General features: G+C 35.2%; 2 protein-coding genes across 2 annotated transcripts; both read left to right on the top strand.

Annotated features, from left to right (window-relative positions):
• The first annotated feature begins 42,178 nt into the window (after positions 1 to 42,178).
• Positions 42,179 to 43,305, top strand: LOC102803401 (neuromedin-U receptor 2-like). Its single transcript, XM_006824126.3, has one exon. The coding sequence runs from the start codon at positions 42,179 to 42,181 to the stop codon at positions 43,259 to 43,261; it is 1,083 nt and encodes a 360-aa protein (XP_006824189.2). The 3' UTR covers positions 43,262 to 43,305.
• Positions 43,306 to 57,730: 14,425 nt separating this feature from the next.
• LOC102803284 (growth hormone secretagogue receptor type 1-like) lies at positions 57,731 to 58,978 on the top strand. The gene has a single exon (XM_006824125.2). The coding sequence runs from the start codon at positions 57,731 to 57,733 to the stop codon at positions 58,976 to 58,978; it is 1,248 nt and encodes a 415-aa protein (XP_006824188.2).
• Positions 58,979 to 72,089: the final 13,111 nt, after the last annotated feature.

Raw genomic sequence — 72,089 nt, 5'->3', positions numbered from 1 at the left:
GTTCTGTCAAATTATGAGCTTCATATTACTATTCTTGTATTACAATTATATATTTTTTATCAGTTTGGGTTGCTTTCATGCAACGACACCATCGCCAGCTGCACGTACATCTGGTGTCTTTGTTCAGGCTATAACACATCAACGCGTTGATCAAACTACTACAACAACAAAACAACAAGACAAGAAAAAGATATTCCCTCAAATACGCACACTCCAAATTCAAACTACATTTTAAATGAACACCCTTGCATGCACTATGATTACTTCATAAAATGTGACTATAAATACATTTTAGACTTGTTAGTGTGGTCCAATGAAACATAGATTTCACAGAACTGACTACTTCAAAACGACCTACAACGTGTAACACCCATATGAAAATAACAAAAACGGGTTTGGTTTATGGCCTATGGTTTAAATTAACACATAATAGAATATTAATAACACTAGCCTCATTAACTGTTATTGAGATCGTTATTGAGACGCGTTATTTCTTATTTGATGTGTGTCAAAACTGTCTTGATATATACGTCTTTTTAACTAGTGTAAATTATATAGGCAAACTGTTGAAGCGTTAAGCCTAATTTGTGAGTAGTTTATTATATATTAATGTCGCGACTAGTTAGGATGGGATGCGGTAACAGGGTCTTATGAGCTCCAACTCTTCTCTCACCATTTATTAATTATTACAAAGAAAAAATAATAACCGGTTACTTGTGATAAAATACAGATTCCAATAAAGTTTTTTGGTAAATTGTAAACAGAAGCGATTCTTTGCCAAGTATTGTATCATATTAATACTATTCATTCAATCGCCGAATTAATTTCAAAATACATCATATGTTTCATTTATTTTCTCAAATCAGTTGCACAGGTTGTATGATCGTTGATACATTAGCCAATGTGGACCTACATCTGAGAATATACTGCTACAAGGTGAGGAAAACTTGACATATTTGTTGTCAAGGTGTGTAAATTAATGATCGTAGTGGTACCGTAATAGCACTGTTTTTGAATCATTTGCTGTAATAGATGCAGCCACGTGGTGTTTTATATTAATACACCTCCCATTGTAACTTCAAAGGTGTAAAATGAACAATGCGAACACGTATTCATAATCACCACACCCGTATTGTATGTACCTTGGTGAATTCAAAAGCGTCGAAGAACGAAGATTTATTAATATACAATTAAAATACCAATGATTGAAAAAATCGCACCCACAAAACATCCAAATGAGCTTATTATTTGTAATAACAAACCTGCATCTTCCTTCCTGTCATATAGGCGGGGAGGGCCTTTGATCTTGTTGATCAATATTTCACTAGTTTGGCTGCGAAAATATCTATACTTTGAAATAGAGCAACATCGATGGGTTGGTGACATCACATTCATATAGTTTAGTATATATCTGTAGACATTATACATACACCCAGTCGACACAGTTTCAGCAATTCGAAGAGTTCATTTTCAACTGAGGGGAAGAAGTATTATAATACTGAATGCATCTCAGATGGCGATCCATTAGAACTGTGGCACCCTCGTAAGCCTCAATGAATTAAAAAAAAACAAAAAAAACTAAAAGTTGGAAGAGTTGGAATACAGTTATAGACTTTATTGGGTTTTATCATTAAGACCCGAGTGATTTTTAATTTCTAATCGTAGCAGGTTGAGTTTGATAAGAAGCTACTTACTACTCATATCAACTGGAAGCCGCCATATGAGTGCTGTCGTCCGCCAAACTACGTTCAAATTACAACTCAACATACAGCAAATACGAAACAAACTTGAACATAATGTTGCCATACAGCGGCGAAATTCATGATTTACTAACGTTTTATGTAACAGGATGTGCAAATGGAGATAGAATTTCACGAAGCGTGCAACCCAATCAGGAAAAAAATCGAGCGAAATAGCCAAATAATAAAAGAAACATGCGTACACAACAAGTCAATCCATCAATATTAACACGCTTTGTGTTCCTCTGGGAATTTATTTACATAACACGTGGGCGAAGGTCTCGGGTTGAGGTAGATATTTGTAAATGTCACACCAACATTGTTTGTCAAGCATGCCACCTCCAAATGCACAAATCTGATTATATTTCATGGCTATGAGATATAATAAATATGATGGTCAATTATCCAAGTTGATAACTCTGAAGCAAGTGTCATCTGAATACTATATCCATTTACTTTGGCTAATAAACTTCACCAACTGTGCATTGTCCCACTATAATTCAGTAGGATGGTAACACTAGGTCCATTCTGATTAAAAACGTACCCTAACCCTGCGTGTGCGTGTATAACTCTATGTAGCGGAACACCTAGCTGTTGTGGGAGATCGCATTTTAATGTTATCTCAGCGATAAAACTGTTTTACAGTAGTTATGGGATATGTTTACAACAAAAGAACTATAGCTTTGAATTCAGGGAGTGAATGCAGATCGTACACATGTAAGTATATATGTGTAGTCAACGGTATATCACCGTACACGGACATACGTATCTCTATATTTCGCTTTGTCATCATCAAACATACTACTAGTAATTCATTATCTGGTGAATTAGACCTTGTCCTGAGATATATTCTCGTGTAATGCAGTGGAGGTTTAGCTGTAGATTCAGTTTTTTAGTTGAAGGTTTCTTCTAGTGAGCAGATCGGTTCAGGGAGAGTAGAGTAGATTGCTATATTAAACTGAAAACGATTGGAAGCAAGATAATGTTTTGGTCTTCTGTTTATACCTTCATCCATTCAAATGTATGAATACTCCTACTTGTGTTAGTCAACTCAATTGGCCCTTCATCAGAGAGTTTTAATAACAGGCTTCGAGTCGTTATTTGAAATAATCTTGTCGTATGACCTCACATTACCCCGACGCCGAGTAATGCAGTGATAAAAACGGTCGCAATTGTATTAATGCTAGGATCGTTAAATTTCAATGAGGATTCATAACACCAGTCAGTTTACTTTGCACGAAACTCCTTGAAGATGCTTTATTATACCTTTTTTTATTTTTATTGTTTAAAGGATGACTACCGGTACTATCTTTAAACAGCCATACGAACTTTATTTCAAAGAAATCTTCATTTCACAAAAATGTTCTCGTAACCGATATATCGAGCATGGCTAGACGTTTCTGAGTCAAAATGTTAACATTCGCTGGTAGCTCAATTACCGTGGTTTTTTTTTTTTTTTTTTTATTTACAATTTTAGGAATGAACTGAAGAAAGCTACATTGAAAACATAACCCTATCCCGATGATTAGCGCGAACTGGAAGGTTCTAAATACTGGAAAACGTTGAATCGGACGAATCAACAAACTTCAGATAAAATCCGTACCTTGAACATGTGAAAACTCGGAAGCTAAAGGACGTTCACGACACTAAATACTGCCGGCCGAGAGCCGTGTCAATCACTCGTTGTCCCGGCTCGTGACCTGAATGGCCCGCAGCATCAGTTAAAATACATTGATAACGAATTTACACTATTTACTCATCGCTATAGTTCATTTCACGTTGATCATGGTAAGTTATCATGTACAAAGCGTAAAGTTATGTTTTTGTAACTTGTGCAATATCTACTTGAAACAATAAAAATATCTAAATACGATGTTATTAACTGAAAATATATTCCATTCTACGTGACATTACCTTCGATTTCTGTGCCTTTTCACTCATTTGAATAATAATGTTATATCATCAAACAAATCATGATTACGCGAACTGTGTTAGTACAATTTTGCTGATTTTCTCAGAGATTGAAGGTGGATAAAAAACAAACGTACTGTTTTAGTTAGCATTTGGATTTCTTGATCTGTGAAAAGTGAGTGCCTTATTGTGCTATACAATTAAATAATTAAGGACCTAAATAATTCGGCAAAAAGCTAGTTCACGTTTTACATGAGATCATTGTAGTATTCTTTTAATTTTGATTTCATGCAGATCTAAACTATATCAGTTAACAAAACTATATATTTGGCATTCACGTTACGTATTTTATGTCGGCATGTAAATATTGTTACGCGTTATTCAGTACTATTTTTAACAGGATTTTTTTGTTTTATCCACAAAATACTACTTAATCAAACTACTACTTAATCAAACTGACAATTTTAACAGTTTTTAGTCTTTGTAGTATAATATAGTATTTCGAAAGATGTGATATATGCACGAGGAAATATAACATAATATAATATAACGACTTGAACATAACATATGCATAAAACATAGAATGATTAGCATATCAGCTGGTCATATCTCTAATGCTACTTGTGAATGGGGATTTGTTTCAATATCCGACGTCATAGTTTGTCTAACGTATTATTAACCGCCTCCTTTTCAACAGAAAGGAAATAATTGCACGTCGTTGTGTTTAAATGAGTAATGTTACAAAATGTCATGGGAATAAAAAAACGTCCACACAACGGATTATACAGCTTACAACACTTTATTTAAGAGCTGTTTGCATCTTTACTCCCTTTCACCTTAAGATCTTGGTCGTACATACTAATGACCATATAGTCATTAAATTGTAACCATATGACTTTAATAATTGCCAGATTTACAGGGTAGAATTTTATCTTAGTCGAACTGTTGCTCCTACACCAAGCGAAAGTCGAGTTCGGCCGGTCCATCCAGAGCCGAGCGGAACAGTTTCCTCTGTCACTCGGAAATCAAAATATTCTCAATGTGTGTGTATCTGATCTAAACCTAGACGTTCACACCCTTAGGATAGTAAAGAAGACAAGTAAGAATGCAACGAACGATTTGTGTCAATTGCCGCCGACGGAATACGTAACAGAAATTACAAACTATATCGACTCCTGAGATTTGATTTGAATCTCTGATAACTGGTTGTCTGAGTTTGAATGAAACGTCATTTGAAAAGAAGGCGAGGAAGTGATTTCCGGTGCGTTTACACTTTCGTGTCAGACAGGTTGGGGACCAATCCTATCAGGACACCTCGATCCCGAGCTCAGCTCGAGCAGAACGCGTTAATACGTCGATTTTTGCTGGCTCTAGCCGTCTCATATTTGCGCATTAACGTCGTTTCCCTGCTTGCATCACACATTGTGATTACGCATTTTGCCACAGCTCACTGGGAATCGAATAATCCAGCTCAGCCGTCGTATTTGTTTTATTATACATGGGCCATATAGAAGTGAGACAGCGATGTTTTTTTTTTACCCTAGAGTATGTTTCAGATCTCCAGGGCGATGGTTAAAATATCCGATGTAAGCGTGATTGAAAGGCTCAAAATCGAGCAACCTAAATACAATCAATAGACGGCAACAACGAGATAAATACGCCTCGAATGCGAATGCGAAAATATTGAAAGATTGCGTGAAAGCCGTTCTGAATAATTAAATGTCAAAAGCAAGGGGCTAACGTGGATATTATGTTTTGCACACGCGTGATTAGATCACCACAGTGAAGATTTACAAACGTATTATAATTCACTGCCCGGTTTTGAAATGCCGCATTCTCATTGGTCGATCAGTACCACGTGCAGACCTGTTATCGGACACTGTATGTGCTCGACGCTCGTCAACATTCAATTTTTCCCAAAATTTGCAGTTTAAAAAAAAATCCAACATTAATTTGTTCAGGTTAAATAACTCTGGTCATATTAATCTGGAATTGTGTGTATGTCTGTGTGCCGTATCTGTGTGCCGTATGCTCTGAACGTCTTAGTGTAACTAAAACACACGCATTCTAACAACACTGTATATCTTTTTTTTTCTCAGGCAACCGAATATTTTGTTTACATCAACAGTTTTACAATTGAAATAAAAAAAAAATCGCCACACTCTATTATTACGCAATAACAAGGCAAAATAGAAAGCGCGTATATGAGGTTACGAGGACACAGAAGACAGTACAATGGGAGTATCCACCGACGCGCAGCGGCGTTCGATGCGACGGCGTATTGTCTGAGTGCATACTTTGCGGTAGTCTCGTAATAACCTTATTAATAACGTAATACCCTTACTAATAATAACGCAATAACCTTATTAATAACCCAAATAACCTTATTCCTCCCAATGATACATAATGGGAATGCCGAAATCCAAAACAGATTCAGCTTTGTGTAGAGTCCGATCAAGGCCTGGTGCAGCCATGACAAATGCATAATACTATAAGGTTATTGCGAAGATACCCCAAATTATGCACGAAGACAGACTGAGTACAGTGGCAGTATCGACCGACGTGCAGCGGAGGTCGATGCGACAGCGTACTGTCTGAGTGCACACTTTGAGGTATCGTCGTAATAACCTTATTATTATACATCTTTTCCTACCACAGATACATCATGGGAATGCCGAAATCTAAAAAGTTTGGAACAAAATCAGCGAACTTCTTTGTGTGAAGTCCGGTCAAACTCTGGTGGCAGCCATGTTTGTTTTTATTATTAGAAGACGCTTACGCGCGTAATAATTCCATATTTGGAACTCGCATTTCCTAATATGGTAGGATGAAAAACCTCGTAAAATACCGCAAAATTACGGCACGCTGTAACTTATGGCGTTACGGTGACAGATGTATAATAATGTTATTCATTACAATGCTTCGAGTGATGAATCAATCTATATCAACTTTAAAGTTAAAAAAATAACGACAATCGATCAAAACTAAATGAAAAAAATAAATTAACAACATAAAGATAATTAAAAAAATCAATTTTGGTTTTTAAACCTACCTTGTTACCCTGCAAAATAGTGCGATGCACGAAATTCTATTTAAATTCCGCCTTAGCGACCATAACTAGAAAATTGAGACTGCCAGTCACAAAAGAATACCCCTTGCTAATAGATTATGCCTTTGTGATCGGAATTAATATAAGATGAGTACAATTTGTAGCCTTGCTAAACAACAGTGGTCGAACACACCCTGTAGTAAGGTACCCGCAGTATTTTGCATTTGTTTTCCATCTTTATATAGTATAATAATTTATTCTTAATATTATTTGTTCTTTGTAATGTATTGGCTTAGTTTTTTTTGTATTTTATTTGTATTTATTTATTTATTTATTTATTTATTTATTTATTTATTTATTCATTTTTAAACCTTTTATACTTTCTTAAACATCAGTAGCCATTGCTAATCCCTCCGGGGAATGTGTAAGTGTTAATACAATTATTATTATTTAATTAATGACCACAATAATGACCTCGCACATTAGTGATTGACCTTGGCTAGATGTTTTTAGAGGGGTGACCCGCTAGAAGTATTCGCAGTGACTCCGGATTTTTCATTTTCACACTTTCACACATGTTACTGTCAGGAAGGTTTAATGTCTTGTTTGTATTTTTACAATGTGGTATAGGAGTTTATTGTCAAAATATATACGGGGGCTTGCATGCGTATTGAACTATAGAAAATATTACTTTTGTCACCTAACTGTACGTTTTGACGACTCATATGCGATTGTAAAATTAATTTCCACTTGCTGTTTATCATCCGTTTTTCGGTATCCCACAATGTCTGGTAATTAACTACTATTTTTCAAAATTTGCCAGCCTTGCTTCTACTCCTATATTGCCCTTAACAATGAATGTTAATGCAGATATATTGCAAATAACACAACAATATACATTTCCCTTGACATTACCTTGCATTACACAACAGTCTTTGTGCTGAGGCAGTTATGATTCACAACCATTACAAGTTCTCTTGTTCTAGTTGTAATGCTTTATATGAGCCGTTGCATGTATGATTAAGGGGTTAGTCGCCGCCAACAAGAACATACCGCATTATATAGTCTCACTCGTTTTTATAGTCTCACAGATCGCTGTGGCGACTCGTGTGAATTTCGAACATATAAACTCGTCATATGCACGGTAATTTCATGTTGAAGTTATATGGATACATCCTGTTATTAGCACAATATGACGTCACACGATTTCCTCGGACAGTATATTACACCATTTCTGATTTCAGAACTATAGAAACATGATTGGAACTGCTTTCCGATTATAAATATTGTAATACGATATGTACCAGTATTTACATGCGTTCAACCATATACATTTTCGATTTAAATTCTATATTGGCGATTTCGCCGTTTCCCGACCCCCCCATGACAACGCACAAGGTTACCCCAATACTGCCACTACTGTTTGCCGATTCACTATTGACACCGCCGACAGAACTACTACACACTTTAATGAGCATTTTGGCAGATGAGGATGTCAAGATATAAAGATCCGCCTTGAAATGAACCAATAGTGAATAATGCTTAGCAGTTCTGAAGATCTATGGAATTGTGGGTCTCTGTTATCACAAAAAGGACTGAAATATAATTGAGAAAGACCGGCACAGGTGAGAACATCGCTGTGATATAGTGTATGTACATTATACGACATCGTAAGTCATCCGTTGGAATTTTGACGAGAATGAAGAAAATGTTCTTCAGTTTGGCAAGTATTTTAGGTGTGGCTGGACTGATAATTGATGATATAGTGAATTCAATACACCTTGCCAGGGTGATTTGCCAGCATACTGAATACATGTATGCAGACAGTACTTTTTTAATTACACACATGGGTAAATTCCCGGCATCAGAATGTTGGAATCGAATAACGAAATGCGTAGACAGGGAGGTGTATAGTATTATTAGTATTTCAAAATGGGATCATTGTATTTCGCAAAAAAAAACAACTTGAAGAATGAAGAAAATGTTCTTCAGTTTGGCAAGTATTTTAGGTGTGGCTGGACTGATAATTGATGATATAGTGAATTCAATACACCTTGCCAGGGTGATTTGCCAGCATACTGAATACATGTATGCAGACAGTACTTTTTTAATTACACACATGGGTAAATTCCCGGAATCAGAATGTTGGAATCGAATAACGAAATGCGTAGACAGGGAGGTGTATAGTATTATTTGTATTTCAAAATGGGATCATTGTATTTCGCAAAAAAAAACAACTTTTTTTTTCGTACGAGAAAGGTGAATGAACTCAGGTTAATTATGTCTATCAATTACGCAATGCAATTATCAGTGTATTATTGTCAAAGCATTAATGACTAATTTAGTTGATGGCTTATTCACATACGGTTAATGTGATTGTTATCTGTACACGCTAATGGGAATTCCGTGACTACTCTGCATTTTTATTCCTGAAGTATCCCACCGCTGCCATTATGTAGTTTTTTTGTTTATGTTGGAATTAATTCAGCGCCGTCAAGTAATTTTACTCGGTGGCGTCCGTAGTGGTGTCAGTAGTGTATGATCAGTGCTCTGTCTGAAACTTAACTGGTGAATCACACTGATGGCACATTGAGATAGGGTGGAAGTATTGTATAATATGAGGTTATTACGAGTTATCTTCGTAATAACCTTATTAATATACATCTTTTCCATCCAAGGATACATCATGGGAATGCAGAAATCCAAAAAGCTTCTTTGTGTGAAGTCCGGTCAAACCCTGATGTCAGCCATGTTTGTATTTATTATTAGAGGAGGCTTAGGCGCGTAATCATTCCATATTTGGAATTCGCATTTTCTTATAAGGAGGGTGAAAATACCCAGTAAAATAACGCAAAATTACGGCACGCTGTAACTTATAGCGTTACGGTGACAGATGTATAATAAACAGCATTAATCTAAACTCTGCATGCGGTTCATATGGCGAGACACAGCGATTTTCGGATTTGGCCAGAATTAAAATAAACCATTTCATTGTGTTAACGTTAAGCCGTAAGACGTTACAGTAAATGATGACAGTTAAAGAGTGGTTGTGTTAAAATATTTTGTGGAAGATGCATATTGCACTGGAACGGTACGGGAGTGAATACAAAGTTTAGAGTGGATGTGATTGAAACACTCTAGTTAAATGTGGCAGAGCCCTGCTAGAAATGAATCTTTTTCACACAAATGGTGGTAATAACAATATAGTACCAGGGCAAAATGTAGCAAATGGATGTACAGATGTACAGCTCCACCCATGAAATTAACTCATGGAATACAACTCTTTAGATAGTTATTAAGGGATATTGAATATTGGGTCTTCGTTACGACAGAAAGGGCAGGACATCATTGAGAGGGATTGACACTGGCGAGAAACAATAGCTATCAGAGACGGGTACGGACTTTTGCATGGGATGGGGGCGAGATCTGCTCACCATCCCTCGCGCAGAAGCGGGGCATGATTCCCCGGAAAAATGAAATCTAGACCCTCTGAAACGCCATTTTCTGCATTTTGAGGGAACAATTTTGCTGACACAAAACCAGCTTGATTTAGGGTCCACTCCCTCATTGCCGCCGCTCTCGGTTATGGTATACACTTTGTGCATTATACTATATTGTATGTGGAATACATAACATGATCTGTAGTTTTATAAGTACTGGATGAGATATTGCCAGATTGAAGCCACATTAAATATGTATTATTTGCCAGCATACGAAATACACATGTGTAGACTTGAGTGCTCTTTAAATGTACAGTGGTAAATTAATTCATCGGGATATTGGAATTGAATGTTGGAATATGTAGATAGGGAGTTGACTACTAGTAGTAGTATTTCAATTTGCGATCGTATTTCTAATTTTGATTATCAAAGCTTTAACGAGGAAATAAGTTAATGGCCGACTCACATACAGTTAATATGATTGTTATCTGTACACGCTAATGGGAGTTTTGTGATTACTCTGCATTTTTATTCCTGAAGTATCGTGCCACTGCCTCCATGTGGTTGTTTTCGTTTCTCTTGATATTCGGCGTCGTCAGATACCTTGAATTGGTAGAGCCCGTAGTAGTGTGTGATGTGTTTTTTTCTGACTGAAACTTAACTTGTGAATCACACTGTAATCATATTGAGATAGGATGGAAGTACACACAATGCTTAAACTGTGATTGTGGTTCATATGTTGAGTCATAGTGATAAGATTTTTTTCCCCGGCAAATATACTAAACTTACTATTCTTTACAAATGTGATTGTCCTCCAAATATATTGTTGCGGCACACAGCGGAAGGCAGCTATGCAGAAAATTTGTATACTTAACAGTATTTTTTAACTGCTTAGCATAATTTTTTCAATGATACTTACAATATTTGCACAAAGGTATATCTTGGAAGTAACCAACTGAGAATGCCGTTTTAAATAATAAACAGTTGTTAGTGAACACCAATCAGGTCCTGGAGCAATCCCTATGATTTGCAAGTTGAATTGAAAAACAATTGTTGTAACGGTTGCTTTGTGTGAATTGACCCAACATTCTATACTGATGATTTTGGATTACCATGTCAGTAGGATAATACTAACATATTGTACGGGTTTCTGTCTCTCATCATTGCATATATGATAAACTTAATTTTAATTAGCAGTGTGTTCCAGTGTCTAAACAGAAGACACAAAGCAGACAAATAATGTTGTAGCATCGATGAATATGACTATACTCAAAGCACGCGTTTTGTTAACATTTTCTTTTCTTATTAGAACCATCGCCTTTCATAAATTCACAACTATGGGTAACAACAATTTTAGATATGCCATTATTGGTAATCAGATTGTATCGTATTTTAAACAAAAGAAACGCAATCAATGGGGCAGACTACGCGAGTTGAAAATAAATACATTGCGACACGAGGTCTCACCTGCCCCTTTCACTCATGCACTTATCCACACTAATTATGCAATTCCAAACACTTCCATAGGGAATTATGTTGACAACGATAAAACACTGCGAGGTAAAATGTAAATCAGGGTTTTAATTAACGCAACTAACGCAATATCGCAACATTAAGCACTGTGAAAGTGAATAAAATCGAATGAACCATCAAACTGAAATTTCAAAAAAACACATTGATATGCATGCGCCAACGGTAACGACCTCCTTGTGCCAATCAAACATGAACCCGATGTTTAGAAAAACAAAACTAATTCGATACACAACGGCGAAGAAACCCTGGGAAGAATTTATCAGCGATGGTGGGGGTATATAGTGGATCTATGCATGTATGTGTGGGTGTGTTTGTGTGAGTGATGGGCATGCGATACTTCGTGCCGAAACGTAATATTTATTTCTAATGGGCTTGCCTTTGATTGCGTTTATTTATTTATTTTTAATTCTCGATATGTATCACTGCCTTTTTTGTTGTTTCTCGTAACCGAAGGTCCACGCTGTCAAGTCAAGTGCCAACTGTAACATTATTGCAGATAAACACGTGGTCGAGACTTGAGTAACTGTGATGATATTTACTGTTAGCGTTTGACCAAAAGTGCTTACAGATAGACGCAATAATATATCAATAATCAACTTCTACGCTTCGTTGACAATTATGATAACCTTGACATTATTATTGGCGTTCCCGGATGACATACATTCTAATACATATCATGTATATTTGCAGGAATATATTGTAGACTTAATGTTCATAATCGAATGTATTAATAATGTTTAATATGCTTTGTGCTCATTACATTGTAAAATCATTGTAAGAAAGAGTGTTATTGGGTAACGCCATAACAAGTAAGCTGGCATATGCTTACGATATTGGAGACATGTACTTAACTAGAGTTTGAATACAAACATTGCATGATTGTAAGAAACAGCAAATAGAAATTAATATAAAATGTGAGACTATATATTAGACTGCAAAGTCAAGTTGTTTAAGATATTTGATGATATTTGTTTAATCTTTTAATAACTCACAGTTACTGGTCATACACGACAGAAACAATTTACCTGTCACGTGATTCATGATTTGCATATTCAATTAGATTGCATATATTATGTACGTAGCAATACATGTTCATAGTTTGTGGTTAGATAAAAGACCACAGTCTTTCAGCTATCTTGCATTTTTACCATATTGCTTTATTTAAGACATGAATATTATTTCACCTAATTGCTACTGGGGCTTTAACAATGACTTGCTGGCTGGTTTCCTTGAAATAGACATTTGTGGGAAAAGAAACATAAAATTAGAATAATAAAAATTCAAGTTATAGCCGCGGGTAGTCGACCTATTTTCGGCCTTCTGATATCTCCCGAGTTAAGCTGCACAACTGAACGACAGAAAAAGAAAGGAGGCCATTCAAATGCTTTGTACTGATTACCGTAAAACCTTATTTGTGTAAACTATTTTTTTTACAAGTGCATGAATTTCTAGGATACTAATGAGAATCGTGCTTTTATTGTTTGTGGATTGACAGATGATCGATTGAAAAATTGAGTGAATTTCTATCATTTCATTTCATTCCGATCTAATCACCAAATGACAATGGGTCAATTGATTGGCCAATGAAAAACGTGCAATCACGTTCCAGGTCATTGATTTTGTCATATATATTTATAAATATATGAATGATAAATGCCAGATTTACCGTTTAAAATGGCGGCCATAATCGGTCACAGTCTTACGCATTATCTTGTGTTTACGAACGAGAGGTTACGATCTTACCATGTTCTGAAATCAAATTCATTAATCATTATTATAGCCATACATCTGTAGTTGCGTTAGTTTCGTGACTGGGTTGATTTGGGGTTAATGTTTTGGTGAAATCGTTATGCTGTCAAGAAATGAAAAATAATGAAAGCTGGTTATGTATTATGGCGTTCATAGCGCCAAGCTCTAAATGGTTCAATCAAACCAACATTTTAAATTATTATTGCTCCATCTTACTTTTTGTGCTTCAGGTCATAGTAATTTATCACCAATAAGTGAGTACATACGTAAGTTGAATATTGTTTCTCCAGTGAATCTCTTGTATTAAGTATACACGGGTATGCGAGGCACCAACTTCCGGTGAAAATCACAAACCGGGAGGCCTGCCCTTGGTATATTCCTACTAGTGCCCCGGGGTTGTTGTGAATCTCAACAACGTTCGCTAAGCGTTTCAGACAAACTAGTTTACAAACAGTAGCTAATATCAGTAGCTCCGAGGTTATATAAACGTCGATTAAACACGGCGATTATGTAATGGTTGATTGTTGATTAAAAAATGTGCAAACACATTTAAAAAAAACAAATTCTTAGAAGATTGTTCTGCAGTCAATGATTGCCAGTATTTTTTGTAATAGTGAAATATATTCTATTTATTTATAATACATTTTTCTCATTAATTAAAAAAAAATAGTCACATGGTAACGAGAACTTCCGTTGGCTTTATCAGTAATTTCTGTAACGGGAACGATTGCTCTTCAAAACAAACAAGTACACTTACGGCGAACATAAAACCAATCAGGTTGGTATACTTTCTTCTAACCAAGGTTACTTAGTCTAGTGCGTCAAAGCAGATGTACAGAAGAGAGTAAATAGGTACTCAATGTACTAAGAATCCAATTCAGCCAGTTTGATAGTCAACGCACGTAATATAAGTTTATACAAGCCCACACAAGACCTCCAATTTAAGTGCACCGGAAAAGTCTGTAATTTCTGTTGACCGCTCTGTGTGAATATGAATTACGCATACACCAATTGCTGAATAAGCAGGCATAGGCAACTGTGAAGACAACAAAAGAAACCAGTTGATCTGTCTAATGCCTATGTTGTCAAACTCATGTCAAATGAGCAACTATGTGGCTATTTTACATATAACACATAACTGCACGTGGTTCAAACGTTAGGGTTTGATGCTAACAATACAGTATACCCTAAGCTTGTTTAGAGTGTAAATGATGCCGCATCATCGTTTTACGTACAGCTTCACAATTCTGCATGATTAGTTCGAAAAGTGAAGTCATTAAGATAAACAAGTCGCTGAAAATCTATTTATTGTAATATTGCAATTTGTTTTGTTATTGTCTCATTTCATCGTTAGATGTGTCATATATGAAGTGCCTAATAACTTAGGGAATAACTGAACATATTGTACAATATTGTATGTTGCAAATTATATCAATCATAACTGAATCCGTTGTCAAGCAAGCAAGTAGGCCGGGGTAATGTGATTTAGTGTTTCTATTCACTAGTGTACGATAGTTCATGATATTATTAAGTAGTCATTACTACACTATATTCGTGACACACAGGCTATACAGTAAATGCTGTAGAATAGACGGTTACAGTGGGTGTAAAGTAATAATAATATGATTGATTCGTCGATAAGCACAGTACGATGTTCACAATAGTGCATTAATGGTTCTGTTTATATGACACACTAGTGTTCAAACTCAAAGGCTATTTGCGCCCAGATTACACTAGTTTAAAATCTTGGTAAAAAGGCAACAATATGAAATGTAATTAATAAAACCCTTGGTTGCCTCGCGCATCAGTTGGTAAGTCCTACTAGTGCCGATCAGTAACAACGGAGGATGACAAGTTCAGTGGATATATATTACTAATATATATATATATATATATATATATATATATAATAAATAAATAAATAAATAAATAAATAAATAAATAAATAAATAAATAAATAAATAAATAAATAAATAAATAAATAAATAAATAAATAAATAAATAAATAAATAAATAAATAAATAAATAAATAAATAAATAAATAAATAAATAAATAAATAAATAAATAAATAAATAAATAAATAAATAAATAAAGCACTAATTGTACACACGTGGTCAGTATTTCAACTGTATGTTTTTCACAGCTATTGTAGTTATGTCGCAATCCTGTCGATGTGTTAAAAGTGAAGTAGGACTTAATTTTACTATTACATGTACCTCAAATCCAGCATACAGCATATTTCACAAAATCTCCTACCATCTAAATACATAGTCACTGTAATGTTGACTGTAATGTGGCGTTGTAATGCCCAGATTGACAGCATGGATAAACCTATTATTGATTGATGTACTTATTTATTTATTCTAAATTTCGGACGAATATCATCACAGATGTTAACCGTTTCCTTTAGGCTCCCATGTAACTCAATATCCGTAGGGAGATGGAATTATTTTCATAACAGAATAATATTACATTGAAAAATACAAAGAGTGCGTTACATCTGCATCTCATCTCGCGCTTGCCGCCAGATTAAGCCTACGGCTCGGATTAATACAAAACGTCGGCGGTAATAACTCGTGTCGTCTGACGTCAACCGAAGATTAAATATCGTACTTATACATTCGCTTAACATTTGTCGCCGTTGTCAAGTCTCTCATATTGTTTCTGATTCACCACAGGACACGTTTACTATTAGATAAATCACCGTTTCTCTCAAATGTTCATGTTTCAAACCATCTAATTAAGGAACTGAACTAAAATCTGGTACAATGGACTATGCGATTTCAATGCCGTAAGCGCATTTAGTAACGTATATTAATTCCATTCCAAGTGAATATATAATAGCAAATGTACATTCCGCTTTGGTTCAACATCGTGAAGGGACAAAGTTGCCAAATAACCATAATGTGATTAGATTACATAATTATACCAAATTTTCATGTAATTCGACTTCAGTTAATAATTTAAGTATAACCGAATTCCATGAATATATGTAAATGTAAATGCCGTCTCGGGTTAAAAATAACGTGACGAGGACGTATTGACTAAAATTGCGAGAATGGTTGTAATGACATATACAGTTTCATGGATTACTGGTAGCGAAAATCTTTTTAATATGAATTTGAAAGAGTTTACGTCAATTCCACTGAACAATCATGATCGGCATTTTGATTTTATGCTACTACGTCAAATGGTGGCATACACTTACGTCCAGTGTTATATACAGCAAATAATTTACACTTGCGTTAGCGCACATGTCAGTACATTGTTTTGTGTCAAAATCCGTCTACAAATATTCGCTCTAATATCAGTCGACAATACGTGAACTTTTGTGGTTCACTCTCCAACTTTTTTTGTTGTTGAGAAAAACGGTACAATAGCAAAAAATCCATTTAGCATAGGTTTCCAAAGACCACAATAAAAACACAAGGAACTGTATACATAATTTTTCACGAAATTTTGAGATGATGAGGAATAATCGTTCCGCAGAAACAGTAAAACAGCGGAGTGTTTGCAGGTGGGACTATTGCTGAAATAGCATCGCAAATAAATATAAATATCATTACGTGAGCCTCGTATATTAATTTTGTCGACTTACGACTTAGGAACGAGGTACCCACACTTAGTAGCGATTTTGCTCGTTCGGAATTATTTCATCAATTCGATTTTTTAATTTCAGCTTGTTTTTGTAGGGACCGGGTAATGACCGAGCTTGCCGAATCGAGCCATGTTACTGCAATACGGAATTATTGGGTTGTATATAAGCCCGGAGTTCCGACCAACGTTCAGACAGCGCGTACAATGAAGCAAAAAGCTCGGAAATATGAGACGTCAGTCTATGTGATATGCATTTTCGACCTGCCCTGTATTGCGTCACACTGTGGAGATACACACGTTATGGATATGATGATCATCTAAATCATTCATGAGTATTTCTCTGTGTTCTGATAATACTGTTTCAAATTGATTTCTGTTTTGTATGAGAAACATGATGTTATTATGTGACTCACCGACATGGTAGGATAAGGTGATAATGTGTCGACATATTTTGTAATGAACATTATTCTATATTTTTTGTTAAATATCAATTAATTGACTAGTTTCAGAGGAGTATTTATTTAACCAAATAACACAAGACAGCAACGATATAAGGTAACTGAGCAGACAACCAAGGCGTATTTTCACTCTAGCACATACGCACATCACTCAATAGATCACTGCAAAGTACTGTAAAACCGATGATTGCGATGATGATGGCTGATTGTTAAACGCAAACATTCTAGATTTGACAGATTTTGATGAAGTCGTGATTTATTTAGTATACCGTCATGAGACATTGCGTATTGTCATTGTTGCAAGTACTGATTTGCGTTAACTGAATTGTTTGAAAACTTTGTGAGTGCCGTCACAATTACAACTTAACATGGTAGCAGCTATCGTGTGTTTCAAAATAGCTTCGTTAGTGACTTGAGATGAAGTATTCAACCACTGTAAAACACCTCTTTAGACATTACTGTCGGTCATTTGGTGAACAACCATCATATGACAAATAACACTATGCTATTCAGTTCATTATAGGAATTTTTATTACATCAACAGTGACAGTTTACGTCTACGTATTAGTTGGGTTACTGTGCACCTACTTGGTGAATCTCCGATCACGATCAACGTTCTATGGACTCCAATGTGATTGACGTTGATGTTCCGATCATCCGCATGAGCTCAGCGCAATTTCCCATGCATTGACATAGATTATTATTCCACTATTCAATAATATACAATCTTTAGTAAACTAATATTTGATAACGCATTCTGCCTCCGTCGACGGATAATAAAAAACGAGGACTGGTGATAACTTGACTAATGGATTTGTCTGGCGCCCAGTATACTGTTATATATTATACAATAAATTGTATCAGAGATCTTAGCAACAATATTGAATGGAAAGGATGATATGTGGTTTTCTATTTGAATTGTAGTCATTCCATATATCTGAGCTTTATTAGTAATTAATACACTGACAATGATGCCATTTGCAGATATGGCCTAAGGGGAATTGCTAGACAGTTGTCACCGTAAAGTAAGTTTCAAGGCTGACTCCATGCCTCCTATTGATCAGTGAATTAGTGAATATAATAGTGATAAATGATGGAAATGACACCGTGATGTAGTGTACACATTTCATACAATACATTGTTTACCTATGAACATGCACATTGAACATTTAACGACAATATTTGTGTTCGTGGAAATGTGTCTAAGAATATGCATTCATTATTGACACTACGTGTGTTATAATTGTTAGTTTCTAAGACATACGATTATAAAGCGAGGGTACACCATTTTATGAAGTAATTAATGTACGTTAACGCAAGAGACTTCTCGCTACTAAAATAATGAACAATATCTATTATTTTATATGAGAATGTATGCATATTATCTTGGATAATGCTTAATGTCATTCCCTATATGCAACTGAGCTCATTCATGATGTAACTGACGCACGTAATCAAGCACGATTGATAGCGAAGAAACACGTGGCTAATCCAATAAAATCCCACGAGCTATTGTAGGATCATCTTCGGTGGGCTTCAATACTTCCGGTCCTTTCATTTCTCGTTTGCATCATTCTTTGAAGTTGTTGATCGTGTCTACACACTATAAGTACCAAGCCAAAAAAAAAAAAAAAAAAAAAAAAAAAAAAAAAAAAAAAAAAAAAACAACATACATTGAAATACCCAAAATCAAAACGTTGTCGTCTCTTCAAAACAAAAAAATTGGCGCTCTTCAAGCATCTTCTCGGGGAACGTACATTCGACAATATGACACTACAATCGCTAATGGCAGTACCATTCAATCTTAGTTCGTGTTGTCAAATTATTTTTTAATAAAACACCTTACAGTAAAGACAGGACACGTATTCTATTTTTTATGCCACATTTTACTGTCAGTTATATTCAACTAATAGCACTGTTGTAATATTCTGTAAATTGTGATTTATGTCTTTAACATAAAACAATAATTTTTGCATATTGATAGACATATAAGGCAATGAGTTGGCGCCACCGAATCATAAAAGTGTCGTCACCTTCACTATAACTCACCTCAACGCAAAAGGCAATTTTGGTGCAGTTTCAAGGAACCGCATACAACTATATGTTCGTTAACCAATTTAAACACAAAACATAGTGTCTATGCAGAGTAAATACCGTCTTTGTATACGGTTTATATATTTGTTGCTGCCAACATGAACATTACGCGAAATTGCCAGCATCATCACGCCAATCACCAAATATATAGCGTCGCGGCAGATTATCTACTATCTACACACCACGTCGGGTTGAGAACGGTTATTTATATTACAATAATGACACATTTAATGACACGCGCCATGGGTAATTATACAAAAATCATAAATTGTGACATGTTAATCAATTATTGCACATTACGAGATAGTATTATTGGAATTCCCGTTTTTAACCATTATGTGCAAATTTAATGGCTGCTATTTCGACAAATTTACGGCAAAACTAGACATATCAAGACCAGGTGTGCCCGTAACTTCGTATTTTGATATTTCAAGACAATAGAACAGCAAATAAATTAGAATGCGTTACTGAATCGTTGAAAGAATGAAATTGAATAAAATTAACACTATATTTTCCTTATGGGTAATAAAACAGAGCCAAACGTGATTTGAATAATTAAACACGTTGAAGAATGTAAGTTTCATACTTAGATCTGTTTCTTGAATTTGATTCTTCAGACTTTATACCAGGCTATATGACAAAAGGAACGCTTTCAATTAATTTTATCAACAGGTATTTCCACATACTCATATCAATATCTCACTATCCCCATGCCTTGGTCTGTAACACATAAGCAGGCTCCTTAAACACCAATAAACCACATATTTGAGAGACTAGCCCTATGTTAACTATGTCGTATGTCGATATCCCGGCAATTGATACCTATAGTTAGATGATTGACACAGGAAATAATAACATGTTTAATGTCGGATATTCTCTCCAATAAGATCATGCAAAGTACACAAGGTGGCGGGAAATCATGTTGGGGTTCTGTGCATCATATGATAAAATAAGATATTTTCGATCAGTTGTTTTTGCGTTGTTGAGAATATAGGCAATTTTTTTTGCCTGATTAAACCCAGAGCTAGGGGTGAAATATATTTGAACCTTTAAACCTGTCCCAAGTTCTATTGGTTTACACATTATGATTTGATTTGGAGTGTAAGCAAGACATTACAAATATCAAATAGAAAATTACTTTCGTAGTATAGTATGTCGATCACTTAATGTAGTGATCTATTGCGAAATTAAAAATAATAAAAAATAGAATGAACGCGATATTATATCTACCTGCCAAAAGATGCGTGCTAAACCTTGGTTGGTCTTCAAGGTCAGTTGTGTTCATGGATATCTTTCCACCGATGCTAACTGCAAAACGCTTTCATAGCATTACACACACATACACGCATTACATATGCTGTACATATTTAACGTGCATTCGAGGTTTGAGCTGTGTATTTTGTGTTGTTAAACTTATCGTAACTGTGATGAGTCCTCCCCCATATTTGATGGATGGAGAGATTTTGCTGTACTTATCACCATTTAAAACTAAAATAATATATTTCGCAAAAATAAGGAACAAATGATACCTAAATTAATGCTGATGACGATTTCAACTCAAGTTGATTGCATCGTCGAGCTCGTGTTTTAGCAGCGATAAATATATGCAAATAGTCGCCACAATCTAGTATTTGGGAAGTATAACAAAACACTTTAATGTACATGATTGAAATGCAACACTGCTGTACTGTCAGATTATTGTTGCTGTGTGTAGTGCAAGAGGGCGACACATAGGTAGATTTGGCCTCAAACAAACACATTTGTATGCTTGGTTTCTGCATTGGTACCCATATTGCTGCAACCCGTAATGCCGTTTAGTTTTACTCATTTACATATACCATTAGCGTGTAAGTCGTCAATAAACAAACACCCTGTACATCAGCAGCGAATGAAATAATATCATTCACAATGAGACAGTGAGTGTTATTGATGCGCGAAGGAAAAATCTCACGAATATCTACATGACACAAGGTACACCAGAGTTTCTCTACGATTCCGAGCATATATTGATAACTCGTATAATTCCAGCTACGATTACATGTCCGTTTGGTATCATACTCAACTGTCTGTTTCTCTACGTAGTATTCAAAGTGTCAGCAATGCGTACATTGACGAATATGTATCTACCGAACCAAACCATCGTAGACTGTATGTTTTATTTTATTATTGTGAATATATCTTGTTTTAGTGATATTTGAACGATAAATAGCCATTTGTAAACTGACAGTTTTATAGCATACAGAATCAGTGCCAAGTCTCGCGCATACAAACTTATCGAACTTACATGAAGCATGGGGTTTGTTTCCTTCCTTCGATCATAGTTTTTTAGAGTGAGAGGTAGACTACATATATTATATGGCCCCAAAAGTAACGAGAGAATTCCCCCCGGGGGGGGGGGCAATACATAGAACTTGCCTAATGGGGACGTGCCACTGAAATGTGTCTCGTTTTTTGGATTTTAGGTATAAGTATTGGTCTTATTTCTGGTCAAGTTAGTTATAAATATCGGTAAAAAAAAATTCGATTTGGTATACTTATGGGTCCGTATATGAGCGAATATCTCCACCTTAGATCCATATACTTCAACCCGAAAATTAAACAAGGCAATCAATATTTAACACAGAGATTTAACACGGAATAGAAGAAGACGCACAATCTTTAGTGAAACCTGTTGGCTTACATGTGCTTGTATTGGAGATGCTTTTATTTGGAATAAACAGTGATGACAGAAATTGTACTTTGGTATAAATATGGGTATAGATTTTGCCACTATCCAGGTATAAAAATGGACACACTTTTGAGCACTGAGGGGCACCTCCCTACCCAGATATGTATCAACTGCCCCCCTTAAAGATGACATATTCAACTCAAAAGTTGTCAACTTTTGATGGGACAAGACACAGTTTGACACCGTATATACATGTGTTTAGTTGTTATGTTATCGGTGACGGCGGTTGTGCTATTCGTTTGTCTATTGCCGTAGTTTATTAGTTTATCCTTTAGTTTATGTCATTTTGACCAAACAATACAGAGGGTCATTTATTGATATTGTTTGACCACTTATACCACAGCAAAACGTGTAGACACAATTGGCACGACATACAATTTGAAGTCTAAATCACGCCATTAATAAATGCTTGCGATTGTTTGTTTTGAGTAGAACTCAATTTTTCCAACTTTAAATAAATCAGATGGTATTTTACTGACATCTCCGGTCATAAACAGCGACATATATTTGGTTATTGCACCAGTTACTGTTAACATAGTTAGCTTACACTATAATCGGCTAACCACATCGGGGTATTCTGTTGAGATTTATGAATGAGACTGTCAAATAGTAAAACCTTCAGTTTATTTTGTTCTAAAATAATATGCACTAAAATAAGCTTAGTTTATTGTACTTAAATTTGCGACTGTTTAACGTTTGTATTATATTACTACCAAGAATAACCACGGCCATCGACGCGTTTATACAGCTTATATTGAACCTTTACATTCTTAACCGTTGATTGATTGATTGATTGATTGATATATTGATTTATTGATTTATTTATTTATTTATTTTAATGTCTGACCTACAATGTCCTTGGCCACCCATGCGTTCGGGGTTGGCTATGGCTGTTCGTGGATTCTGCACACCAGATTTTGAGGTCGCCCTATGAGCATATTACGACTGACATTTGGATAATTGTACCTGTGGTGTGAACTGGGCTGCAAATTTTACTTTTAGTATTGCCTGATATCAATTTATACTTTTATAATAAATACACAAATGCATAGATATACAACACTAAATTACTTTTTTAGAATTACAAACCAGACACTTAATGACATACCATGTCATAAAATGGCATTATGGTTTATCAGCAATACTAGTAATGTTGTCACGGGAAACTGTACCACTAAGATACCAAGAAATAAAAATATACGAACCTTAATTACACAAATCTATTTCAATGACATGGATTGTTTAGCTGTTACACTGAAACCTCTAGATTTCTGCTTAAATAACCTGTTCCTACATTATGGATAACCTTCATACTGATTGTTCGATATGATAACAATGATTACAGATTTATAGCATCGCTTAATCCGACTATATAAGCACATTTAGCAGTTAAATTATCATATAAATTAGAGAAGTTTGGTCAATCTCAATCCAAAACTCAGGAAGGTACAGATACAGATTTCCCAAACTATAGCAGAATATTTCTTTTCAATCATCACCTAATGCAACACTGTATGGTTCACGTGAAATCGTCATAATACTGCAACAAAACCACCCAAGTATATTTTCAGAGACTTCGAGAAGTCACAATATTGGTGAGCTGTCTAAGTGCCGGGTAGTTAATGACAGGACAACGAATGGATAGATTTGCCGTTTTAGTTTGGGACTAATTCTTGTTAATACCCAGCTAGCCCTACAAATGACCTTACATTTGTTGTTGTTCTGGTTTGCGGAATATTCTGCAGTGTACACATTTTTTCTCTAACTAGACCAAATTGCTCTTATCCTACCATATAGCCAAGAATTCAAGCTGGGTGCAATCAACATAACATTTGGATGATATAGCCAATAAGCCAAACATCTGGAGGCGATCCAATACATCCATGGATTTCTTCAGATGGGTTTGACAAATCTTACTTTATATCTAGATGTCACCTATTAAACTAATAAACTTCATTTCGGCACCCTTGTTCAAAACTGTGCGATTAAACGTGATGGGACTATACAAAATTCTGAATAGGAGGTAAAGTATTGAAAATAACCCAGAGGGGTGGGGTGGTAGAGTGTGAGCAATTCCTTCGGGCTATACACGAGCGCATCCTCAAAGATTGTGATCCAATCTGTTCACAGTTAGAGACATGTATCTGGGTGAGCAGTAAGGTTAATCAGACCACCCAATGATTACCAGTTTTACTGTAATGTGCAGTATCACAGTATTCTATGTTGCAATAGGGATATTGTACGACTTAGAATTAAAAAGACCTTCCAAAGTTCATGGCAATCAATGTTTTACTTCCCTAGTATTTGTGTAATTGTGACAGTATACTCTTTCAATTGATCTGAGAACTAAAAAGCTCATGGTCCAGATATACATCTTAAATTAGTTTCCTTGCAGTCAGTATTCACATGTTCTTGTCCATCTATACCATGGTTGGTACGTAAAATTCAATAGAGCCAGCAGACACACTGTGGCATAGCTGAAGTATCAGTGTTTACGTTTAGACATCGATGTACATACCTTGAAAAATGCCAACAATAATGTTTCCCATTTTGATTTAATCTCAACATGCAACCATGATTGTAAAGTTAGTCATATATTTCAATATCTATTTATTGTGTGTTTATTAACCTTTAATATGAATGAATGAATTATTGAATGACTACCCAAAAGTTGATCACACTTGAACTATATGTGGGGTCGATCTATTCATAAAATACTAAGTTAATAATACGAACGATTTTACAGTTTGAAATATTGGTCAGACACTCTATTCCAATTAGGTCTAATATAATATTTTAAATAGCTTAAGCAAATTTCTCTATTGTTTAACCTTCTGGATAAAAAGTTAATAAAGCACTATACACCCGAACACAGTAAGGAGATGCTAGTGGCAATTAGAAAATCCGAAAATGAAAGCACGTTAAATTATCACACTTTTACCGCCGTTTTGAAACCTTGTATATGTAAAACAAAAATCCAAAGCCGTTTAAAGCTGAGTGTTCTATAACTCCTTATATGGGGTTTAGAATACAATTAGTTAATCAACGTCACTCACAAATGTACGTTACAATTCATTATAAAAAATGTTCATACATTATATACATTAGTCTAACTTACATAGACTAGTGTTCGCACATAACCTAATTTCATCATGAATATCGCCGGCCAATTATTGTGCAACCAGATGATATACCGTAAAACAGCTTTCACTAAAGTCGATAGTCAAAAACTCATAATCAGGAGGTTTTTGCCGTAAAATTACAACACTGGATATAACGCAGCATTTTGAGGATAATTGGACAGATAATTGATACCTTATTAACTAACAATTATAACACGCTGGCCAATTTGAAAACATATACATCATATATATATATTTCATATCTACTCGAAGATAAATACAAATCAATAACCTAGGGATCAGGTACTGTGGCTAAGCATAATGTTTTATTCACCAACTAATGCGCTTGTAGAAAGGTGGAAAAATGGATTACATCGGCGACTAATATTATTTCAGTAATCTTAAATTGAAATTGTTTATGCTGTCATGGAAACTATTGTTGACGCGACATTTTCCCGCTAGGCAAATAGACAAAATATGAACAAAATATTACATTATGCAGTATGTCTCATTGTAATGGGATTAATGGAAGTATGTATCTATATGTTCAACTATAACATTTGTAACTGATCGTATAATTCCAATATGATTTGACAATCTGTTTTTTTTCCTGACATGTTATTGGGTACTGGTAGTAATAGCTATATCAAAGTACGGATTTATTGCAGAATATCTACTCAATAAAAGTCACACAACGTGAAGCAATATTATGGATACACAAGATAAACATCAATAGATAATATAATCAGCCAGTGAAAGGGATAAATGGATCAAGCGCTGATTTAAGCAATAAATCAAGCGTAATTACGAAACGTGTATGGATGCTTAGAAAATTGAAAGCTTTATTTAGTGTGAAATGGGTCAGCTGGTCACGTCAGATAATATCCTCTCGCTACTCCAGAAAATGTAATCACACTATGGTGTGTAGAAAATGATTTGTTGGATGACAAATACAGATAATTACGCGATATGAATATAAGGTTATTACGCAGATACCTCAAAGTATGCATGAAGCTTAAGACAGTACAGCAAGAGTTATGTGTGTGTTGACCGACGGCCTACCACTGAGTGCATACTTTTGAAGCATCTTCGTGATGACTATATTCTTGTACATCTTTTTCTTCCAATGATGCATCCTGGGAATGCCGAAATCCAAAAAAATTAGAACAGAATCAGCGAACTTCTTTGTGTGGAGTCCGGTCAAACCCTGGTGGCACTCATGTTTGTTTTTATTAGAGGACGTTTATGCGCATAATCATTCCATATTTGGAACTCGCATTTCCTAATATGGTAGGATAAAATTACCCCGTAAAATACTGCGAAATTATGGCACTCTGTGACTTATGGCGTTACGGTGATAGATGCATAATGCTAAGTTATATGGTTTATGTTGGTTTTCAAATTTTAAGGGTACATGACCTCAACAAGTTCTTAAGTGTCTTTGCTCCTCACGTCAATATCAGGCTGCATGGTTTCATTGTACATTATATGTGATGACTATCCACTGCAAAACGCCCGTGTGTTTGCCGAATCAGTGTCAATACATAACTTGCCACTCGCCTAAATGTGTTTCAAGTTCCCGCTGTTTACATGCACAAACACGGGGGAATAGACACACACTCAGGAATACCAATCATCTGGGGAGCGTTATGTTTTCTTCGCTGGAAAGGACATATGCATTTTAAATTTGCAAATCGTATCATACAATGGACAATAAAGTAAAACTTCACAGTGAAAACGGTAAATTATCTTGAGACAGCATTCGGCAATAATTAATTACATTGGGTGTCGATTGCACCTGTATCCAATGATGAGAATTCAATATTTATATTCTTGCTGGATATTAATCTTGACTGCGAGATACGATTATAGGATCTGATCATTATACATTATGGCATTAGCTGCCTTTTAAAGTCAGATTATCATTGATTCATTGTATATTGTATTGGAAATACTAATGTGTTTACGAATTATGTGAGTGAGCATTTAGAATCACACGTACGCGTAGTACTAACTGCATAAATCATTAAATTGAATTAAGACGGCTGAAAGTAACTTAATCTGGTCTGAAAACGATATCAGTCTATATTGGACCGAACGGAAGTCATTCTAGTGTTGACCACGCGAGGTCAGTATATATTGTAAAGTTCACAAATAAGTAAATTATACGTTTATAGAAACGTTCTATTCGCCGAACCTTACAAATAGCGATAGTGAACAAGCTATTTTTTCATAATTGTACATTTTATATAGCAAAAATAAGGGTTGAAATGCCGCTGCTCAATAATATTTAAACAGTTGAACGAGGAATTATCTTTAGAATACGGTAATCCATATAATTCTACAATTTTAAAATGCGGAACAATATTACGTGTGATCTATTCTCGTAATGGATTAATATTATGTCAACAAAATAAGAAGGAACTACTTCAGATTTATATATTCGAGTTATCAAGGTTCGAATTACATGGTTTATGTTGTATTTTGAAATGTGTTTACAGCCGAGTGGGGAATAAAACATCACAAAACGTACGTAATCATAAAGTTGTTATATGTTTAGTGAATGTTACACGAACAGCACATTCGAAGGTGTTTCTTTAATCATCTACATTTTTAAATATAATGTAAATATTCAATTATAAATAATACATACCTACACAGTAGCTGACGCGTGGAGGTTTTAATTGATGTTGACTGATGTATATGCAATCAGTATACATATATTTACATAAACAGTGGTCAGTCACGCTAAACGTTTTCCAAATGTGTGATATAATGTGGAAGCAATATGGTGTAACTCATTATTGAAGTCATGTATAATATGTATACGGACTAGCAGATACGCTGCGGTATGAATACAGCTTAATACCATATTATATTTGAACATTTTAAGTAGTGTATTTAATTTGTAAGTGATTTATCTTATTTGCAACAGGATACGTAAAACGATTACGGGTTATATCTAAAAGCATACAAGTCATAAACGGTGCATTGCAACATCGTGTAACGTCGTCTTACACTAATATATCGCAGTTCCGAGTGCATCAGTACGTCGATATTTTTCTAGTGACTTGCAACGCATTTTCATGAGAGAAGAAATGTTCGTAAAATACACTGTAAATTGTAAATTTAGTAAAGACTAAGCCTTTATAATTAAGTCGGTGGGAATTTATGTTTTGGATTAATAAAATGAGTCAAGTGTGTCATAATATAATACAGAAATGTGTACACATTAGCCACATGCATGCCAGATGAGTCCTGAACAATCAAGAATGAAACCTAACAAATCATGTGTCAAGACAGTAAGACTATAAGTACTATAAGTAATCACATTTCTTGTCTAATGATTTATCAGAGCTGACACTTAATGTCGCACAACAACACACAACTAATCATACAATTTTAATAAAATGATATGCGATATAATCACATAATTGTCTAACAGGCATACTAATGCAAATTAGTGAGTCTTAGGTTCAGTCTCAGCCTTTTTACTCGCGTTCGTGCTTATCCGCTAAGCGTGTATTATGTTTGTTGAATACCCGATAACACCCTTTATCTCTGTTCACGCAATCGATCATTTCTATACATCTTCTGCATTTTGTGATTTCGTTGGTTATGTATGTGTTCAACTAACGCAAACGTGGAAAAGCAGGGTCATCGTACACATATATCGGAGTTGCTTAAATAGATATACTAATTATTCACGACACCCTGTCCGATATTATCTTTTAAATCTTGAATATATTACACCCGTCATCATGAGTTTCACTTTCACTCATAAGTCCATATTAGATGCGTGTGTGTTTTCTTTGACAGCAATGTTACACTAAAATAGTTTAAATGCACACATCAATCTATTCTACAACAACTTCACTTTTTTGTAATCGCTTTAACACTCATTCAAAATATCGAGCCGTTCAGCCGAGGACATGAATCATAGACATGGTAGAGTTGTCTTGAGAATAAAAGCGGCAATACACCATGGCGATTTAATTGGCGAGTATGCAAACAATTAAATCGGAAATTCAATAACCCCAAAAATCAACTTAGTATAATTTAATTTCTACAGCTATACTATATAACTGCCATTTATATTCTAATTTTCGAGAAACAGATGCATTTCATAGTAACCAAGTAACACTCCACCTAACCAGGCACTACAACTATTCGGGATACAATATGTCGCATATGTTCTTCATGGATGTGTCAATCAATAAGCTAGTCGGCCTCTATGTGGCAATAAGAAAGCTATTGTAAAACTGCAATGAGTAATTTACAGACTGGGCACTAGAGGGCGCTCCCACAGGATATAGTGATTATAAATGATGCTTGTCAATTTATAAAGACGTCCACGAAGAATGTAGTATGGATAAATGTTCGTTTAGTTGTATTATTCACCAACAGTATATTAGCATTATTGATGGGATCAAGAAACGTCTGAATTATCGTTTATCCAAATAACGATACTAGTAAACCGGAATTTGTCGAAGTTAGAAAATCACGCCGACAAAGTGTGACGGCGATGTCGCGTGCTGATCTGCCTGTGTATTTTTCTGGGATAGGAAACAAATCTCGAGAATATTTTATATTAGTCTTATAACTTCTTATATATTATTACACAAATCAACTACATATAAAGCTAGTATCAAAATAAGAAGACGTTACTATTCACACAAAACATGCTGTCTATGAACAGTAATCTCAGCAGCTGCAATAACTAAAAAAATCAACAATAATCGTTTGTGGTCTATGGAAACATAGCTCACAGAATTGCCAAATCACATGCCAAAGACTGGTGAAGTTATACTTGCGATGACAAACAACTGTTCCGGGATATAGAAGACTTCACAATAACTACACGTTCACTGCGAGAGCTAGCCAATGAACGTATGAGTACCAGTAACATGGGTTCTGAATTTATTAGATACCATAACGCAAGCAATGAGACTGTCATGGCGTACCATATCAAACTTGGCTTGAATGGCATAGCATACTATATAGTAGTGTATGTAAGTAAAGCCCTGGCTCCAGATGAACAAAGATGTCCTGTAACTGTCGTATCCCTGGCACTAATTTGGGGTATGTGAACATTTGTTTTCCTATATTTGTAAGGGAACCGTTTCTATAGGCCAACTTATCACAACGATTTTATATAATCCAAGGTCAAAGCCACCAGCACACATTAAGAGCAATTGTCTGTAAGGATCAAACAATGGTGGCAGGGGTCAAAAAATCGATTTGGCTCATATTTTGCACAATGATAGTACTTGGTCCACAACCCCTCTGGCCATTTTCCCCAATGTTTGCATTGTAAAAACACGGAAATCAGTATAATTCGCGGCATTGTCACTGCCACACCATTGAACTTATCGTCAAAACAAAACAATATCCTAATAGACCAACATCTTGGCTTTTTGAAAATTGTTGTGGAAGTTTGAAAGAGATAGACTTCAGTTCCTTGGCAGCCTGAAAACCATGCAATGTTCGAGCTTCTAAAAAATGTAATTTTTTGTCCAAATTTGTAATGCTATAAGTGCCGCTCTGGTATTTTTTTTACTTGAACTTTGTACCATACATAGATAATTAAAATATCTTTCAAATAATATCTTCCAAAATTTGGTAACTTGTTTTGTTCATACGTGGTCGTCCCAAGAAGTAGGTCATTTTTTGCGTTTGACCAAAATTGTGGATGTAAGCCATCTTCAAAGTACTCTACATGACAAAGTAAAGTAGGATTCTAACTCAACTTCTTTTCAAATGTAGATCTATGCAAAACTTATCAAATACTTGCTTGTAAAGTTTCGGGTCGTAATGTTTAGTCACGTGGTTGTCCCTGAAAATAGGCCATTTTTTGCACTAGACAAAATTTTGGAGTTTTAGCCATGTTCAAAGTACTATACTGGACAAAGTGAATTAGAACGTTAAATCAACTTTTGATCAAACGTAGATCTATGTATTGTCTATCAAATGAATGCTTGTAGAGTTTTGGGTCGTAATGTTTAGTCACGTGGCTGTCCATGAAAGTAGGCCACTTTTTTTGCATTTGCCAAAAAAATAAAATTTTAGCCATCTTCAAAGTACTCTACGGGACAAAGTGTAATCAAAATGACGCCTGGCATGTACTTCTGAATAACCTGGATAGTACAAGTGTGCTTCTGGTAATGGACTGGGCCATGAAGTTCGTGCCATAGAAGTACAGGGAAATCCAAACAGACTGGTTTAGAAAGTGGGGCATATCCATGGCACATCATCAGCAAGGGATCTATCCAAGTCCATATACCTCCGAAGTGACAATGCTGGGTGTTATCACAACACACTCATACGGCAGACGACTGGACTATTGCGATCCACAGGGCGGGGGGGGGGGTCATGTGACAGACAGGCCGCAACAGTGAAGTCCCACATCAAGACCTGGATCAATGAGGGCCACAATGTTGAGACGGCCGGGGAGTTTAAGATTGCCGTAGAGTCTCGTGGTAGAATCCCGGGAGTAAAGTCTTTCTGTATGAAGTGGGTGCAGATGTTGCAGCAACATCCATAAAACTGGATGGAATCACCAAACTCTTTACGTTTAGTGATGCAGGTCTACGTGTCTGGCGAGCGTACAACATCGAGGACGGGAATAATGTCCCTTGGCTGCGAGTGCCTGTCATAGAACCACCGCTGCTGAAGATTGTCAGTCAGCCGTCAAATCCTGGTTCTGCATTTCGACCCATCAGGTCCAGGCAGATTCAGATTCTGATGAAGATGCGGCAAGTCATGAGACTGTGCAACCCAGCCAGTGGTACACTTTTCCCTTGTTCAGAAGAGAGCTGCGTCAAGATTTATAAAACATACAAAGGTCTGGAGGCTCATGTATAACGTAGCTGTCGGAAAGCACAAACATCGCCTTAAAAGAGAGACTTTGCTGGACAAGACTAAGTTGAAGTATGCAGAAAAGCTTGCACAGAGCCTGTCAGAAGTGCCACATGTAGAGCCATCCTTAGAAGTAAATAAAACAATACCTTTCCCACAGCAAGGATGGGCAATGCGCATTTCGAAGAAGGCTGTTACGTTTAGCCACAAGCAAAAAAAGGACCTTGATAAGCGGTTTCGGCTTGGACAAGCTACTGGACGAAAGTCAGACCCCATTACTGTATCCAAAGAGATGAAGCATGCACGTGATGCACAAAGCCAACGGCTATTACGGGTGCAGGACTTTTTGACTGGCCAGCAAGTGTCTAGCTATTTCTCCCAACTGGCAGCTAAACGCCGTAAAGCTTCAGAAGATTCTGAGGAGGAGGAGGAGCAACAGGACCCTGCGGTAATCGAATCCTCCAACAGTCGCATACAGGAGGAAATCATCACCAACGTCGAACTTTGTCACCCTGTCCTGTACGATACGATAAATGCTGTTAGGATGTTCCGTTACTTTGGAGAAGATGCCTCTTCAACAGTTTGTTTCTTTTAACATTGTCAATGTCCAATGTATATTATATTGGTACTACAATGACTGATAATGCACTTACAGTGTTAATTTAAAGTTTAGTTAAGCGCCGTGTAAATATCAATTTGTAATAAAGAAACTAAGATATTGTTTTAAATTCAGCTATATACTATAATGCATATCATGATAATGTTCTATAATGCATATCAAAAGGAACACTAACACGAGAACAAACGTTCCTAACATTCAGTTGATAAACAATGTCTAAATATGGCCTATTTTCAGAGACTTCTAAGGACTAAACGTCACGCCCTAAAACTCTACGAGCATTTACTTGATAGGCAACACATAGATGACTGGCCTATGAAGAAGTTGAGTTAGAATCCTGATTTGTCAGGTACAGTAGCATACTTTGAACATGGCTAAAATTCACAATTTTTGTCGAGCACAAAAAGTGACCTGCTTTCAACCATGTGATTAAATGTCATGACCCGAAGCTCTACAAGCATTTATTCAGTAACAAATACAAAGATGTACATTTGATCAGAAGTTGAATCAGAATTCTTCTTCATTTCTTCACGTAGAATACTTTGAAAATTCACAATGCAAAAAGTGGCCTACTTTCAGGGATAACCACGTGACTTAACGTTATGACCCGAAACTCTACAAGTATGTATTGGATAGACAATACATAGATGTACCTTTGACCAGAAGTTGAATTAGAATTATTGCTCACTTCGTCACGTAGTGTACGCTGAACAAAGCTAAAATTCACAATTTGCGTCACATTAAAAAAATGGCCTTTCAGGGACAACCACGTGACTGAACGTCATGACCCGAAACTCTACAAGCATTTATTTAATAGAGAATACATAGATGTACATTTGACCAGAAGTTGAATTAGAATTATTGCTCACTTCGTCACGTAGTGTACGCTGAACAAAGCTAAAATTCACAATTTGCGTCACATTCAAAAAATGGCCTACTTTCAGGAACAACCACGTGACTGAACGACATGACCCGAAACTCTGCAAGCATTCATTTGATAGGCAATACATAGATTCACCTTTGATAATAAGTTGAATTAGAAATATATTTTACTTCGTCATGTAGCGTACTTTGAACATGGCTAAAGTTCACAATTTTCGCAACACACAAAAAGTGGCCAATTTAAGGGAGTCACGTGACAACCAAACAAGGTACCAAATTTTGCAAAAATGCTTTCGATAGATGTTTCAATTATCTATATATGATACAAATTTCAAGCCCCAAAAAATACCACAGCGGCAGTTATAGCTTTACAAATTTGGGAAAAAAATAATTATTTTTGAAACTTGAAACATCTAATTGTTTTCAGGCTGCCCAAGAACTAAAGTGTATGTCTTTGGAAATTTCACAACAATTTTGAAAAAGCCAAAATGTTGGTCTATTCAGATCTTGTTTTGTTTTTATGATAGGTTTAAAGGTGTTGCCGAGACAGTACCGTAAATTATGCTGATTTCCGTGTTTTTGAGATGCGAAAATTGGGAAAAATGGACAGAAAACTGTGTTTGCCTGTTACCATGACAATAAGGAGTTTTGATCTAAAAGAAAGCTATTTTGAGGGGTTGTGAATCAAGTACTATCACTGTGCAAAATATGAGCCAAATCTATTTTTTGACCCCTGCCACCATTGTTTGATTCTTACAGACATTTGCTCTTAAGAGTTGGGATGTGCATTTATAAGCACTTAAATTTCACTCTAATATATAATCCTTGTAATATAGATACAGAAAAGCAAGGAAGCCTCATTGTACTAATAGCGGTACCAAATGCAATGACTCTTCTAGAATTTAAAGAAGCTATATTATAATAGGGAACATGTGGCACATGTGGAAAAAAGGGCCAGGGAATAAGCAAAGACTATATTTTGCTATGATTTTTATTTCATGATTTATTGGGAGGAAGTTTCAGCTCTGATGTCTATCTATATTCTAGCACTACTAAAATGTATGTTCATATGACGAGATGTAACAATAACAAGACTGCAGTTGTAATTTGAAAAAAAACAACGTCACAGCCAGTTTACTAAAGGTAGAGATGCAAGTTCGTGGGCACTTGGCAGTGATTTTTTTTGCTTTTTATTATCCAAACAGTCTTGGCTATAAACTGTTAACATTTTGTAGAATTGTGAATAGAGAAACATACTCGAAAAATGATTTTAAAATATAAATAACAGGTGAAAACATTATCTCGTTCGAATGCTTAGCAAGATTTAGCAAGGCTGTACATAAATAATAAAAAAGAAACATGGTGAAACAAAGAAATGACGGGATCTCCATATTATGCACTATATTTAACTTTTAACAAAACGATAATACATTTAAATTTGGAACTGTTACATCCATTTTAATTATGAGCATTAGCAAACTTCTTACTGAGTGAATTGTTATGCAAATTAGCAATTATCTCAGCTTCTTCTTAGTGCATATCCCAGAACTTTAAAAAATAGCTTCTAGACGCTTTGACCTTTTGTTTTGAAATTTTCATAAATGATTGACAATGTGTTTATCTTCAAAACACCGTCGGGGCATTTTTTTTAGTTGAACAGTGTTACAACAATCGTACTGACAACTAGCCTGGGTGTTAATTTATGCATAAACTTGAAGTAGTGAAATTTAAGCTGCTGCCCTGCAAACTTGACAACTGGTAGACAGTTTTGAAGACGGCACTTTCTTCATAGTAAACAGATGTACCAATAAACCAATTTTGACAAGAAACAGAAGCATGGTATAGAAGCTATTTTTTTAATCACTTTTGACCAAAACAGCACATTTTTGGGAATATTTCAAACTACGGTGTCCATGAAAAAAAATACTAACAAAATTTTAAAATTCATACAATAAGCTTTCTGAAAATATGTAGTTTTGTGGACAAGGGAGATCATCTTGGTTTCCTAATTAACTAATTAACATACCTGTCAGGTAAACTGCATCTCTACTTTAACTGGGTTATAGACAGGCAACATACGTAAGTGAAAATAAACGTCTTCCACATTATCTTACGTTACAATTTAATTAGATTGTATGGAAAATAAATATTTAAAAACTACATTCGAAATTATCCACTTTACCAGGGAAATTGAACGGGAGGAATACGCTTGACAATATAAGACATCATCGCGAGCACTGTAGATAAACACAATACATTTCGCACGTTACCACTCAGTGGTCGTGTCTTCACACATTTTATTACTCGTTTCATGTTTATATATTTTATTTCATGGACTCCAAATTAATGTTGCTAAATGAAGAACAAAGCTGGCTCTACTAATGGATGAGTACAGTCGTGAACGAACGGGATTCGCAACAATTTTATTAGATTCGGATAATCTGTCATGCTTCAAATATCTGAGCACCACAGACACCGACTATAGTAATGTTATCGACCTCATGTTAACTACCATTGCGTCATTCGATTTAACAGACTTTCCAATGAGACATTCAATCAAAATGTAATTACAGCCAACCTTCAAAAGCGTTTACGTTTGGCATGTACAAAGATAAAGGTCCCATTATTTCAATATGTTGGGCTTTGTCGATCATGTCATTCCTGTCTGCATGTGATGAGTTTTCTTCACTAGGCATGCAGAGTACACAGGTGACATTTCTTGGCAACATTACTAGCTAAACAGCTGGCAGAATCCGGGTTCGATGGCTGAACTCAGATGCCTTCATCAAATGTGCATGGCTGAAGTGCCGTGTGCCTGCGCGAAGTTAAAATACATAGACATATCAGAATCAACCGTGAAATCGGCCAAAATATTTGTAGATAAAGCTGCTGCAGCAGCTGCATTTAATCGCTAAAGTCAAATTAGTTATTCTGTTCAATTGATAACAATGATAGAAATGGAATATACATGAGCGTTCATTTTGTAATTATTTTTCTCTGTCGCAACGTGTTTCTCACGCTAAATTATCAAGCTCGTGGGATCCAGAGGTTACGCTGCCCCGTATACAACGTTGAGTTGGCGCCCTCAACGGGAATCAACACATAAAGGTTCTGCAGACACACTTTTAGAAGAAATGAGGCTAAAGTTTTATATAGCTCAGCACATACAGGATATAGATACGAAATGAGTAACTTCCGATTTCTATGAAATAACCCGTTTCGCAACCGTAGTTTCAGTTTACTTCGTGTCACATTCTCCAGACATGGGGAAAGCATGCAGCGTAATTTGTCGTATTTTAACATTTGTGGTATTTATCACATATCAATGTTTTGAGGTAATATTGATTATCCGTCAATTAAAAACGATCTATTTTATTCCGAATCTGTACCATCTTCCTAAGAAGAAACAAAAGTCCACTAATTAAATGGCGGTGACATAATTATATTTCATGTTAGCCTTCATGAGCCCTTCCCTTACTTTAATAACATCATGTCATCACAATTAGGTATGTACACTAAAACGAACATTTCTATGAATTGTGTATTATTTTCTCATTTACAAAACACTTTAAACTTTTGCGTTTATATTGAAATATGTGATTATTATCAAGCCTGTCATTCTATCTCCGAATCACCACAGAGTTAAGTCGTTGCTGTTATGTATATATTAAAATTACGCATGGCTCAGATTAAATTGGAATAAAAGTGATTCGAGTTAAACGACACCGTAGAACCATAGAACCATCTACATTATTACTAACGAGGCTTCATATAAATTGACAATGAATATGGTGCGTGGTCAATCTGTAAGTAATCGTTTTGAACTGCGTCCAAACATAGACAGTCTGATAAAAACAAAGACAGAGTTTGTTCTACGTCAACAGCCACCATTGTCAAAGTGAGATAATCCGAAAACGTAGTCCATTTGAGGCCTATTTTTTTTAGCTTTCGAGGAGCGCAAACCCATGAAGTACAACTGGATAATTGAAAATTAATTATTTTTTTGTTAAACAAAAAAGAAGTCCCGACTTTGCCAGTCTAGCCCCCACCTCTCCTCGTATGTATGTGCTAATTTGAGTTGTACGCGTAAGAATTATAGTTTGTTTTGGTGATAAAAAAATGTATGTGCCATCCACAATGTCACATCGTAATGATAACATAAGCATTGACTATTTGTTGAATATTTCAAACTTTACGTTAAGATAGCATTCTACTGCAAGCCAGGTATAGGGTGTGTGCTGTCATATTAGGTTAAAAAATCATTGCTCAGTTGTGCACACAAAAATAATAAAACATGCAAATTGTATTATGACAGAAAGTTATAACCGTGCCCTAACGTTAGTCAGTCAGGGACTGGGTAATCATCCAGCACTGGTCACAGTGTTAGTCACAGAACACAGTTCGAGAGATTTTTAAATTGCAGCACTACTGAATATTGCATGTAACTTTGTTTTGACACAGTTATTCTTAGCAGTTTTCAAAGCAACATTGTTACTTCCAAACTAAACGTCAATGTCGAGGTGTTCCTAAATCATTTTCATTCGCTGCAAATTTTTTTTCATTTGTTGGGCTGTATAAAAAAAATTGAAAATTTATCAAATTCTGGTGAGAACAAAGATTAAGCTTCGCATATCATATGCAACAGGAATGTCTATGAAATCTTTCGTTCAATGATTGATGAATAGTATAATATAATACAAAATTGGGCGAGTCAGAGTTTTTTTAAATTTACTTTGATGAATTTTAAATTTAAAAGAGAATTTATATAAGGGCATATTAAATTCGACATAATGATATCGAAATCAACAATGTTGTAGCCCCGATATTTCAGTGTTGTATTTGTTCTGATATCTATCCTCCATGGATCACTCTCGAGCAGCCAATGGTAAAAAAAACAGGGTCAAAATAGTTTCGAAAACAGCATAATTCATGTGTTTTACCCAACGCATCTCCATCTGCAGTGTCCTTACTCAATCCAAGTATACATCATTCACTCTTTGTCATCTGCAGATGTAATTATGTCGATTGCTGAATGCTTATTGATATTGGGAACTTCTGCAATTTAGTTTGACGGTGTGCTTCATTTAGTTTACCAACATAATTTATAGTACAGGAAGTGCGATTTTGGGGTGTATTGTGGGTTTCGCAGCGGGACAGGATATGCCCACTTCTTTCAAAAGTCTCTTGATTCGTCCTCATTATCTCCCCCTGAATTGACTTATGTACTGCGTCGTGTTTGCTCCTCTTTGTTTTTTCCGGAATTATAATATGCTTGTCGCTTATGATGTTGTCAGTGAGTGATTATTGATGCAATGGAATTCCATTTACCCAGGTAAGCTTGAAAGGCACTTAAAGTGCCTGTGCAATGCCCACCCTCACGTTTCCCATTTTAGATATGTGTCCCACTGAAATGGGGAGGTATTGATTTTTTTGCCGAAAATGATTACTCGTATCCAAGTAAATTTGGGATATTTCTCGTGTTGTAGCCACGCCCACTTATCCTGAAACGGTCCACTGTTTCCGGATTTCCGACTCTCGCCGAAAGTGCGCCACCAAATGCCAAAATGTGAGAAGAAGTCATACCCCTGAGCCGTAATAACACTGGTCATTCAGTATACTTTTAAACGATATATATTTTTCGGTCGGCGTTTCTTTTTTTTTTTTTTTTTGAATATATTAATTTTTTGAGAGAGAGTTTTTAGATGTTGTGTTGTGGGCAGTTGCAGTGAAACGTATAGTCATAGTGTAAGTATTCACACGTTTCTAATCGACCCGAAGGTGCGACATCAGTGGACGAAAGCCACTTAACCTCAGATTCATTTTTTTTTCGAGAAACTGTCGTCGTCCACGAAAAAACAACGTCGACAACATAAACCTGGCGCAACACTTTTGAAAGAAATAGATTCCGGACCATGATCACCGAGGTGGATTTCAGAAGAGAGAGAGACGTCCGGCAAGTGTTTCAAATGAGTTGACTTTTTTGCGATCCTGATTATCGTTTTATAGAGACCATTTAGTCCCTGTTAGGTAAAAGGTAGCAATAATTTTGACAGTCACACGAAAACGAAGCGTCGGACAAACAGGAAATTACACAGCCCTTACACACTGCTAACTGTTTTCATTTTCGAAGGCTAAAAGTTTCTGAATTGTTTGGTGATTGGTGTTGAATGTCGAATTCACACCTCTGTTCTTTTTTTACCTCAATGCTTGCAGCTTGATCTGTGTAATAATTTATGAAATAAGATTCCGGGCTTGGTCAATGTGTTTCCACCAAATAAAGTTTTAATATGATGTTATAATTATGACAATCACGTCATGGATCACGCTAACTCGAATCCACTCTGAATTTATCTGTATGTGTGTCGATCTCGATTATTTTTGTTATCCCTTAACGCACTTGCCCTCGCCGTGACCCGACGCGTTCACCTATTTCAACAAAATTTCAATTTATTTCCACGCGGCTGTCATTTATTTAGTAACTGTGATTTGTCGTTTTTAAGTATTTTAAAAGTGATCACTATAGTCTAATGTTTAGAATGTCAAAATATGTTCTCTTTTATTTTAATTTTGAAAGTTTAACTCAGACGATCGATGAAATACAACAGTGTAGTGACGTCCCTAGTAACCTGCTAAATAACGAGATAATTCCGACGTCAAATTCTATTTTGTCCAGCGACAGTGCACAAACGTGCGCCGGTGACGATCACGGTGACCAGTTACACCAGCACGGACATGCAACAAAAAATGATACTATGTGTTCATTATGGTCCATTCCTCCTCGAAGAACAAGCACATAAGTGAAAATTTAGTCAAAGACGAGAAAACTGCACAAGAAATTTGCCTTATTTACACGTATCGGCAATGCAAGCTGCCATGCGGCTTCCCCTTCTGACGTCACAAGGTGAATTTCTGTATGCAAATGAGAAGCTAATGAGGAGCCTCGTTTTAAAATACACAAAATAAAGTTGCCGTAGATTGAGTTTAAAACACATTTTTTCACTTAAAACAAATAATTCATGCTTAGAAACATGAAAATTAATAATATTTATGTATCAATGGATAATTTTAGGCGTGAAAATAACAGCCATTTCACAGGCACTTTAATCACAAATACACAAAAAAGCTATTTCGATTTTCGGTGCACAATATTTATTTAATCCAAAATATATAGAAAAGCTTGGTATATTTATATTCTGTTAGTATATAATATAACTTGATCAACTAAAGTCGTATTAGCTGATTGCACGACCATACACAATATTTGGTCATGCATGCACCGTATGGGTCAACATAACATTGTTGATAACGTTTGTTTTTTGGAAGAGGGGAAACCATTGAATCATCGATTCCTGTGAACTATTATTAGAAATACTGTATGTTACCGGGAAAATAACACAAATACTGCCCACCGTTATAATAACTGCGTAAAATACACGCCATATTAGGCTTCAGTGAAATCGAACTGAGTCTTATAAACGGCCACAGACAAAAATAAGTTCGTGTGGAATGTGACCATTAAACAACGAAAATAAAAAGGTCAATTAGATTCATAACAATTTATATAATATCGATAACTTCCTGTAGTGGAAGACAAATATGAATAATCAACAAGCGTGATGTTATTTCCATTCCACGTTAAATCTGTGCCTAAATGAACGTTCTCAGTCAGCGAATTGCGTGTCTAGAAAATCGAATACCGACTGAACCGTGAGGGTTATTTCCTAGGCATTTCACCTAGAAAGTTCTTTATTGTCAAACCACCGCATGCGACGGTTTGTATCGCATCATCACACCGTGACGTGTGACATGATTAATACGAGTGTTATATACATATAATCACTTGTACATAATTCAAATGTAATTGAGAGTTAATTATTAACAAATGTCAATTCACATATGTTAAATATATACCAGACTTGAGAGTATAATATTTCAATTTATTGTATATTAACTTTTTTTTATGGCTGCACCTCGCTGTATCAAATAACCCAGGTACTATAAACAGTGTTGCCAAGTTCCGATATTTGTCATCACAACTCAAGTTCATGTTCTCGTATTCATGACGCTGTATTTTATTAGCGACAAATAAACGTAAATATACTGTCATAAAACTGTCATGTGCATGCTGCATTCCGCTTTGATTAAAATGCAATCCTGCTGTTAGGTGTTGATGTGTGCGACGGGAGGAGGGAGGCGTCATGATAGCAGATGGCGCAGCAACAAACTTGTTCACGATAGACTTTGAACCGAAGTTAATCATATTGTTGCAGCGACCAGTATGGTAGTCAGTGTGTTAGCGTTTCTTATATTTTCATATGATTCAGTTATTGGTGACGTATTTGCCAACTGTTTTGTCTCGTTCTTTCATTACCAATTTAGTCATCATTGAATGAGCATCATGAATACCAGCAGCGAGTATTTCGATCTTGTCGACAGAAATCCTTGTGTCATCGATGCACGAAGTAACAATCGCACGGAAATATACACCACGCCGGGTACAGCAGAGCTTCTCTACGATTCCGAACAGATGTTGCTAACTCGTATCATTCCAGCTACAATTACATGTCCGTTTGGTATCATATTTAACTGTCTGTTTCTATACGTAGTATTCAAAGTGTCAGCCATGCGTACACTAACTAATATGTATCTATCGAACCAAGCCATCGTAGACTGTATGTTTCTAAGCTTATACTATATAGTGCAGGTCGGCGAACCGTTGTCAACTGATGTCGTACACGATAAAAGTTTCCTAGGACCGGTTGGATGTTTTATTGTGAACGTAGCTCTCGATATTTGTTTTTTTGTTTCCGAGTTTAACATACTTTTAGTGACCTTCGAACGATACATGGCAATTTGTAAACCATTTAAAGCGGATAGAATCAGTTCCAAGTCTCGAACATACAAACTTATCGTACTTACATGGATCATGGGTTTTTTCTTCTCCGCTCCGATCTCAAGTTTTTATACTAAGTGGTATACTACATGTATTATATGGCCGCCGAGTAACGAGACAGTTTTCCTGCCGATGACCTATTCCAATTGTTTCTCTGGAGTCTGGACACCACTTGATGGCATACTACACAGTTTGACGCCGATAATTGCATTTATTTTAGTGATTACGGCAATTATAGTGCTTAATGTGTTAACGACAAGAGACCTGCAGAGAGGTGTGCGGAAATATTCAGTCAGCGCTCACGATTTGAAACAGAGACGTCGTCAGCAACGGCCGATAGTTGTTATGTTAGCGGTGACGGCGGGAGTGTTATTCGTTTGCCTATTGCCGTATCATTTAGATCTGATCATCGGCTACTTATACAACACAACACATCCTAACAGTGTAATCATTATGCCCCAGGCATGGAATGAACTGGTTCGGTGGCTGCCGATGGTGAATTCCTCAATAAATCCCATTATTTATGGTATTCTAAATAAACAATACAGGCGGGCGTTTATCGCTACTCTGGCATGCTGCCCAAGTTAAGTTTGAGGTCAATTCCACTAAATTCGATTAAAATAATATCCTAGTGTGGGCTTCATTTTTTTTTCTAACTTTATTTTTTTTTCAATTCATTATTTATTTGATGGCAGTTTTGCTAATCACGAACGCTCAAATTGATCTGACACAATAGAACTCTTGTTTCATGGTGGCCGATTGCGTGCTCACGCAAGGAAATAATTAACAAACAATTACAATGTACACGAGATAATATCGTGCTGCGTGGCGTAGAAATCATTTTGAAGAAAATAATCTCGTTCAAAAGTTGGTTAGCGAAAATAGCAGAAAATGGTGGTTAGATACTCCGGCTAATTTTGAAGGCTGACATTCCTGTTCTGTCGTCAATTTGTTCTGCTAAGGACAATCTCGAGAATTCACATATAGGCTACTGCTGACGTTACTCACTGCGGCGGATTTGTTTTGATTTTTTCGACGTGTTCTTGATCATATTTTCTTGTAAGTTGCACTTAACACGAACATACATAAACTGAGGCTCTCTCTAGCAGGAAAAAATACATTCCTACGATTTGTCAATAGAAAACAACAATGAACAATGAAAATATTTAATTTCTTTACTTTGATGTAAAAAAGAATTTATTTTAAAAGTAACTATTGTACTTGATTTGTAGTATGCATATTTGATTGGCTGTAGTATTAGTACTTTCTCTCGCACCTCAAATTGCCAATGTTTAAGAAGCGTAACATTTTCGTAGTCTGACAAGAAATCATGTATTAAATCAAATTGGTATTAGTGGTAATTTCTACCATGTGGATAATTTTTTTCGCCATTTCATGTTGGCGTCTAATAATTCTCACCATCTATCAAAGGGAAGTTCGAGTCGCGTCAATAAATGGTTGTGGGAATTTAGATTCCCCTCTTTAACTGTGTTTTGTTACAAGTTTTATTTCAAAATTCCACACAAGCATCACGGCGAACATCTCACAGCTATTAGCGAGAAAGTGTCTCGCTCTAGTATCACGTGTTTTCAGTTCATGCGTACCAATACTCTACGGGCAATCTGCCCGTACATTTCTTCCACTTATTTATGAACAACTAAAATATTAATTTGCATAAACTATTACTAGAAAGTTATATTTTTTTATATCTCACAAATGAGATTGCACAACATTTTACAATTCTTGTCATTGCTTTGAATCTTTTTCATTTCCAACAAATGTGTTCACTTCCTGCAGTATCGTCGCATGCCAAGTTTCGTTTATTCAGCCATCGTATTATGATGGTAAGACTTCAACTTTACGACAGACGCTGGGCATAATTACAACCGGCAACTACCGGTAATGCCGTGAACGATTTTGACCTGAGTCGGCAACGGGACATCAACCGCCAGTACAAGCGACTACAAAAGGTCACTGGTGTTCGGTTTAACCGGTGAACAATAATCGGCACTCCACGCAAAATAATCACTTAAATTGGAACCCTTTAAGCCACAATATAATTCTAAAAATCATGGATTGGTGTTCGGTGCATTCAACAATGATGAACTTACCGAAAAGCCGTGTTTTTTCTATCGTTTTCATCGCTAACGTCGGTAGAAGCCGCCATTTTACTTGAGTGTGTTTGTGATCTGTTTCTAACCAGTGACGTCACCAGACAGGCTATAGAATAGGGTCTATGATTGGTTGAATGTACCAGTCAGGGGATCTCGTTGAAATCATGAACTCGTTATATATTCGTTGGCTCAGATGTATGCGTCAATAATTAGAGTAATAATAATAAAAACAATTACAAATTAATAAAAAAATATATAGTAAAAATAAAATGAAATATATAAAATGAAATTGAACCAACGTCGTACATTACATCAGATTTTAATAAAATTGAATTTGCCTGTAATACATATTTGAACTTCGTATTATTGCAACTAAGCCGTTGTGATGGATTTTCTTGGAAAATGTAAACATTTTCGAGTCACCTGTAGAAAAGACGTTGCACGAATGTTCGAATCAATTTATATGTATATCACTCAACTTTCTCAGCAGATGATCTTGAAAGCGCAAACATTGTTCAATATATTTTAAACACTAATAAGTTGATTTAGTAAATCGAATGTGTGCGATACTTATTTCGCGCAACAATATTTTGAAAAAAAAAATGATTTTGCAGGGATTGTAGGTTCATTATTGTTAATGGCGCACACACACGTTCTAGAAATTATTTCAGTACCACTGTAATCTCAAAACAATGTTTACGTTACATGTTGTTAGAATATAGTGAATCCGAAATTATGTGTGTGTGCCTGCCATTAATAAACACTTTTTGATTTTTTGATTATTATGTGGAAATATATTCAAATACACTAGTTCAAGGCAGAATTATACATTATAACCGTTTATTATTGCAGGAATTACTTTGTTTACTATGCTTTCGATAAATGTATACAGAGCTATATTTGATTCGGAGTGGTGGTCACACTCTTTAAATTTCTTGTTACAGTTTCTCAAATAATGAAAAAAAAAATCATATTTGTATTTGATAGGAAATACCAACACAATCATTCCAACCCCAATGCGATTTCAAAACAAGACTACGGCGACTCACTCAGCGTATGATATCCAGTAACAGCAATTATACAAAACAAGCCTGCTATGAATTTCACTGTACACACAGTTTTTATGTTTTTTTTAAATTTTATATCGCATGCGAGGCATATTTTATTGCTGACTTAAGACCATTCACAAAGAGACAATGCAATTTAAAATAATGTTGAGAAAGTAAGTACGCATAGAAAATAGTTCAACGTTGGTATTACACGTAATTCTCCAGCACTGTCTTGGCTTTAGTCACGTTTTAAATATAACCTCTATTAAAACGACACAATACCATAATTGGATTTTGTTTTTTAACTGAGTCGTTTAATTAAATGTTGTGACATATTTTATACATGATATTATTATAGCGGTTGCTATATTACGTGTTAATTCAAACTTACAAAAATGATTTTATAAAAAAATTACGTGCATTTGGATATGCAACATGCACATTAGTATTCGAAATATTGAACTTGCAAAGGGAACTAAATCCGCCATATAGTAACACTTGTAAGCACGATGAGTGCCCACTCAATCGTTGTGTCAATATATCTTCCGGTAACATCATTGTTTGAGAACCCTACATCGGCTGTCGCATTAGGCTAGGTTGTAATAGATTACTATGTGCACTTTTACTGACTTCACAATTTCTACGACTGCGTTTGTCTCACTGCATAACGATTGCGTGGAGAAAATGTGTGAACCATCTCTCGGTGGTAGTATTAATATTGTGAAGTGAGTATCTTTATATAAGACGGCTTTGTTGTTTCATATATTTGTAATATATTTCGTTTCATTTTGATTAATAACCCATGGCAGTTATCGGATGAGATGGCGATGACAGATAACGTACTACAAACACTTGACATTTTATACCACATACTTAGTAAATTTTATAACATATGTATTCCGTTATTTGAAGTGTCACTGAGGTCAAATCAGTCATTCAGCCAATTTACCTGATTTACGCCAATAACTTGTTGAGGGAACACGATTATCGGAAATATTCATGAACTGATTAGTTTGCCAGGTTTCTAGTCTGATTAGTTTCGTGATTTCTAGTCGCGCTTGCCGTGAGTTTCGCCAGCATGCTCAGCTACGCGTTTTGAGACATTTGATCTGGGATTGCGCAGTTCGTCTCTCTAAAGAATCGGAGAGTAGCGGACTCTGCCGTGAGACGACGCCGCTTCGTTTGATTGTGTTACATATTTTGTGTGTTTTGTTAGTATATTAACATATTATGTACAGTGTATTTGTTGAAAGAGAATGGTGTTGAAATAAGCCTATACTCAATCAATGTGCAGCTCGTTTCAGTGCTTTAAAGTTGACTGGAACTCAGTGTGGCGTATGTGTTTGTAAAAATCAAGCTAGAAACCTACTCATAATTTTTTAGAAAGTTTGTCATAAATGGCATTACAGTGTTCATTGGTTTATTGTGTAAAATCCTGAAGTTATTGTCTCATAGCAAAGTGAAATAGCATTCTTTTGTGAGTTACAGTGACGTATTGGGAAACTTGACTGTCACACGCAACGTAATATTACCATAATTGGTATAGTACTGGTGTGATGGTTCAAATACCAAAATGGCAACAGTAACATAAAGACTTCCCTGGCGGCGATGATAACATACGGACACGGAGCCAACAGATGAGGTTTCAACTGGTACTGGTATAATTATACTCTGCAAACATCAAGTACAATAACGCGGTAAAACTCCACTACTCCAATAACTAGATACTTAAACTCCAACACAATTCAACGAGATCTCCGATCTGAACTCAGTGCTGAACAACTCCCCTATATATACCCACACTGTCTATAAATAGACCATTACATCAGCATACATAATGAGTCTGGAATTTACTATAAATTTCAAATTTCTAGAATGTTCCATTACCTTCTATTGCCTCCTACAGTGTTATATTACCTATTCAACCAGTTTCTAAAAAAATCTAGAATATTCCACCCAGACACAGTACGGTTCTAGAACATTCTCAGTGACACGGGAGTGGTAAATAAGTCGTATGCGACATCGACCATATTTTTTTCCAAAAAAAAATCGTTATTTTTAGAGCAATTCCATAGAGCACAATGTTAAAGAAAAATTGCCTGTTTTCGTCGCTTTTTAAAACCCTAAATTTTAGAAATAATTGAGAACAACAGAAAGTACCTCATCATTCACAATATATATATATATATTGTGTTAACGAAACAGGATTAAAACACACCACAACTCTAGCATGTCATTTACCATGCTTGGCGGCTCTAGATATCACACTCAATATCAAAATATATGTTTACTGACAAGTCCGTGTAAAACAGACGTGATCCTTCAATGTACAGTTCAATCGCCATACACACAGCTGCAAATACAAGGACATATGATAGTTCTAAAAGCTGCGATACAAAAATTACGATACACATGAAATCTATTTCAAAGAAATTACATGTATCACAAACAAATAATGGAAACAATAACCGACTATCGAGTTATATTGTAGCAGATACTAAGAAAACATCGATCAGTCATAAAATTGACCAAACACTGGATAAACATTATGAATAATTAACAGAATAGGCCTGCAAACCGAGTTGTTATTTTAACGCATGTGGCGCAGACCAGCACAACTTAAGGTAGAGATGCAGGTTCGTGGGCACTTGGGAGTAAATTTTCTTTTTGCTTTTTATTATCCAAACAGTCTTGGCTATAGACTGTTAAAATTTTGTAGAATTGTGAATAGTGGAACATACTCAAAAGAAAATATTAAAATATACATAACAGGTGCAAACATTCTCTCTTTTGAATGCTTAGCAAGATTTAGCAAGGCTGTACATAAATAATAAAAAAGAAACATGGTGAAAAAAAGAAATGCATTATATTTAATTTTTTACAAAACGATAATACATTTAAATTTGGGACTGTTACAGCCATTTTAATTATGAGCATTAGCAATATTCTTACTGAGTGAATTGTTATGCAATTAGCAATTATCTCAGCTTCTTTTTAGTGCACATTCCAGAACATTAAGAAAAAAATAGCTCCTAGTCGCTTTTACCTTTTGTTTTGAAATTTTCACAAATGATTGACAATGTGTTTATCATCAAAACGCCGTCGGGGCATTTGTTTTGGTTGAACAATGTTACAACAATCGTACATACATTCATACATACGTACATACAAGTAGTGAAATTTGAGCTGCTGCCCTGCAAAATTGACAACTGGTAGACAGTTTTCAAGACGGCACTTTCTTCATAGTGAACAGATGTACCAATACACCAATTTTGACGGGAAACAGAAGCGTGGTTTAGAAGTTAATATTTTTTAAATCCCTTTTGACCAAAAAAGCACATTTTTGTGCATATTTCAAACTACACTGTTCATAAAAAAATACTAAAAAAATTTAAAATTCATACAAAAAGCTTTCCGGAAATATATAGTTTGTGGACGAGGGAGGTCATCTTGGTTTCCTAATTAACTAATTAAAATATCTGTCAGGTAAACTGCATCTCCACCTTAATAATATAATGGAAAATTATATACGTAATTTTGTAAGTAGTGTTTAAAATGACTTTTTATAATCGTTGGGTGCATTTTTGCCTGTATTCTAAAATGAAGACCGTGTTTTAGAAATGCTGTGCGTTTTTAAAATCATTTTTACGTTCTGAATTGACGCATGTATTTTTTTAATTGTGTGCGTGTTTCAAAATTAATGGTGTGTGTGGTGGCGTACTCAATTAAAATCCATGTGTGTGTATGTGTGAAAGAACGCGCCCATTTCCCTATTTGTAGAGGGCGCTATTATTGAAAGCGTGTTGTTCTTTTACGCATTAGAAAATGCATGCATTAATCATTTGAAGCCTGTGGAAGCGCTATCTTTGAATGATTTTGTATGTGTGCGGGCCGGGCACTCAACTCCCACAGTTGGTTGCTGAAGTCAATACAAACACGGCTTATACTTTCCGCCCTTAAACCTCTATGTATTTACGTCAGCAACTATCAGCCGAATAGATAGTCAGGACCCGTTGTGTACAATACATTGACCGATACAAACTCTAGAGCAATCAGCGAATCGATCATTGTCTTCCCAGGTTTTGACAGTACCGGCCGATGATATAAAATGAAATCATTAGCCACGTGTATGCAGTCGCAATAGCATTATGATTAATGTATGAAACACGTGTAGAACTTTCACTTTCCGACGACTATAATCAGAAACTTGAAATATACGTGAACAGTAATAACATACTCGAACATAATAAAATCGCATTGTCCTAATTTAGCTACTTAAAATAAATAATAATATAACAAAAACGCAGCCTAATGCATGGCAACGAATCATCGACAAAACTTATGCAAACAAAACAAACTCTCTACCAAATAAAACGCCCACATATTTTACCTGGTCGCTGCAAGCATGGATAGTCCCATTGTAACGTCCAATTCCACATCATGCCATTGTATGTCATGATAAAATACACATCTATCAAAATGGAGGTAATGCCAGGACATCACTAGATACAATGAATATGCATTTTGGTTAAAATTGTCGAAATAATAACTATATTTAAAAAATTATGGGAGCAGGAAAGCCTGACAAATTAACTCAATACAATTCTCAATACGTTTTGCAAACATGTTCAGGGCTGTACTCAACGTTTGCAGTAGAGTCAGAAAACAAAGTGGTCACTACTTGATGTATTATAACTCGGGATAGTAAACAAATCTTATTTGAACCAAACATTCAAAGGAATCTTGTTCACTGATGTCGTCTTACGTAAAACACAAACAAATCCGTTTGAAAAATAGCTGATAAAAAAAAAACTGCAGTCCAACATGTAGCCTACAACGTTACACACTTGTGCAATTCAGAGGCCATTCACTTGACTGCAGGTGAATAGTCATCAGAGCAAATAGCGAAATTGGCTGTCGGCTAATCTCTTTGACAAACATTAGTGCGGCATACGCACTGCAATTTGCATGTATCTATGCTTTCAGGAGATGTATACATTACGAACGGGAATACGAACGAGTCTTTAAAACGGAACACTGAAGGTCAAAAAAAGGCAAAATTGCGAATCAATAAAACTAATTTAATAAACTAATAAATCATATACTAATCATAGACAATTAACGGGGGTAATATAAACTAGGCCAGTGACATGATTCAAGCAGATGGATTATAAAATACATTACAATAATAACATCATTGATAAAAGCCCAGCTCGGAATTGCCTATGCTACCCGGCATTACCGAGGTCAAAAATTCGCACAGTGTATTCCCAAGTTCTCAGTAATACATAAAGACGCAGGCGATAATACTGTCCTATAGTTTTTAAACAACGAGGTCTCAATATTTTCCAATACCGATATATTAACTATATCGAACCACTGCAGGCTATCGTACATCTCCTAGTCTCCCATCAATAAATGGGAAAGCATTACTTGACAGATGCTAGCTTTAAAGTCGGCAAACTCGTGCTATGCAGGCAAGAACATCAAAATATTATTTTGCAGTGACAATACAAGCCATCTATTCTAATTATCGTAACATATCGTACTGGAGGAATCATTGATCAATTTACCGTTTGTCAAGTCAGTATTAGAGCATTACAATTTATCCAACATTACTAGCAACCAGAATATACTAAAAAATACGTTATCGTCTCTTTCAACTAGAAATTTAATCAAGGGGACAAGAAGTACAAACATTTAGCAGAGGCTGTAATACTGGAATAGCTGATAAAGTTAGATACAGTTCTCTGATGTTTTCTTGTTTGCCAAGACCAGAAAGAAAACAAAAGCGAGATGTACACACTAAATAGGTATGACAGCACTAAATATCATGACAGCAAATAATGTACTCGTTGCCCGGATATGAACATTAAAATTGTTTATGTTTGGTCGATAATGATTCAGAAGGACATTTCATCCGCTGCAAATTTAAACATGATCTCCACAAACTCCACTGTGTCATGGGCACTCCGTGTTCTGTACTCGGTTAGGACAGAAGTATAAACATGGTCTGTTATGTAATTAATCATATGTCAAAATATGGATGCTAAGAGTTGTATAAAGCAACCAGTGTACCCGGGTTTATGTTACACATTTTAGTTTTCTTAATATTTGTTTCAAGATTTTCGAATTTGTCAGTAGTTATTGTTACGCAATTCCTTTAAAACATTTGGAATTAGATTTAGGGTTAATAAAATGGTGAATCTAACGACTTTGTATTCTGGGAAAAGTTTCATTTTGTTCTAAAAATGGTTATTTGCAAATGAAGACATCATGCCTTTTAAATTCGTCTTTGAGGAATTTCTGGTACACAGACGTTGTAAATTGAGCAATAATTTGAACATAATTATATCCAATCAAATTTTGATCTAATGTAACATCCCTGGAACGGACACATGGCCAATTGAGATGATCAAAATAAAACAAATACATGCAGTTGGCATTTTAACTTGACTAATTCCATGACTGAAGTCACGTCACAAATGTGCACAGACACGATGCAGACAATGGACACGTTTTACTTTTCGGTAACTAGACTATCTAGAGAATGTCTGAACGCACAATATGCCACTTTTCAAGCAAATTATCACTTGTGAAGCAAATATCTATGTTTGTGACGACTGTAAACCAGGAGAAAAAATTTCCTCATGAGGCAAGCACCGGAACCGGCCCTTATAATTTATCCGCTCCGAGTGATATTAATGTATTAGTTGATCCATATATTATTATACACGCAGCAAATCGCCCTCTATGTTCACTTCCACTTATACTGATTACAAAGATTGGAAGATATTTCATTTGATAAAAGAAAGTGTCTACGTGTACACATATACATACTACTATATATCCAAGGATAGAAGATTGGAATTTCTATTGACAGTAATGCAAGTAAGATAAAAAGGCTATTTCTCGTGCAATATTGTCAATAATTACAAGCCTTATTCAAGATGTCGCTGTTTTTTCAAATACAAATCAACGTACAAGTACAGCACATTTTCTGTCTTACTCACTCAAGAAATGTAAAAATACGAAATTGTCAAGAAAGTAAACCTAATTAGTTTAATGGTCTGGAAAATAATTCTTAATCGCTATAGGTGCGGGTATGGCATATCATCGAATTTAGAATGACTCTTAGCCCTGCACAGCTTTCCATTACGGCACTCATCAACCGTCATTATTTTAATTTAAGCGACAACAAAAATAATGATCAAGATAATTGTCGGTAACCATGGTCACATTACAGTACCTGTCGCATGCATCCGGGCATTCAACCAACAAATCGGTGTAGTAATTGTAATTCAGCGGTCTTTCCTCACACTATGTATGACGTTACGTTTACAAGTTGATTATTATTGGTCTCACATATTCGTGTCGACTGGAAAACTAGCTTATATTATTAGTATTACACTCATGGTATACAGTGTATGATATATGTTTAAGCAATGTCTGAAACGGACACGTCTTGGTATTATGTTCTTTAGGGCAAGATACAACTAAATCCCTCAAGAAACCATTTGCGGGTTTCCGGTATGCGTGACATTACCCCCATTACGTCTGAAATAATTTGTCCTCGTTCCATGATGCCCAAGACACGCACGTGCGAATCACTGCACCAAATATACAATTAGTAAATGTGGGGATGCTATATATAGATGTGTAGAGGGCCTGTTTATTCACAACATCTCAATAGAGGATTTCGTGTAGTACGTAGATAAAATTGTCAAGTGACACTGAAATCGATTAGTGGGATGAAGACAGTTATGTAGCAATGTAGAAAACATGTCAAAACAAAATCGAGTTAGGCGATTAGAGAGACAATGTACTCCACGTGGTAGACATCGTAATTGTGTCTTCCCTTAAATGGTTTTGACTTATAAAGCAGCGTGTACATAGGCGACCAACTGCTGATAAGTTCTGCAAGAAATATTGAATTTATCTATCGTTCGAAATTTGATAGAATATGGCAAACGAATTGCCTTATTACACAAGCCAATTATAAAATAAAAATGTACACACACCACAACAAATTAATATTATGTAATCTGTCTTAATGTAGATTATTGAATGATCTGAATAAGGGAGATTCAGACGTTCTCGTCGACGCTCATTTAAATTCACAACCCTTGAGCGAGGAAACTATGGATACACATTTGCACTCAGTTGACATACACATATTCATCGGATAAAACGGTAGAGAAAGTGCTTCACTGAAATATGTAACCGTACATCTAAATACGACTTTGTTGCAAATGAGTTAAAAGTACATTGGATATAATTGGGAAAAATAATTGTCAGTGCTAGTAGATTTACAATTTACAGTATTTATTTCAGTGTTCACCGGGGAAAAACACTATTACATTGTACACAATTTATTAGCGGATGAGTGACAAGAAGTAAATTGTCAGAACACAAACACTTAAAATTTAGTTATCCTTACAATTAGTAAAAATATATTTAAATTAAATTAAATAATCACGAGTTGTTACATTGCTTTACTGTGCGCACATTATATTGAAAGGTGTTTTTCAATTATTGTAGTCTTGGTTGTCCTGATATATTCTACTTCTAAGTTTAATAATAGAAGAATTTCTAAATGTGATTTCCCATGTTATAATAAAATACTTTACCTGTTCATAATTTCATAATTGAAACTTATATGAGCTCATAATAATATAATTGAATCTCATCACCTTGGAAACATACATTTTCTCTATACTAAAACATTGCTGCCATTTATCGTGGTCATTGATATTCGCAAAGAATTTAAAATGTAATATTCCCTACATGACTACTTTATCCAAGTCTCGGTATTAATATATTATCACCTCCATATTTTTTTGCATATATACAACATTATTTTAAAAGATTGCTGCGACGTTCTGTATCCTCGTTATAATTTAATTAATTATTTGTATACATGACTCGTACCCATATACGAGAAGTCAAAATCATGCAAAATGCTGGAAATTATTGAAGCTTACAAATACGGTGTAACGAACGGCGATGCGGTGACAGATGTTACAATTACGAAGTACAATCAAGCATGTCTTTGCAGTTATTCGTTTCATAGCATGGAACAATCATGACAAGCATTCAGAAGAAAGAAATTATGACTCGATTAGTTAAAAAACAAAATGACGCTAACATTGAATGAGTAATTGCATACCTAATTAGGTGCATCTCACAGGCGTGGGTCGAAAAGTCCTTTAGTCGGGGATGCCTACAGTCAATTATGTGATAGACATTAGTTTAGTTACCTATATCCCACTTTACTCCACAGTGATCCACTCTTGTGTCAAGGATGTTTCATTGGGCGACAACAAAATGGAGAGTGCAGTTGTTCCGTTTACGTATAGTTTGCTCACTATCAATAAAATATCAAATTCGTATGTGCTTCACGGTTTCGTAACGGAAAATATGTTTGTACTATGAAGATTTTCGTATACATTCAGCTGTTACATTACATGCCAAGCTGGTAACTCGCTCTTCGACGGAGATACGGAAATCTATCATACGGTAGCAGTTGGATAGGAGTTTCAATGAATAAATTAGTTAAAGTAGGCGCCCAAATTGAATGGCAGACCAATTAACAATACTCAGAGCCATGACTTGATAATGCGAAATTTGAGTATACACAAGTGTATTTACATTTTTTCGCATTCGTATTTGGGAGAATGGTGTTCTTTCGGAGGGGGGCGTAAAGCTATCGACCCCAGTCCCGTGCACTCTTCCTATCCTTCATGGACGTAAAAGAGTTCATGTCGCAACTGACGTATTCTTCGGACTACAAGCCTGAGTTGTTCTCTCCTTTGTTTCCGAGTCAGAAAAGTGAAAGTGACTCCGATCTCGTCGACAGAAAATAATGTGCATCTTCAATTCAATGAATACTAACTCAATTAAAAAATGAATTTGGTATTTGTCGCGCATTCCAAATATATCACAAAGAAAACTCACGTTTCTTCGTATGTAAGTTTCACACATGTAGTGAAAGTGCATCTTGATACAACTCAAAATAACCGACAGATTGTGTTACTATATCCATTACACATGTTTACGCGAAATAATCGCGGAATTACAAAAATGCTTTCAAGTGGAGCATATTAATCGCGTGTATGTTCAAGCGATGCACCTGTGTTGCGATGGATGTCACCACAAATTAACCTTGTGTGAATTAATGCATGAAAGCTGTAATCGTAAATGTCACTGAACGTCAAAAAATAGCTCTCGCAGACAAATAGATGAGCTGACAAGTGATCAAAATGTCGTCAAGGCCAATGTGGTCATATTACCTTAGGATATAAAAGTCTCATGTTACAAAGCCATTTGGTATTTCCGTTTTGAATCTTCCACCCGCAATAGGATTGGGGCCCTGTATTTAAGTATTTTTTTGTTTAATATGGGTTAATATTATCAGTTATATAATTAACTAGGAGGCACTCCTATAGCGAAAACACACTATATTCCTACCATGGTGGGAAGTGAGTATAATACGCAGGAAGTTGAAGGCTTCAACCTGCGCCAACCTGCTTCATATAGGTGATTTGTCCACGTCTTATACCAAATGTGCAATCTATATTAGGGGCTAGGCAACTGAATATGCATGTATTCAGATATATATGTAAAGTTATGTCAAGTAAATGATATATTCATTTTAACATAGGTGGGTGTTGTGAGCCGAATTGTTCGATTTAACAATACAATTTTGGCATTTTATACATTTTTACTATGGGCTAATCATATCAATTAAATAAGTTTCTAGGAGGCACTTCGGACCCGAGAGCGCGCAGACGTCAGCTATATATGCAAATAACATATCCTAACTAATACTTCTACCCTGTCGTATAGATTTACCGCACTCACATAATTTGCTTCTAATTCCTTTTTGAATACAAAGACATAGTCTTGAATGAGATTCAAAAATAATTGTCTCATATTTTTGTAATTGCCTCATAAAATTATAAAGGTAAATTATAAAAAATAATTTACGAAATGTTCGTTTCCATGGCAACCAATTTGAATCTATACTAAAATCTAATTGATTGGTCTGTATCAAGAGCGACCCCCCCCCCCTCCTGGAAATTAATAACATGAAATTTCGCTCGTAATTCATTGAGAGACAAAGAGGAAATCATTTTCGTTATTGACATTGTTATGTATCTACACCAAAATGTAATTGATTGTTAATTTTGTCAATGGCAATTCATCCTAAAAATATACAAGGTTTGGAACGGCAGTATTTAAATGTTTAATTTCACTGTTCATTTTAAATTTAAATTATATAAATCAGGTTTTTAAAATTTAATTTCTTCTATTGTGTTATTACTGTTATCATATTAGCCTGCATCACGTCAAGCAATCAAGTGGAATTTCATATCATAACATACTGTGCATACTATTTGTATTTGAGGTTTGAACTATATAGTTATAAAATCGCGTCAGTCAACATACCTGAGTAAAGTTTGCTTCTCTTGCTCAATTGTTGTCTATTTTAGTTAAAATGAAGCGTGTATTGCTTACAACAATAATCGGTACGTTTCAAATGAATATTCATTACTAAATCCGACGCACATGGCTTTGTTTGACCATGAGTTTTATGAATGATAAGGCAAAGCGAATATCTCCCATAGAATAATAATCTATTGAGAACAATAGATGTAACATGTGCATTCTACGTTTCGCTTTTGATAAACATGTTATGTGTGAGGGCGCCATTTCTGTAGGTGGGCTACTAAACAGACTCGAACATGACTGGTTAGAGCGTGCAATAACACTGAGTTCATATCATTGCAGCATTGGATGCTTTAAACAAGTGTCGTTACCGTTCGGAGTTAACTTATTACACGCTTCTCCCAGTGACTGGTAATACCTGCTATATCACTGGTCGGATCATTATGGTAAACACAATGAATACCAGTAGCGACTATAATGATCTGATCGACAACAACCAGTGTGTCATTGATGCGCGAAGTGAAAATCTCACGGATTTCTACACGGAACCAGGTACACGAGACCATCTTTACGATTCCCAACATATATTGCTAACTCGTATAATTCCAGCTACGATTACATGTCCGTTTGGTATCATACTCAACTGTCTGTTTCTCTACGTAGTATTCAAAGTGTCAGCCATGCGTACACTGACTAATATGTATCTATCGAACCAAGCCATCGTAGACTGTATGTTTCTTAGCGTATACTATATAGTGCAAGTCGGTGAACCACTGTCAACTGATGTCGTACACGATAAAAGTTTCCTAGGACCGGTTGGATGTTTTATTGTGAACATAGCTCTAGATATTTGTCTTTTCGTCTCCGAGTTTAACATCGTGTTGGTGACCTTCGAACGAAACATGGCAATTTGTAAACCGTTTAAATCAGATAGAATCAGTTCCAAGTCTCGCACATTCAAACTCATAATTTTTACGTGGATCATGGGTCTTGTTTTCTCCGCTCCGATCTTTAGATTTTATACTAATTGGCATACCACGTGTATTTTGTGGCCGCCGAGTAACGAGACAATTTCACATCAGATGTCATATTCAAATTGTTTTACCGTTGTGTTGACTCCGGTTGATGGAATATTATACAGTCTGACGCCGATAGCTGCATTTTTTTTAGTGATCGTGATTATTGTCGTGCTTAACGTGTTAACGATAAAAGAACTGCAAAGAGGAGTGCGGAAATATTCAGTCAGCGCCCACGATTTGAAACAGAGGCTTCATCAGCAACGGCAGATAGTGGTTATGTTAGCGGTGACGGCGGGTGCCTTATTCGTGTGTCTATTGCCGTATCATTTAGACCTGGTAATCGGCTACTTATACAACATAACACATCCAAACAGTGTGATCGCCATGCCCCAGGCATGGAATGAACTGGTTCGGTGGCTGCCGATGGTGAATTCATCAATCAATCCCATTATTTATGGCATATTGAATAAACAGTACAGAAGTGCGTTCATCGCAACTCTTCGGTGTTGCGACAATCGTCGAGACAAGAACAATCAAAATGATTATATGATGACATCTGTGACCACTTGCTCCACCAGAAAAAGGTCGGAAACAAATGAGGTGACCTACAATTTAAAGTCGAACTCACAGAATCATTCGCTAGAAATAAACACTCGATCTGGTTTATTATAATATATGTAAAGTGCTGTCAATCATATGTTTTCGAACACCAATATGAATGAATGAATACATGTTGCTACAGTATTAGGTAACACTTATTAATGATAGTTTTTAATCATGTAAATAAAAACAGGATATTTATTTATAGTCATGGTTTATATTAAAGCGCGGTGGTCGTCGCGCAGCGCATGTTCGAATTTCATGTAAATAAACAATGTATTTTGTACGCGTTGTATACGTCGCTATGAGTCCCATATCGAACAGGATGCGGCGCGACGACCGCCGCCCTTTAACTTCTTATTTAATGTGGGCGATGCACATAACAATTGAATAGAATAATTTCTTTATATTTTCACATGATTATGGTGTATATCATTCACACTAGTGACGTTTAGTGTTAAAATATAACTAATATATATTCACACTAAACATACGTAACATGTGGAAATGCATGCTCGAAGAGTAGTACACAGAGAAATAAAAATCGAGTGTCTGTACCGTGTTTATCGTCGCGTTATGAATATTTCTGACTAGACAAAAGCAATTACTCGCATGGGGCAATAGCAATATTAATAACGACAGAAGATTTATCGCCACGAAGAGTAATGTTCCTTCCGGTTGCTAAAGACATCGGCGGTTATATCGGCAAATGTACTGGATTTACGCGCTTAATAGTCACGTCACAAATTGACATATAAGTCGTAAACAACGTCATTTGAAAACGTCCCAGTGTTATCTAATCGGGCATAAGAAACTTTTCATTTCAGTTTCAATTGTGAAATTTATAAATATTTCTAAATATGAAGGAAATGCAATTCTTACAGAAGTACCTGGCGTGATTTACCTTTTTTTTAAATCACGCAAATACAAGTGAAAAATAGTGTACGTATACTTCATGATTCTATTTCTATGAGTTTAATTGTATGTTAATTTATCACCCATGCTGCTATCGGCATAACCATATATGGAAAAGATAGTTCATGTCCAATGTCACAAACTCATAGTAATCACAGCGTGTCTCAATTACACTAACAGCTACTAAATTGACCGACGAGATTGCGTTTACTTGTGAAAGTCGAACCTACCGCTATGATGCCCAATTAAACATGCCTGAAAACACAATTCAAATTAATTGTCATGCTTATGGGATATCCTTTAAAAGGTCTCGGTATATTTACTACGTAATTAGAAATAGCAAGGAAAAACAAGACATTGGAGTTAAAGTAGAGTCAACACCACTTGTACGAATGTTTTGAAACCTTGAAGCGGTTAACAATTTGAAAACTCACTCAATGTTGTCTTTAATTGCCAGACGCAAATTATGAAAGCACACGTGCAATACAACTTGTCGTTCTAACATGCCAAGTATTTACACAGCAAGACAGACAATTGCAGCAGCAGCTATACATCGGTAGTGACGGACAACGAGTTTTAATTTGGCTTAACTCATTGTGCTTGTACATATCATTTACGCATTTGAATGGAGTCCTATTAATAATTGGAACATGACAGTTCTATTCAGTTGACCTCGAAATGTGCATCATTATAAATGAGATGTGGAACAATGCGGTTTCCATGTGCTAATCTACGCAATTAAAAATTTCAATTTAATTACAACGTTCTGTTCTATCACACAGTACTAAAAAGCTAAGATGTATTCATAACCATGTCTATCTTCCTTTGTCCCTACATGACGAGAGAATCGATATAAGTTACTGGACGTCGCATACTATACTATATATATATATATATATATATATATATATATATATATATATATATATATATATATATATATATATATATATATATATATATATATATATATATATATATATATATATATATATATATATTGATTCATTATTTAATGTATTGAATATTATCTGGTTTCGAAGATATTTGAAACTGCAACAGTAACTAGGTATAATAATATACTGGTACCATATCACACGTTATATTTAGCAAATACGAGCCAACAAATACTCACCTATAATTATTCCCAGATTAATTTGTGTCATCAAATTCTTTGATGGTATATTTAATATTATTAAATGTGTATATGACCGAATACAGTTCTATGTCACGCTACTTTAAGCAATGCTATGACGTGCACAATATGCTAAGTGATGCCCCACGCCCATTGTCACATCATTGTATGATTTGCAGCGTTTTTAAATTCTAAAACATATAATATAATGAGTATATAATCTAGCATTAATCTCAATAACAATAGTGCATTCATATTGACCGTGTCATCAAAACGTTGTAGGTTTAGTCGTTCAGCTGAAAAAAAACAAACAAAGCAGGAAATCAGAATACTTTTATTTGTGAAATATAAAGTGGCTAATGGATTAAAAGCAACTATTTTGTGTTTGCTGAGCAAAAATGTCTATTTTTTGACAAGTTTTATTGAATTTTATATAGATAGTCTTGTCATTACCTAGTTTCATAGTAAAATATTTTACCACTGTGAGAGTGCTTTTAATCATGCAATCTGTAGTTGAACCAAGGTTAGGATTTTATTTGCATGAAAATCAATATTATCATTGAATTCCCACCTGACCTCGATTGATGGTGGCGTTAAATTTTACGATTCATATTTGATATGCAAGCTGTCGCTGTTTTTCAATATCATACTTTTATTTGCTGGTACTCTGTGCTATGTCATATTATGTCATATTAAGTCATATTATATTATTATTATTGACTGTCTTGTATTGACTGTTTTCAGCCAAATTATATATATGAAATATAAAAGTTCTACACCAGTGAAAGTGTCTTAGTCTAATTAAAACTAATTATATTAATTATATAATAATTACTAATAGTTATTTATAAATTGGTAATGCTTCTCCAAGTACCAAACGCATGTATTGATAATTGCATTGCTCGAATAATACGAATCCAACGGGTCTTTGAGGCTTACTTTCAATAGATCGTCACTAACCCATATTTCGCAATGAATGTTCTAAGACTAAAAAAATATTTATATCGTCGGCTCAACTATATGGTGTGCAACGTGTCGACGAAAATTAACATACTTATGATAACCGAGTATATACTATAAAATATAACAGCCATAATGAGAATTCTTAGATGAAGAATGAAATGACTCGCGCTATAATGTCTCATATTTTTGCGAACTGGCGGAATTTTATCTTCTCTACTTGCAGAGTTGAGTGTCAATGATTAGAAATGAACACACAATTACCGGTAGTCTAATCATATGCAATTTGAAAATAATTACCTTCGTTAATTTAAAACGTCTCCCACGAGTAGCACTGACACGAAGGTCAATATTATTTGATCCCATAACGCATATTATTCATGATATGTATTGATAACGTAGCGACAATAAATTTAGATCAATGTCGCAGCAACATGTAAATGAGGGTGTAACTTTAGTTCAAAGTAGATATATTTTCATAAACTGCTGAGTATTTTAAGTGAAATAAAGATAAGTATAACAACAAACTAGGTGTTATACTCAAATCTTGAATTCGAGCTCGTCAAACTAGTATTATCTTACCATCTAAATTTTATTCGACATTGGTAAAAGTTTGGTAACAGTCATCAAAACATACATATCTGTGGATTTGTTTCATGCCCTCTGAGGACATAAATTTCATTTCATTTCAGAAATGAACAACCTATTTACCCAATTACATGCAATTACATTTTCCAAGAAGGTCTAAGACGAGTGTGATATCCACAACCGTCGGTAATATAAAATATGTCCCACGTGTATCGGTGTTACCGCGGGTCATTATTATTCGATCTGATACCGCAAGCTAGCCATGATTCATATTGATAACGAAGTGACAATCAATTACGATCAATAACGAAGCAATATGCAAATGAAGGCTTGACGTATATTCAGTTTAAAGTAGATATCCTATATATTTCCCGACCACCATCATAACCTTAGTTGTATTTTCAGCTGTATATTTTGAGTGACACGGAAATGTCAGTGTTCTGAACAAAATATAAAAAACAAACTAAGTGGTTTACTTAAATCGTGAACTCATCGGAATTCGTTTTGGCAGTTGGTACAAAGCGGATATACTTCATCATTGCTTCTCGTGAGAGGTGGACGCCAGTTGATATGTAGCTAAGAAAGCCTGCTCTGTGATGATTGCATCCATTTTTTAATAATCCTTTTAGATAAACATGATTTAAAGTGTTACACCAAAATGATAACCAAATAACTCAGCAAATTAACGTATACCCACATGATCTTCTTTCTAGCTCATTTCTAAAAACAAAACGTGAATAATCGAAACTCGAAACATAGGCGTTATTGTTGATAATAATAAGACGTTCGCCATATTTAAAAAGTGAAATTATAACATCGAACAACTTGTAATTATTCGTATAATATTATGCAAGCCGTTGAGTATTGTATCAACTCTCACCAATATAGTACATATGATTGGTGTATATAGTATAAATGGATAATAAGTAAGCTGTTGAATCGATGGCAGAAAATATGAAGACGCGCTTAAATAAGAAATATAATGGATTGGATTTTATACAAACCATCGAGTTACTGACAAATTTTCATTTTCAATGCCGAACAAAATGAAGTTATCACAGTACTGTTGTTATCAATTCATGATGCGTACATAACCACTTTATATGTATCACGGACACGTGCTGTAACAACTGGTGCATAACAGTGAAAGCTGCTCCCCGAGGCATAGTTACTCAGTAACTCATCATCAAGGCTATCGTTACGTTATACTGTGTATAATCGTAGTATATAAATAGTGGACACTTATATTGTAGCAGATAAAGTATGCAGAGTGCTCTCGATCGTAATGCCATTATTTAATTAGGCATTTGAACTTTGATATTAGTTTTACTATGCACGCACGTATTTGATCCCAAGTCAGACTAATGCATTGTAACAATATGAAGAATAATCAGTGTTAATGGACTGTGTTCCAGGTGTGTTTTCACGATGAATTTATAATGTTTATTAAAAACACGTGTATACGAATGAAATTAAACACATGAAATTCCAACAATTCATCCTATTATATTTAATTTGTACCTAGATTTCTATTACCAGTAAAACTGCGTTCCTCCTACGAATATGAATTGTCATTCAGTGTATATATGAAATATCATCCAATCCACGTTTTCATACTCTATCGTATTGCTAGTAGACACTGAGGAATTCATATTTTATTTTATTATCCTGGCAATTTAAAATGTCAACTTCAATTGGGATACAATGTTTATTTATATGTTTATTGTGGATATTTATCTTTTGAATGCCCAAAAATACACTTAATATCTGTGCCATGGAGATTATGTTATGGTCGGTATCTTAATTGTGAATTAATTTCGTATTAAATCATAAAATATGGCTTATATTTGTATGTATTTATAAATTGTATATTGTTTGCAATGGCCAGGATTCGGTTGTCCATTATCAGCTAGTTGCTTTAAGCGTGTTAGTTGTGCGCTATTTAGGATTATTTCTATTTGGATAGGGGTGTGTGTTTGCTTACAGTGACAGGGCGCTTGCCGTGATCAAGTATTCAAACTCCACTTTAAATGTAGTAATGTATGTATGTGTGTTAGTTTCTCTGTAATTAAATTGGAAGATTAAATAGGGTTTTTCTTAGACATCACGGCACCCATTATGTAACAGTTCTGCCTATTCAAAGACTTCGTAGGACGTATTATTATATAGACACATTCTCCCTATGACCAAATTGCGTTCCATACCCACGCTGTGTTCTATGCGAGTGGTAGATGGCAGTCTAACCTAATTCATATAATTTTATTATTTAGTGACAATTACAATTATAAGAGCAAAGGAATTTACGATCAAATCACGTGGAGTCGTCCGTAAGCGTGCACTTACAGTGTTGCCGGACATCATTATCTATGTTGCTCATATAACCAAATAAAATCATGATTAGATTAAAACAACATTAAATTGTTTTCACTGTCGTTCAGTTCAGAATTATTTCTGTATTAAATAAAGTATTATCCAGGCTCAAATATGTCCCACTACATTTATGTACAGTGCTATTCGTTTTGGTGTACTAGCATAATATTCACTAGACTGAACCAGTTGAAAGTCCAGTATACGTTCTTATCAGTGGAATGAGTGACCAGTCGACTGTATTGGTTGCATGTTCTAATACTTTCTCAAGATAGCAATGACAGTCAACAACAGGAATGTTGCCTGCCCATACTCTAAAATCATGTTAGTGATACAGTTTTAACAACTACGTTTTAAAAATAACGGGATTAAAATCGGATGAAAAAAGTTTGAGTAGACATGTTCTCAATTCTATTATTCAAATCATAGACGAAGCATAGGCAAAAACTCGACTACACTTGTGTATTACTGACATCTGATATATGCTACACTTCCCCTCAAAAGAGAACGGCTTAATGAAGTTCGATAGCGTGGTGGGTATTTATTTATTCATGTAGGTTTTGTATAGTAGTGTTACACGTTATTGAGTGTGTTACTAGCTGTGATGTTATGAAATGACGTAATGAATGGAAAACCTGAAGGGTCTGCCCATGGTACCTACATTTACATGGAGTGAAAGGAATTACGATAGTAGCTTCTGGAAAATATCGTAGGCAGCTTTTTACTTTAAATACTAGTTACTTGAAATAGTCCGTATTTTTATTTTCAACAATGAACAATCCAGTAACAATAGTTCAACGTGCTATACTAACATTGGGATTCAATAAACGTATCATATGAAACCATATATGAAGGAAAAGTACAACACGAGAATTCCAGCTGCGTTAAATCGATCAAAACACTGCGAATCTGCCGCAAAACATAGCTAATGTAGTAAACACCGGGTAGCGACTTATTGAACGGGACAATACGTCACTACTATCGTCGACAGATGTTCATGTATGTAATACACCTTATAGTACTGCAAACAGTATTGAAGTTATAAAATCAGCCAGTTGTCATAATCATGAGCGAGAGATGGGGATACAAGCTGCGAGATGTGATTAATCAAAATGTATAATGCTCATCCGGCCATCATGTAGATTAATTTTGAAAACACATTAAGCCTCATTGGAGGTCAGATCAATGTAAAAGTGCTTGGGACTGGCAAGGTTACGATTACAGATGGTTTCAATTCGTATCAGCCTGGATAGAAATACGCACTTCCTAGTCAGCTGTGCTCTTGTCTCCTACTACAAGTAAGGAATAATGAGATAATTAATAAAAATGTTCAACTAATCAAATTAATCAGTTTAACTGTAAATACTCACATTATAATGTGTTGTTATGGTCATTATTAATATTGTAAGACATGAAATTATGAGCATTCATATTTAATATATCAGTATTAACTTGCCATGAAAAAATAATTTTAATCAGTTAATTTCGCCGTCAGCATGTATTTTCGCCAAAACTGACCACAATTTGGGACATTTGTATTTCATGAATACTTTAACTGACCAACTTGCTATTTTGCATGTAGCATGTATGACCAAAGCATCTCTTGAGATAAATATAATAGTGGGTACATATATTAAGGCATATTCAGGCGCCAATATCGGACATATGCGTGACCAGCGAAGATTTTAAATAACATGCAAACAATATTCCTCTACTATTGATATATTGGTTCTATCCCCCAGCATCGAACTACCTTTGACATTTCATTTGATCTCTGCTTTTGTATCGGGAAATGTTAACCCCAACGGGTCTTTTCGAACATGACAACAAACTGACGTCAGAGATCACTAACGAAATGTCAAACCTTACTTGTTCAGATGATTAATATTTATGTATCCTTAGACAATCTATTATAAATTATTTTGATGTTTGAGATGTATAAATTACCCCGGGATATGTTTGGTAATTTGCATCGGTAATTTGACAGATTTGTCGACGGCTACCAGTATCTTCGTTACAAACTGTAGTTCATTTGTCAAGCTAATCAACTGATAATTTAATTTGATAGATTACTTGTTAATTAGTCCACTTTAAATATAAGGAGTTCGATGGACTTGCTTTTATGCACGTACAGTTATATTTTCGAGGTCAAAGGTTTCTATTTGCACATTGTGTAGGAAAGTTCCATCAAGAACATGCTATGGTCAAACCATCGCAATATAATAAATTTGAATATATTAAATTCAACTGCTCGTACTCTATGTGTTATGTTTGCAACTGTGTCCCATATGACACAAATGACGCTTTTTTAAGTCTCCAAACTATCTATAACTTTTCAGAAAGCCATTCTGTTTCGTAATTCAGTAGCGGAATGTGGGTACTATAAGAATACACTTAATCTATTTTGATTAGTGAAAATCATAAATAAATCAGAAATGAATTGATTGTTGTAGTTATAGGTTCAATAAATAGCAAAGTAAAAGTACAGTGTACTTGACAGATAAACATGATACGGGTAATTGTTGTATCAATGCATGTTATCTATACGATTGACCGCATGGTGTAACGTTCGATTAAAATGTTATTTGTACATTGTCTATGGTGACACGGAGTATATATTGTAGCATGTTCACGCTAGAAAAGACACGAAAAATAGTAAGGTTATACTCTTTTTGTATTTTACTTTTATATGTATCTTATTCATTCCCTTATATAAATATATAAATACATATTATTTTTTTTTATTTTGGACGTACAAAGGGGAAAATATAATAGTGGGGATCAACCACTAATCGAGTTTCATGTTATAGTTAGTATATTATTAGAGCGTAATTAAGGTGGAAGTTGTCTTTTAAGTGTTAAAATAATAATAATTAAAAAATATGTGTACGCATGTGTATTTAATACACAGGTAATTTTATACATTTTCTGACTGTTGAAGTAACTTGAATGGAGAGATATGATATAGAATATAATTTTGCATCACCATATTTAGGCATTAACAACCCTCGGGTTTAATTTGTGGGATTTTGAGATTACCTAGTCGATTACGCCCGGTATTATATGAATGATTGTTAAAATTGTTTAAAGGAAAGTTTAATGCCTGCGGGGTAATTTTTATGCACATTGACATCGCCGGTTATTGCTCTACTTCCTGAATGCGAGGATGACCTAAGGGATCTATGCTCAAGTACAAAACAAAAAAAATATATTTATAATTGTGTTATTTCTTGTTGTAAAAAACTTAACTAATTAAAACTGAAAACACATGTACAGATATCACAAAGGTTGTTTATGTGTGTGCACTAGTTAGATTATACGAGCACATCGTTATGGAACGTTTCCATATAACAAGATGATAAGCTAGCTGTCTCTTATTTGCTAATCTATAGTTTTATAGTCTATAGTTATCTTTCGTCGTTATCATGGAATATGCCATTCGTTTATTAACGTTTTATTAACGACATTTTTTAGCGATTTGAGGTAAAGAATGTCACACTATTTATGTTGTCAATTTTAACGGATATTACTACTTAAATTCGTTTAGAAAGAACTCCTAAAAAAACAGATTAATTATGGTGCTACCTTGTTGGTAACTAAGGAAAGAAGATAATAAATCACTCGTTACTTCGTTGCAGTGTTTACAATGCATGATATCATTTGGTTGCAAAATTATTAAACTCGCGCACTCTTCAGTACCTTATATTGCAACGTTTGACAGTTAATTAAGTTGGGAGCAACGTACCTAGATTTGTACAATAATGTATAACCTTACTACTACAAAGAAGTTAGCATTATGCAAACAAAACACGTGCGAGAAGCTGTTAATATCATATTCTCTCACATTTCCTAAATAAAATCAATTGAAAAGTAAAATACAGGGCAATACAAACACAAATAAAATAACCAACAGGAAGTAACCTTTTTTAACGACCCTGCTCAACAAGAAGATCGTCTTAATAATTTTTGTTATTGTCTGATTTCAGCCATATGATGTACTTTCCAATTCAGACTCTGATAGATTGATACACCTAATATGTGAAAGATAATGCGAAAATTGCGAAAGATAATGGCACTGCGAAATACATCGTCGTCTTGTACGTTCTCTGAAGGCTGTGTAATGTCGGCGTTACAGTCATCCATGAATGAAAATATATTAAACTCATCAAATAAAAATGACCGAGTAAGAAGAAACTATTCAATTTCACCTACATGTATATTGACGATGTACTTTTCTACAATAACCCTTCCATCTATAGTACTGCGAATTCACCAGTACTATTTTGTTATGATTTATTAATTAATGCAATTCACTGACTGAACACATGATACATTTTTTTCCGCAAATTTTACATGCCCCGGCGAGCACCCTTGTACCCCGCACCTTCGGTTCAGGGGTAATTCACGAGATTGGATTTGAGCCCCGCTCACTCTGTTCAGCAGGACACGCCTGGCCCATCTCACCTCATTGAAGCGTCAGGTAATCATTTATTTCTTTCAGCTTTGAGGTCGCCATCCAATCGCTACAGTTTGTTTTTGCGCGCTCTCGATTGATTCAATAATGGAAACACACTGGTAATTTGTCTGAGGTAATAAGTATCGTTCTACGATATATCAACCTGAGTCAAAGAAACAACAGAATCAAGTTTCTCTACATATTTCGATGTCGTCCTTAAATTCGACTCTAAAGGTAACCTTTCAACTAGAATGTGTGACAAAAGAGGTGTGTTTACTTTTCCAAGCTTGTATGATATACCAGAGCTTGTCCCTATTATAATGAAGCAAGTGTTTGTTAATAAAACGTCTAATCTCGACATTCAAACGTTTGTGTGGCATATATAATGAACTGGTGATAAAATACGACTAATCACCTAGATGATCTTTGTTTTTTCAAAATTATTTATCCTATTTAGAAGATCCCTCAATTGACTGACTACTCAGTTTAATATATAGCGGATGATACCGGTAGGACAGAATACGCTCATTCTTTTGCAAACGTCTGATATAACTTCTTGATGTCCATATATCATTTGTGTGTACATTAACTGTTGTGATTGCTCCGAGACTGATCATTCCATCCCGTGTGGCACATTAATTGTGTACTATTATACACATCGATCGACCATTTCTATATAAGTATGTACATTGTTATTGTTATATGCCAGTTGTTAAAATACGAATATCGATGTTAGATTAATGAATGGGTATGTCAGTGCTTCTTATTTGACTTCATATGTTTTGAATAACATAAACCTTGTGATACTTACTCTTTACTATATTTACCTACAGGGACAGGTAAACCTAATCACGAGAACATTGGCAATTCTTCTCAGTACATGATGATGAATGCATATGAATGCTGTAACACGATTTATAATGCCGCTGAGAAACCAATCGTCGTTGCTGAGATAACGGCGAAACGTTTACGTCATCAGAGAATAACAGCATGTCTGTACATATTTAGACTTGTTAACAACCCAGTACAGTAAAAGTCCGCAGTTGGAATTGAACTTTGTTATATATATATATATATATATATATATATATATATATCCCATGATTGAAATTTAATACAGTAGTTCATTAATACAGACATTGTAGAGTCAACAATTTGATGTCCTGTTTATCTCGTGTATTAATTTTGTAGCTATTAAATACAGACTAAAATATAACCCAGTGATCGCAGTTAGATCGCAGACATCGCAGAGCCTCCTGGCTTCTTTACATAAATGATCCCGTGTCATGAATGTCGATTGCCGTTATTTATCTGCTGCTTCCAGCCACTAATCAGATCGTTGAGTTTGCAGTACATAGAATTGAGAATGTAAATTATTACACTGCCATGATATTAAATTAATGTGTATATACTCTCCATTTGATATTTGTTTTCCTGACAATGAAACATACTTGCATTAATATTTTTGAAATTCAATAACAATCACTTAAATAAGATGCTGAAATAGTTGCCAACACGCATATAAAATAAGCCGATAATATTTGCATAACATCTGGGAACACACATGCAAGAATACATATTGTAACTATAAGACAGCTTCGATGCATGACACGTGGGCTTGACGTCATAGCTGGGCACATTATTATATAGGATTACAACCTCAATCTATTTTCTGTCGGGATATATATATATAACTTTCAATGCTTTCCGTTCCGTTCAATGGGATATGCATATGGGTCTACATCAGCTTGACAGCTCGCTTTTATTGAAATGACACCTGCCACTTAATAATACCCATGTGAGCATATTGAATACTTTATTATTCACCTGATAACAAAAAAATCGAAAATAAACGCTGATTTTAAGAATGCAAGTGAATATGATCCGAGTCGACCTTACCAAACAACTACTCCAAGGACGCGTTGAAGATATTTCAAATGTGAATCGATGTATTGGTCGAATTAGATCATTTCCGCTGATTTGGTTTCCACCATTTTCACTATTGAAATAGAAGACTAGTGACACCAAATTATTCAGGAATACTTATGTGTTATGAAAACAAAATCTGTATTTGGGCTACTTTGTACAGTTATTGTTTAGACATGTGCCTAAAAATTTAGAAAAAAAAACGTCATATAAAAATAGTAGCCTTTTTCTGATTCGATATTGATGTAGTATAAGTAAAAGGTGCTCTTTTCCACTCGCTTTTCATACCCAGATTTCATCGGAGCAGGGTCGATGATTTAAGTTCGGACAGCAGACACATTACGCCTATTTGTTAATGATAAAGCTATGAACAAAATTAACACAACATAGATTACTTGGGTTTGAAAATAATTAATTATATTGTCCTCAGTGGTTTGTCTGCATTGAATGATTACTCGAATATACAGGAGCAATAATCTTTGAATTGCGGTGAGCATGTTATAGCACTAGTGCTAGTTTCACAAATCTCACTGCATGCTGTTATTGTTTGAGACTCAATCACATGACTGAGTAAGTAATTGTATTTGTCCGAAGTGGTTCACCTGTACGCAGTAAATGACATGTGCTCGTGAAGTAACAATAAATTGTTTATGTAAATTGTGACAAAAATAGAACCCCTGCAAACAAATGTTTGTATTCTTTTTCCAAAACGACTAATTCTGCTTTCATGTGAATACAGAAAGCTGCTTCGATTTTACGAAATGACTCGATTTTATTTGCACGACAAACCTTATATGTGAATATTCTGTTTTTAGATAATTGCGATTGTTTGTGAT

This window comes from Saccoglossus kowalevskii, chromosome 18 (assembly GCF_978046115.1).
Source record: "Saccoglossus kowalevskii chromosome 18, keSacKowa6.1, whole genome shotgun sequence".
In the NCBI taxonomy this organism is placed as follows: Eukaryota; Metazoa; Hemichordata; class Enteropneusta; family Harrimaniidae; genus Saccoglossus; species Saccoglossus kowalevskii.
This window is presented reverse-complemented; position numbering and strand designations above follow the sequence as displayed.

Bases quoted from the DNA above. Each gene is read 5' to 3' on its own strand.
- LOC102803401 (XM_006824126.3), top strand. From the start codon at position 42,179: ATGAATACCAGCAGCGAGTATTTCGATCTTGTCGACAGAAATCCTTGT.
- LOC102803284 (XM_006824125.2), top strand. From the start codon at position 57,731: ATGGTAAACACAATGAATACCAGTAGCGACTATAATGATCTGATCGAC.